The 71,633-nt window shown below is 38.8% G+C and overlaps 6 protein-coding genes across 9 annotated transcripts; 2 read left to right on the top strand and 4 right to left on the bottom strand.

The window, feature by feature from the left end:
* The first annotated feature begins 3,340 nt into the window (after positions 1-3,340).
* LOC144474896 (DGAT1/2-independent enzyme synthesizing storage lipids) lies at positions 3,341-5,981 on the top strand. Its single transcript, XM_078190276.1, has 6 exons — positions 3,341-3,833; positions 4,018-4,156; positions 4,232-4,326; positions 4,410-4,771; positions 4,846-5,049; positions 5,221-5,981. Exons 1-6 carry the CDS (start codon positions 3,785-3,787, stop codon positions 5,326-5,328), a joined length of 957 nt encoding a protein of 318 aa, XP_078046402.1. The 5' UTR covers positions 3,341-3,784; the 3' UTR covers positions 5,329-5,981.
* A 264-nt stretch (positions 5,982-6,245) lies between these two features.
* Fkbp12 (peptidyl-prolyl cis-trans isomerase Fkbp12) lies at positions 6,246-8,319 on the top strand. Its single transcript, XM_078193241.1, has 4 exons — positions 6,246-6,479; positions 6,817-6,864; positions 7,161-7,347; positions 7,724-8,319. The coding sequence occupies exons 1-4, from the start codon at positions 6,443-6,445 to the stop codon at positions 7,779-7,781; spliced, it is 330 nt and encodes a 109-aa protein (XP_078049367.1). The 5' UTR covers positions 6,246-6,442; the 3' UTR covers positions 7,782-8,319.
* A 5-nt stretch (positions 8,320-8,324) lies between these two features.
* Positions 8,325-15,521, bottom strand: Stma (Protein EFR3 homolog stmA). Of its 3 annotated transcripts, XM_078193227.1 has the most exons (17): positions 15,251-15,521; positions 14,085-14,190; positions 13,146-13,222; positions 12,619-12,734; positions 12,206-12,368; positions 11,899-12,051; positions 11,638-11,744; positions 11,408-11,551; positions 11,228-11,306; positions 11,018-11,153; positions 10,651-10,922; positions 10,399-10,571; positions 9,947-10,307; positions 9,671-9,870; positions 9,487-9,586; positions 9,258-9,413; positions 8,327-9,164 (listed from the first exon to the last, which is right to left on the bottom strand). In XM_078193227.1, the coding sequence occupies exons 4-17, from the start codon at positions 12,711-12,713 to the stop codon at positions 9,012-9,014; spliced, it is 2,292 nt and encodes a 763-aa protein (XP_078049353.1). In that variant the 5' UTR covers positions 12,714-12,734; positions 13,146-13,222; positions 14,085-14,190; positions 15,251-15,521; the 3' UTR covers positions 8,327-9,011. The 3 variants fall into 3 exon arrangements, with proteins under 3 accessions (XP_078049335.1, XP_078049343.1, XP_078049353.1); XM_078193209.1 differs by lacking the exon at positions 14,085-14,190 and having other exon boundaries at positions 8,325-9,164; XM_078193217.1 differs by lacking the exons at positions 14,085-14,190; positions 15,251-15,521 and adding an exon at positions 13,373-13,507 and having other exon boundaries at positions 8,326-9,164.
* A 1,871-nt stretch (positions 15,522-17,392) lies between these two features.
* On the bottom strand, positions 17,393-25,084 carry LOC144478245 (transmembrane protease serine 9-like). Its single transcript, XM_078195998.1, has 10 exons — positions 25,030-25,084; positions 24,275-24,576; positions 23,821-24,066; positions 23,593-23,732; positions 21,381-21,564; positions 20,550-20,783; positions 20,114-20,240; positions 18,417-18,721; positions 17,906-18,160; positions 17,393-17,551 (listed from the first exon to the last, which is right to left on the bottom strand). The coding sequence occupies exons 1-10, from the start codon at positions 25,073-25,075 to the stop codon at positions 17,408-17,410; spliced, it is 1,983 nt and encodes a 660-aa protein (XP_078052124.1). The 5' UTR covers positions 25,076-25,084; the 3' UTR covers positions 17,393-17,407.
* Positions 25,085-27,071: 1,987 nt separating this feature from the next.
* Positions 27,072-29,163, bottom strand: LOC144478275 (chymotrypsin-2-like). The gene is made up of 4 exons (XM_078196043.1): positions 29,091-29,163; positions 28,258-28,556; positions 27,467-27,712; positions 27,072-27,215 (listed from the first exon to the last, which is right to left on the bottom strand). The coding sequence occupies exons 1-4, from the start codon at positions 29,161-29,163 to the stop codon at positions 27,072-27,074; spliced, it is 762 nt and encodes a 253-aa protein (XP_078052169.1).
* A 23,550-nt stretch (positions 29,164-52,713) lies between these two features.
* On the bottom strand, positions 52,714-56,206 carry LOC144478373 (putative phospholipase A1 magnifin). 2 transcript variants are annotated; one of them, XM_078196193.1, is made up of 8 exons: positions 56,043-56,206; positions 55,903-55,960; positions 55,496-55,644; positions 55,179-55,421; positions 54,391-54,579; positions 53,661-53,802; positions 53,337-53,425; positions 52,714-53,152 (listed from the first exon to the last, which is right to left on the bottom strand). In XM_078196193.1, the coding sequence occupies exons 1-7, from the start codon at positions 56,104-56,106 to the stop codon at positions 53,368-53,370; spliced, it is 903 nt and encodes a 300-aa protein (XP_078052319.1). In that variant the 5' UTR covers positions 56,107-56,206; the 3' UTR covers positions 52,714-53,152; positions 53,337-53,367. The 2 variants fall into 2 exon arrangements, with proteins under 2 accessions (XP_078052319.1, XP_078052318.1); XM_078196192.1 differs by having other exon boundaries at positions 52,714-53,149.
* Between the last annotated feature and the right edge of the window lie 15,427 nt (positions 56,207-71,633).

Genomic DNA, 71,633 nt, shown 5'->3' with positions numbered 1-71,633 from the left:
TGAGTATCTCAAACTAGGGTATGAGAGATCGTAGAACACAATGCAAAGGATTCCCCGCTACATAGCACGGAATGACGGGTACCCTAAATTCGTAGGTGTTGATACGAAGGATACGACCGGGTGTGTAGAATCCGAAACAAAGAAGCGGGATATCGAGATCCTGCAGGACATAGGAACGTACTATCGATGTCTTCCTGAACACGTAGAAATCCATACCAACTATGTGATATGGTAGAATATAATTTAATTGATAACGCATCACAGTTTGGCATCATAAATGGTATCGTTACGATTTAAATGATTCTTCGGTCATGAAGAACCGGATAGCTGCGTGGTTCTAACTGAATTACGATGTAATTCAATTAAGTAATCTAACTCCTTAAGTTAATGCAATTATTGATTATTTCGATCACAATTAAGGTACAATGTAATAGAATTAGTTTGTAATTTAATACAATGACTATCTGAATTAAGACTTAATATGTAATTGAATTAGTTTGTAATTTAATCCAATGGAGACCCGAATTACGACTTAAAATGTAATTGAATAATTTTAGTAATTATAATTTCTTGAGTGATTCAATCGTAATTCTGCACAACTATTCTGCACTAATATAAATATCGGTTGCTTTAAAATTCGTTTCATCCATGACTCTAGTGATCGAAAATCTCGAAGGTACAAGGAGTCACTTTCATCGATGCTCAATTAATTATAGTTCTTTTGAAACGTCGGGACTAAGATATATCTACGGTTATTACAACTGTCCGCCCAGCTCTCAGTACTCTAGGTATGAAAACACTTTCCTTAACGAGTATCTTCCACGATGAATCTGATGCCTCTGCAATTCTTTTTATTTGCCGCTTCAAAATCTTCTCACATTTCGATGTTATACGTTGTTACAGACGGTATATTCCAACAAATTTTTTGTTCATAACTAGCAAAAATTTATCCTGAACAGTAATATTCTTTTGTCTGAAGATACGTAAATATAATCATTCATTCACCCTTTCGCAAGTAGTTCATATATTTTCTAGATAGATCACAATCGCTGTCTCTGCTTACAAGCGCGGTCAGTTTTAATTAATTGAAAATCCAGCTTGGTAATTCGAACCTTGTGACGTATTTCCATCATTGATCGACACAGCACCGACTCCACAGCATTGAAAATGTAATACGTAACCGGAAACGCAAAATATATTCTATCTTCTTTTCAAACCACAACTGTGATGGTCTACTTAACGGCTCAATAGTTCATAACTATCACGATAGCCTTCGATACTCGAGTTAGATTGTGAACACAGGCATACATTTGCTTCGCGCAACTAGTTAGCATGGCAAATGCATCGGCAGTCGCATTACTAACGCGCGGCGTGATTTTTGGTGGAATCTACATGCGCGTTAATTATACATAACTATCATCAAGCTTGTTTCGCGATAAATGCAGTGCAATGCATACGCGCGGATTGTAACGTTGCATCATGTTAGGTGCATGTGTGCGCCGCCTCACACTATTGAGATGTAACGAGATAAGTTTGTAACAATCGTGAAATACACTGGTACGTATCGTGTAACGTGAATAGAAAGAAGCCATGCGTTGTAACCGGAGAACCGGGAAAATGTACGAATATACATACCGCACGAATTTGTGACTTCCAAATCATGAAACCAGTTACAATGCGAATGAGGTGTACAAAACACTCGATTCTCGCTAACAAACTTACATTTGTTAAGTATCTGAAATATCACTTTTGTGTGACAATGCATTGATCAATGACTTAGGATCTGTCCAGGCATTGTATTCGCCTTTTGGAACGCTATCAGTGTAAAGCTTATAAAATTAACGTTGTATACACCTCATGCATGAGAAACTGTATAAAATTATTGATATACGTAAACTATGAATAACTTTGTAATTAGTAAAAATAACTTGACCTAAAACTGTCCTAAATCCGAACTACATCTACCCCAAACAGTTCTAAATCTACGCTAAAACTGACCCAAAACTCAAACTGTCGTAAATTTGCCCTAAAATTGACTTAAAACTGCCCTATGACTGCTCTAAAACTATCTTAAACCTACCCTAAAACTGCTCTAAATGAGGCTTAAATGTGCCCTAAGGCTGCCTTAAAACTTCACTAAATTACCGTAAAGGTGTCCTAACTATAAGCTAAATCTACTAAAAATCTGCTGTAAATTTCTTTTCAATCTGTTGTGATGTAACAATTAACTAGACATTATCCTGCTCAACGTGTTGTAATATTTCCTACAAAAACATGTTTTACAATGTGTCTCAATGTGCATTGAGCATCATTCGCAAATTCGTTAACAAATGTGGCCGAGAATTCTATGGGGCGAAAAGTAGAATACAAATATCGCGCCACGTGTTTGAAATAGAGCGGCAAAGTGGAACAACTGCGCAAAGGTGGATGCGCAGTAGAACAGTGGAGATAAAAAGACTTTTGAATTGAGAGAAGAAAAAACTCTTGAATTAAGAAATGATAGTACACTAATGTTTCACCGTAGTACATTGTAATGAGCATTCAGTTTGCAGTGGATCTTGTCTTAGCAGTAAATCGTCAACCAGTCAAAGAAAAGCAATTTTTGTACGGACCTCTACATTGAGGTCTTTCTACTGAGCGTTTATGGATCCGTATGGGGATATTACGGTGAGGCATTAAAATTCTACGGCTCCTTTTTAAAGTCCCTAGTTGATACGAAGAAGTTTCTTGTAAATTTCTAAAAAACTATGAATAAGCAATTAAAAACAATTACTGATCAACAATGGGCAATTAGAGAGCAATTGTTTAAGTCATCGCACATTGAGTTAGACCAATTTATTGATATTTTTAAATATAAAATATGGACTTAAGTGTTTATTTTGTCTTACCATTTTCTGATCATAATCATATTAATTTATAAGAATTTAATTATGTTCCTTAATAGGAATATAACAATATGTGTCGTTTATATTACACTGGTTGTAACATTAGCTTTTATATTGAGCATGTTAGAAAGATATAGCATTCATTTTAGTAATGGGTGGTTGTATACCGCTAGTGATAAGAACAAGTCGAATATCGTGCCGGGTATTTCATATGGAGTACCAGGCGTGCAGATGCGCGAAAGGGGTGAGATTGCAAGCATAATAAAGGGAGACAAGCTACATTAGTCATCGTTGTGATTCGTTTCGCTTGCGGTTGCTATGGTACGTCAACCAATCAGAGAATAGTAGTTTCTGTACCATACCTCAAATTTTTTAGCCCTTTGCCTCTGGCATGGCGCAATATGGCGAGGCACTACTGTAACATCAAATCTGACATGTGCGAAGTCGGCTATAAAACAACCTGTGATGACAATGACATATCATATAGTACCAGTTGGTATCAATCCATTCGATTTGTAATTATTTGTACTAAATTATTTATAAATGAATTGGCGCGTAAATAACATCTTATACTAAATAAATAAGATTAATCTGTAATTTGTACTTAAATATTTAAAAGCATTGACGAATTATGCAGTGTTCTGCAAAGTGTTAAGTCATACAACATGCATAGAATGACAAAGTATAAAGATCTTGAATCTTAACGAAGATAATTAACAATTTGATGAATTTATTCTGGAACATAAATGAGAGCTGCTGGTTTTTCAGCAGCAAATATTAGTGATTGATTTCTGCAGTGATGTTAATGAATTTGCAGATGGTACTTAATGTAATAACAAATATTTAGTCGTGCTAAAAGTGTTGAAAACGCAGTTTTCACTTTTTTTCATAATCCCAACATGTTTTCTACAATGTTCGATCTACGAAAAATTTTAAAAGATACTATAGGTAAAAATGATATTTTATTCATATTCTTAAGAAGATATTATTATCATTAATTCAATGATAATGAATTATACAAACAGTTCATTTGTATTTTTAGTAGCATTTATACATCTAGTTTAGTTATACCTAATTTATATTCTGTATTATATATCATATTAATAATTGGTTTATGAATTATTATTTTTAGTTGAATATATTGATGTGGACCTTACACTTTGGCTGTCATGGCTTTTAATGCCACTTCTAATAACATTTTTATTACCACTTGTGATTGTGGTACTATTGTATTTGACAGCATTAATCTTATATGTATATAAATTACATAGGTATGTATTTATTAATTCAAATATGTACAGTAAATAAAGTATTTGATATATGCATTTAATATTTTATTATAACAGAGCTAGATTAAGAAATGCGTATGAAAGTGATTGGAGAAATGCAGCTCGTAATGTAGTAGCTGCAGTTTGGGATGCTCATGGTTGGATATGGTATGGTATGTTAAAAATTTAAAGTTATAATTTTCTTGGTATATATTATACATATGGCTGTAGTTGATTTTACTTATATTTGTTGTAGGATACGAAGTAATTGGATTGGAAAATATTCCAAAAGACAAGCCAGTACTTTTTGTATATTATCATGGAGCAATACCAGTAGATCTTTATTATTTCATAGCAAAAGTGTTACTTTTAAATTCAAGATTGATTCATACGGTAGCAGATAGATTTCTTTTTAAATGCCCTGGATGGTCTATAATATCTGATGTGCTAAAGGTCATTCCTGGTACTATACAAACATGCTCTAATATTCTAAAAGAAGGTAATATGCTTGCTATCTCACCTGGTGGTGTATATGAAGCTCAATTTGGAGACTCTTATTATGAACTGATGTGGAAAAAACGAGTAGGTTTTGCTAAAGTGGCATTGGATGCTAAAGTGGTATGCTATTTTAATGTTACATTTCTTTTTTTTTATACCTGGACTGCTTTGAAATGTTAATATTTTTGTAACAGTGCGTAATACCTTTCTTTACAAGAAATGTTAGAGAAGCATTTAGAACTATAAGTTGGGGTAGAAGAATATGGTTGAGAATATATGCTGCAACAAGATTTCCTTTCGTACCTATTTATGGAGGATATCCAGTTAAATTGACAACATATATTGGTAAACCAATTCCATATGACAGCAGTCTTACACCAGAAGAATTACAGACAAAGGTACTAAAAATGGAAAAACATGTACTACAGCTTTTTAGAAAAAGATGCTTAAAATAAGTTGGTAGCCACAATAACTATTTTGCTATGAATACATTTCAGGTGTTTTTTTCTAAAAATAAATCACAACAAGAATGATTAACTTATAGTAATGTATTATTAAATAACTTCCAGGTCGCCGACGCACTTAATGATTTAATAAAAGAACATCAGAGAATACCAGGAAGTATATCACTAGCCTTGCTAGAAAGGATACGCGACGTAGATAAGAAAGAATTATAGATCTACTTGTCTCAGTATTATAACATTAAGTTATACAAGATAACTTGACAAAGCATTTAACAGTTGTTTTATTGTTGTTACTTTAGATTCTAAATCTTAGGTTTTCAAACTATGGTGCAAACTATTTTATAATATTTACTTATTCTTAATTTACATTGAAATAACTTATATGGCATCAACTTTATACCAGTGAAATTATACGATACATAATTTTAGAGCATAAGGATCAACCTATCTAATTATTGGATAGATATTTTATACGATTTACCTTAATGGATGGTATAAAATACTACGTTAACATATTTATTCCAATTTAGATCAATTTGTAATACACATATTTATCTATACACAGAGTGTTGGTCAGCGAGTAAGAGAAAATTTAAAAAATGAAAATTAGAGAATCAGAGTAATTTTTAATTATTAATAAATCATGCGAAAACCAACTTTTATATGGTTTCTTTTTTAATTTTCTTTTACCTTTTGTTCAACGCTCTGCATACATATCGAAATAAGTTGTATAAATATCTATAATTTATAAGTATACAATTGTTAGAACTTTTTTATTTATTTTAAAAATGTTTTATACTATGTACTTATATGGTACAGTTTGTGATCCATCAACAATTCCATACAATATTAAATATTGTAATTTAACTAAGTCGTTCTATTTATTAATTTTTTACATGAAAAAAATAATAAAATATGTAAACCCGGCTTTTAAAATGTCGTTCAATTCATTACAAGTACGTGTACGACATTCGACTGCAAAACCGATAAGTCGATCTTTTAAAAAATAGTTGATTAAACTAAGCAACGTTTAAATTTGCCACAATCGTAAGTGTTGACATTGATCGCTGCATGTTACCGGAAGTAATGAGATACTAGCGAACCTATCGGCGGCTTTTCCAGTTAAAATTTCTTTCCCGAGGGTATCTGCGGATACCTTGTTACATATATTCAACGAACAGCAGTGGACTGGCATCGTTTTTTTACAGCCATAAGGACCACGTTTATGTGAATTCTGCTTACCGGTACAAACCGCCCGGCTTTGCATAACGAAATTTACTCGTCTCTTCACAGAAGAACTGATTGCAGTGATAGAAAATACGTAATCATGGGCGTGGAGATAGAAGTTATTTCTCCTGGGGATGGTAATTATTCTGTGTTCGATATTCTGCGTTCCTTCGCTTTTCTTTTACGATTTTCATTTCCCTCTGTTCGATCTGTTCCCTCATTTATATTTACATCGCGTTTCATTTCGATTACATCTTTTTAATTGTATCCTGCTTAAAACATGCCGCAGTGGCATCAACGCGGATTTATTTACAACCTGAAATTCTATGAAAAGCATGTCCCGTCTACGGTCTCTTCCAAATAAGGTGATTGCGAGCATTTGTTAATATGTTCGACGAATCTGTAAAACTTTATTAAATTTGTATTTTTCATTTCCAATGCCAGATTTCTCTGAATAATGTCTCATATGTGCAGGTCAGACATATCCGAAAAAAGGACAGACTGTAGTTGTTCACTATACAGGTAGGTAAACGTGTTTATCAGAATCTGCATATCGAGTCGTATGTTGAAAATAAACTGCACAAATAATCAATATCTTTTTTTAATGTTCTCGAACGAATATCAAGAATAAAAATAAATTATTGAACGTCTTGTATAAATAGTTGTACCACTGTTTGTGATCAAGCATGCCATAAAATTATAGTTAAAAATGTTTTATAATTTTATAAATCCACAAATCTTTTGAAAGTAAAATTATTCGCATATTGAAAAAGTAATTTCTATAAAAATTTTAATTATGTTTGTTAACTATTTAATAGGTACCCTGGACAATGGAAAAAAATTTGATTCTAGCAGGGACCGTGGGGTGCCATTTAAATTCAAAATAGGTAAAGGAGAAGTTATTAAAGGGTGGGACCATGGAGTTGCTCTGATGTGCGTTGGAGAGCGTGCTAGGTTAACTTGCACACCAGACTTTGCCTATGGCAGCCGAGGACATCCTGGAGTATATCCTTTAATATAGAGTACAAATTTATAATATTATATTTATTTTTTTATTAATTTCTTTAAAAAAATGACTGTTCATAGTTATAATAGTTCTATTACTTCAGACTTATAATATACATATAATTGGAGCGGATACCATGAACATATTCCAAATGTGTTCTTTTAAAAAAAAAAATACAGATTATAAGTATAGTGAATATTTTAAAAATTTATTTATGCAATTCATAAAGTCATTACCATCTTTTTTAATACTTGATGAAAATATATCAACAGATCCATCATTATTTAATACTTTAAAATATTTATTTTGATATCAATTTTTTAATTTATTATATACAAAATATATTTTGTTATATTCTCCTTGACAAAGACACACTATTCCACCAAATGCTGTTCTTATCTTTGATGTGGAGTTGTTGAAGGTGGAGCCTTGAAGAGTTTCTCCAGGGTATACTGAATTGACTACACACATCAGAACCACTGATAATTAAACGCTTCAAATTGCATTACCTTAAGTAGTCATTGTACGAGTGGTATGTTCTACATACTAACCTTAATTCGATTGCTCATAAGAATGAAACAAAATTTTCAGACATTAATTTTGTGTTCCACTATTGCACGATTATATAAACTACAATTTTACACAAACGCCCAAGGAACGGTCGACACGGAATATCTGAATACTTCTTGTATTCTTTCATGCCTTGATAAGATTATCCCTTTACATTACTCAATTAAATGCTAATCTATAGCATTATTATTATGAGTAATTGAATTAAATAAATCTTAAAACGTTTGATATATAATCTGACATCTGTGTTCATTCCAATTACTTAGTACTTGGTAAACAATCACCTGGATATTTTGTATAAATCTTGCAATGCAAAGAAGAATGATTGTACTGATATTGTAATAGATGGACCTTTACATGCAAAAATTCAATAAATTGTCTTGTTTTGATTTCTGAAGGTATTTATTAGTCCACAATTAACATTTATTTTCCGAAAAATGCTTAACGATTTTGAACAAGCTTCATTTGTTTTAATTACAATTTATATGAATATTTAACATTTTTACAATATTCATACTCTTTCTTTTTCTCTGTGTACATAAACCTCGTCATCTACAATTTTGATACAATTTTGTACAATTCACATCAGTGATGTGCAGTAAAGCAAGTTTTCTTGATAAAGTATATCGGTGTGTTAGTGGTCAGTTTATCAGTAATCTCAGCAACGCAAAAATTAATCAGCAGTGTTATTTTATACAGGTCACGTAAATATAAACATAGCATGAATTGCGCGTCACTAACTATATGGTATAAATTATAACTATGTAATTGAATTACATTTCCCGATTTACTTAAAGTATTTATACAAATTATGTAAAAAAAATCGAGATAATACTTGTTACACATTAGCTAAACTGAACTATTGTAAGGATAGTTGTCTAGACCTCCAATGATAACTACAAATAAATATATACATTTATATTATAATTCTGTATAACTGTTGAAGTTATCAAAATGCACTATGTGTAAAAAGAACATATTTATGAACACTCCATATAAATATATAAATAATGTAAATAAATTATTCTTTGCATAATTGCTAATAATTGCTATAGCATATAACTTGTCTATAATTGCATAGGCATATACTGGTTTAATAAACAAACAATTCTGGGAAATGTATTTCATAAGCTGGCGCTTGACTCGGTTTGGTGTCTGTTGGTGGTCCACCTGGTTGGGACGTATTACGTGGATCGACGGCTAACGTGTTAAATATTTCTGATAACTTACTTTGGAGAACGTCATGCTGTAAAATTATTTAAAATATGAATAATAATTCATGTATCTTGTAAACAAGAGATTGTTCTATATTATATTAATCAAATATAAGTCTCCATACCTTTGGTTGAGTTTTCGACACCAAATCTTGGAATGGTGCATTTCTAAACAAATTCGACAATTGTAATCGCTTTTCTTCTTCCATTACATGGTTGTTATTATTCTCTGTTAGAATCCTCTTCATGCTTTCGAAAGTTAACTCTTCCCCTGGTAGTTTCTATAGCATATAAATATTGATGAAATGAGTAAAAGGTAGAAAGTGTGTTAAAATATGAGTAAAATTTGCGTACCTTTTGAACACCAGGGGATGAGCCACCACTGTCTAATTCTGTACCACCTGAGTTTATGTCAGCCAGCGAATTTCGTCCAGCACTATCAACCCATGAATGTCTAAGGACAGTTAATTAATACATCATTAAAACTTTGAACTGTTCACAAAAATAGCAGGGAAATTAAAAATAGTGCTAATACTACCGATGTTGTAAAGAAGTACTGCTGTAACCAGATCCTTGCTGCAGTTTCCCACTATCGAGGCCTGCTCCTTTTAGATATTCACTTAAAACAGTTTGATCAACTAGTAAAGCTGGCGGTAATCTAGTTGATAAACCTGGATCATATTGGGACTGCAAATCGGGTAAGAGATGTGGTGCTTCTTTTCGGCGTGCTTCCACGATCTTAAATGTTCAAACAACGTTAGAGACTGTGCATCTATTCTGAACGTATTGATGCATTAAACACATTGTAACTTACTTTGCTTGTATAATCCATGAGCGAAGTAATATTACAAACATAAGAAATCAATACCAGTAAGCTGATGACAATACTATGCAAGTTAAATTTGAGCGAAATACTGATTTGTCCACTTGTTAAAGCTAAATCTTGAAGGCTCAACACTAATCTTAATAGTTCCAACACAGTTTCTTCCGAAGCTAATTCTACAGCGAGTAAGGCTAATGTTGTATATATAGACTCCACATTTTCGACTGTGTTACTCGCCAGTTCTAATGATTCGTATAATGCTAAATAAATTTCAGGGCCGTGTTTTCGAATGAAAATTACGTCTGGTCTGGATGCTTTCTCAATAGTTAAATCCAGAAGCTTGATGTTCACTCTGTTTAACAGATACATAATAATTGATTGTTTATAATTATAAAGTTAATTGCAGAAATAAAATCTTCCTAGATAGATTAAAAATGACTTACGTAGGCTTTGCAAGTTTCACAATGTTTAAATGTCTGTCGATTAAAGTATGAAGAATCTTTTGTACCAATAGTCGCATTTCAGCGTCTGCTGCGAGCGACATTCTTAACAATGGTTCCAAAAAGCTTTGTGGAAATGTTGTATTCAAATGTATAGTTTGATACTTTGTGCCAACCTGGGAACAAGTAAAATAGTATTTGAAAGTGAAGATATACTATATATGAATTTTGTTATTATTCTGATATATTAATTACTTTTAAAAGAGACTTCAGAAGGATGCTTTGGAGCAATACGTCTCCTTTACCAACTGAAACTGCACGGTCTGGCTGGCTGTATGGAACTTTGCTCATAATAAACATCATAATTTCTATCTTTTGATAATCCGGAAGATGATTTGCGAATTCTCCCAAACCATTGATAAGGGCTTCCTGGTACAATTGTTCATCACTGCTAGACGACTGATTTCTTGTTACACTTATTCGAAGATGTGTTAGCAGGGAATTTATTATTTCCAAAACAGAAGGACCTTGAACAAATTTTTGTATAAAAGATATAGTTTAAATAAAATTATAGATACATCTTAAGTAACATTTTCGTTCTATTTGATAAAATGAACTTTACCAACGCTTTCACCGGCTGCAATTGAAATAATTTTAGATAAAGTATCTGCGATACTGGTTCGAATTTTCGGGGATGATTTCGAATGATCATCAAGGTGATTCATTAGTGCCTCTACAACTGTATAAGAATATTGAGACTAAAACAAATATATTAATGATTTCACACATTCTTTTTACATGTATTTAAATGGCTAAATATATTTCTACTAACCTGAATGGAAAACATAATTATTCTGAATGTATGAATTGCAAAATAATTGGGAACCCATAATTGATGATTATCTAAGTGTCTGCAAATAAATATTATCATTTTAATATTTACGTAAATAAGTTATTGCTATAATAGAAAATACAAAAACAAATGACAATTAAAATAAAAGCATTCATGTACCTTAACACTGGCCTAATAACGCATCGAATGTGACCGAACGATGCTCGTCCAACTAGTTCTCTCATACATGTTTCTGCAAATTGTGGTGGATCAGTTCTTTCTTCTGTTGGATTGTCTGGTGTTGCATCTTCTTTAGTAGAATACCTATCAGAATAAACTTATAAATATAGCATCATAATTTGAGAACAAAATGAAGTTAAACACATCCCACACTTAATTGAATATGTTACCTCGAATTTTGCATATTATACAATAATGAAGGAACTATTTTATCCATGTGAACAGGTTCCCATATGTTTTCAACCAAGTCATCTGAAAGTGTCTTCCTTACGACACCCTATATACAAAATTTTTAAACTATTAATTTATATCCAAATACAATTTCGATTTTTTTTGCACACTTATTAATGAAATTATTAAAGATAGAGCTAGATTCAAAGTATGTAAGACATATATTCGTTACATGATAACAGTAATATAGAAAATCATGCCTGTAATCCTTGAATTCCTGCGAGTTGTATTTGCTTACGGATCCCAGGGTCATCGTTATTGGAGTGGCACATTGCAGAGTACTTTGATACAAAGAAATCGTAACGTGTGTGATAAGACGGCGTATCTTGCTCGATGTTGGCAAATCGGACAAACTAGAAGAAGCCAGGAGTTTGTTCAACTGAATCCAAAGATGTCAAAAATATAATTATTTTATGCATCAGAAAAAGATAATAATAATATAAATCATAGTAACACAATTAATCTATACAAACACATTAGCATATAATAACGGTCATTAAAACTTACAGATTGTGTTGCTAATATTTGTAACTGTGGATCCGTTGATTCCAATAACTTCTGTATCATTTTCAAAAAACTTTCAACAAATAAATTTAATGTTTGGGCGTGACACGCTAGTAAAAGAATATCCATTGCTTCCATAGCAATAACAACAAATCCATTTCTCCTCCTGTTAATGCATAGATAATTGTATTAATGTTATTGCTTAAATGTGAAAAGAAAATATATACATCCCAATATACAAACGACATTTTTTTGAAGACTAAAAGACATAATACATCTAGAGACATACAATTATTTTTATGACTAGTTTGTAGCATAGCAAACAAGGACTCGCATCAATCATATGAGTATGCACTTTTAGTCATAACAAGATCAATTTACATAATTCTATACTATTTATATCACTGATATTGTACCTGTAAATATCTCTGGAAGCTCTTTGAAATAAATACTCTCCAATTCTATCTAGTTTTTCAGGACTACTTAATGAATAAAAGGTCAATTTTTCCATGTTGTTCTTGACTAAGCCATCCTAGTTATAAAAAATATATATACAAATTATTAAGATATAACGTTTAAAAATAAATTGTTGTAATAATAAAAAATGGTATTATGTAAAACATGTTTAAAACAAGATCATTGGTTCAATAAATGCATATAATTTATATAAACCTAACAAAAAACAAATTTCTGAAAATAAAATGAAATAATAAAAAACTTATTTCAGTAAAACTACTGAAATATACTGTAATATACTTGTCTGCGTTTGAGTTTACATAGAACTGTCAATACTGTTGATATTAGTTATATATATGCATATGTACATATTCGAGGCGAATTATATAACAAGAAAATTGAAGAAAACTTTTAATTTCTTTATTAAAATAGATGAGTGAAAGTTGTGAAACTATCTATAGAATAGATAAATAATAATGAAGTTTACCTGTGGATTCACTGGAAAAATATTGTCAACGAGTCTTTTATATCGTGGCCGTAATGCAGAACAACACCAGCAACAACCTAATGACAATAGGAAGAAAATATAATAAATACAATGTAGAACGCTGTAAATTGTATAGAACACTCGACAGTCATCAATGTCATAGAATCAAGAAGATTGTTTGTTTTACAAATAAGTTGCGAGTGTCAAAGTTGGATTATAATATTTACCAAACATTTCGACAGATTCCGGCCAGTACAATACACACTAGAAGGCAAGCAGACTTCGATCGACTGATTTTATCAATGGAGTGCAATATTGAACTATTAAAACCGCACCTTGATACTAACATGCTATATTCGTAATTTGTTTACCGGATAGTCAAAATTTATGTATAAACATTTATTATCGTGAAAGTATTAATAGCGGGCTTTGCACAATAATTAAATATTTCATAAAATAAGAAAATATGTATAAAAAATGAATAATGGCACCATCTACTACCAAAGTTAATCAAATAGTTCAGAGCATTTTACATAGATGGCACTATGGATTTATTCTTTAGCAATTTTATCTGTAAATCAATGGCCACGGCACGTGCAATGAAAAAATTACAAATTTCAATTCTATAGTTTAGTTATTCTGTCTATTTATTTTAGCTATTCAATTTTAGTTATTCTATCTATTTTTTTATATATTTTTACATGGTTATTGCCAAATCATAAACAAGATATAGTAATATAGCTAACTGTTTGATAGCTGTTTACAGAGTATATAATAACAATTACTCCCATGTAAAAGTAAATTAAAAAAAGAATGAGTTATTTCATTTATATGAAAGATTCATATGTTACTATTAGATGGCGCCACTATTCACTATTCTCAATCATCTAGTTTTAATTTTGATTATCCTGAAAATAATAATTTCAAGAATTTACTCACCATTTACGGATAGTATTTCTAATTGTCAATTATTAGAAGTTTTACACTTTTATTGCTACAAGATATTAATACGCAGCGTCACGACAAGTATTCTTAAGATGATTAACTGAAAGACAAATTAAAAGTTAAAGTAAAAAGCTCACGCGATGATATTCAAAGAAAGTGTACAAATATCAGCATTATTTGTTTATATTTTATAAAACATGTTACAAATATTAAACATATTCAAGCGTAATTACTTTCTTTTACATGTTTATCAATATCTATTTGGAACACGAACGACAGGGAATTTATTTTCTTTTGTTTAATGTAACCCTCGTGGCATTTAAGGAGAATATCTGCCAACCGAAGTAGAATAAGACAAGATATTTCGGATGTTAAACCACACGGCTTCAGAAATCAATAATATCCGTCTGTTCGCACAATACCACGTGGCAGCTATATAGAACTTGTTTAAACAGTATTCTTAACTCGGCAATTTCTTATTAATAATTATGGCAGCTTAGTTATACGGAAAGCAACATATAACAATATATCTACGATAGCCATATATGACATTAATAATTGCTACGTCAAATCTGAATTTAAACTACAAATTAGACGAAAAGAAATTTGTATTGAACTCCATCATTATGCGAGTGCAAAACTATTGAGCACACGTGCACCTGTTACAAATCGTGCGTACGATTTACTATAAAACGCAACAGTAGCTCCACTTTAAAATTGAAGAAATAATTTATTTAGTTTGCACTAAAGACATCGCGTATTTTTCAACTGTTGGCATACGACCAATTGTTATTTTTTAAATAAAAATGTCCACAATTATCCCATGTACTAAATAAATTCCGTGGACGTAAAGATCTAATCAAGGGAATCTACAGGAGCGTGTCTACCTAATAGTGAAACCTAATAACTATACTGCGCACTTCCATGAATTTACGGCAACCGCAAATAAAATAAAATCAAACTCAATGAAAAAGGTTTCGTGCATGCTAATATATCGACATGAAAATTCTACACTTATAACGCTATTAACATCTGTTTGAACGCGATACTTGAATACAAAGCTCCAAACCATGATTAACGATCTCAATGTAGCGTGGGTCTTGAAAATCAACGGCATCCCTTCAAATATGAACAACAATTAGAACACGATTTGTACTCACAGCCAGGGTCAGTGCACTTCTGTATGACGGACTCGAAGACGTCCGGCATTTCCGTCTCGAAGCAACATCTGATCATAGCCATTTTTGCGGTCCTCCACGTGTCCCATGGGTGGTTTTATAAACGAAAAATCACACTGATCCCGGATGTTTCACTGGCCCGTTTAAGCGACACCGAGGAAGCATTGTCTATAAAAGTTTCCGGGCAGAAGACGTGTCCGGGAGGATCGAGCTGGTAATAGGAGAGCGACGACGACGACGCTCGGCGTCGCGACGTCCGTGCCCCACTAACCTGCATTCGACGCACGAGGGCACCCTTGACAGTACTTTCCCTGACTACGTCACGGGGCGAGCACGCGCCTGTGCGAAGGGTTGTCGAGGCGAGGAAGGGCGGCAGACAGAGGGTGGGCGAGCTCGTGGCGCCGCTCCGAATAGAAGCTGTCCTCCTCATGGTCGTGGTCCACGTAAATCAATGCCAAAATGGGGTTGTCTGTGGAGCTCTATGCAAACTGAGGACGCAGAAACGTACAACGTAGGAAACGTAGACAGTCAAGGCTGGGTTTCAATATGTGCTCTCTAATACACGAAAGCATTTGAACATCTTTTCGAACGAAACACTATTGTTAGAACTAAAAAATTTTCTCAGGATTCGAATAAATTATAATATTCGTAAAAATTTTATTGAATATTGTTTAGTAAACCACTCTGGCGAATATATGTAAAAATTCAAGTAATTTGGTGCAATTTTAGGAATGCTATTCCTTTCGAAGAGGTGCTCTGATACGTTCACGAGGCATTGTACTTATTTATTGCATACGTCTAGTCGTTAATGTTTAATGCACGGTTTTACGAGGAAATAATTTGTCTGGTCTGCATTTTCCGTCATATAAAATTGCTATCCTGTTTTACTGTAGTCGTGGGCTGTGTAAATTAATGCCAAAACCAGGTTGTCGGTTCTGAGTAAACTGAGAATATAGAAACTAGTACGAAGAATTTGAAATCACTATAGAAGTAGTAGTAATGGAAGCAATTCCAATATGTATTATTTATCCAATATTTATATTTAATGTAATTTATTTCCTTTTTTCGTCACTTTATCAGATGGGAAGTAATGAACTGTTACTTTTCAATACTCTTAATCTATTTACTGTTCCAATTGCTTAGTTATTTCGTAAATACGTAAAATCTGTAGATAACACATTTCTTATAATTGATACCTAATTTATAATTATTTTAATTTTATAATTATTCTAATATTAATTAACCATAAGTTAATTCGTATAAAAAGTATACAACTGTACATAAATAACATTAGCTAATGTTTTCTTTGTGTAACATCGTATGGACAGGCTAAGAGAATCTCCATTTTGAATAATTTTTGTGCAAAGCAATATTTTAAGTTCAAAAGTTGCGTGAGTCAATGATATACAGTAGAACTACCATAATGGGTACCACTGGCGAGTGGGCCCATATGGCTGACCCACACGTTCAACCATACCAAAGACGGCGAGGACATTGGAGCAGTGTCGATGACGTCACCATTCATCGGCGACAGTAATTAATCCTATTATATTGCTTTGCCGTCATCTAGACCGTACACTTAATTCAATTAATGTGTATACGAGAAACTTTATGGTAAATTCTGAACATACAATAAATTATGAGAATTTGTACGACGATGTAGATCTCTTTTATGGCATTACTAATCTACCAAGTGCTATAAGCTTGCGTAGAAAGTATAGCATAGCATTGATACTTTTATCTGTGGAAAGCAGCAGTCTTGTATCGATGTATCGGTAATGTATAGATTATTTGATTAATTTAACAAGACAGCGTTCGTTAATTACCTATCGTTATTTATTTGTCATTGTTTCAACATTTACATTTCATTTATTGATACCAGAAATTTTCTGCGGCGTTTAACACAGAAAAATCTTTTAATAATATCCCATAAATAAAGGATTGTTCATGATATTCATATATACAAAGGCGTAAAACAAAGCACGGTACTTTCCATTCTTTTCTTTACTCATGCGTATTAATTTACATAAAAGTCGTAGACAACTGTATTTAACTTACACGTTATTCACGGTGAATATACAATGATCGAACATATGTGTTTATGAAGTGTTATGCAATGTTTAAATCAGGGTTTTTAAATTAATATGTCATTGCTCCGCGAATGAAATCGAGTGTATCGTAAACGCTAGTGAAAACGTCGGGTTCGCCACGCGCGCAAGGGATTCCACGTGATACAACGCCGACTATTTGACCATTGTAGACGAGGGGGCTGCCGCTGTCACCCTGCGAAGAGTAAACAGAAAGAATATCATCTATTTTGCGAAAAATATGTTTGCAAGCTTCACGTTCAAAATTTGCTTTTCTTTTTATAGTCGAACAAGTATTCTATTAGCTATGCCAAGTCTATTATGTATTTTATTCTTTTCTATTATTTATTCTATTATTTTCTATTACCTATTCTATTCTTTTCTATTACCTATTTTATTTTTTTTCTATCACCTATTATGTATTATCTATTATCTACTATCAATTTCTTTTAGTTTCTACTTCACTAAACAAACATCTACGGAGATTCTAACGCCTCTGGAATTTTTACAAAATTTCTTTGTAGACAATCAACAAGTTTCTGCTACTTACGGGACACAGGCCGCTGCCGATGCCATTATACGTGCAGATCACGCTCTTAGAGACGTCCAGATTATGGAATTGAGCGCACTCGCTGAAGCTGATCATGTTAAGGTACAGGTACTGCAATGTATTAGACAGGCCGCCATAAGGTGGCGATGATGTCTCGCCCCATGCAGACACGATGGCGTAATTGTTAGCAGGTGGATCGCCAGTGGGAAGAGAGATACTTGCTTGCAACATGTTGAAATTTATCGGATTGGTAAGCTGCAAAAATAAATTGCAATTTTATGTAACTCTTCTTAATTCTTCTGCATATTCGTGTTATACTAATTTAGACAGATTTTGCAACTAAAGGTTCATTCCGTGGCAGACAATATTCATCTTTTCATATTTAATTTTTAGAAATCAAATGTAACTAATAAACGTTAAAAAGCCGAGATCGTTCATGTCTGGTCAACTGCATTGATAAAATCTTTTTCCGGCTCTCTTATTTCATGGTTCCTGGAATCAAGGAGATTACCTTGACTACTCCCACGTCATTGTTCGGTTGACTGTTGGGGTCATAATTCGGATGAGCAATCATGCTGGCCACACCGTGGAACTCGCCGCCTTGGTCAAGGTAGATAGTGCCACTGACGACCGATATGTCATCGGTCGCTTGAAGAAGTGCATTGACACAGTGCGCGGCGGTGAGGACGTGGTCCACGCTAATAATAGCACCACCGCAAACATGACTGCCCCCTATTCTAAGGGACACCATGTAGGGAAATTCACCGGGTTGCGCATCGGTAGCGCCTACCAATTTTTCGGGCGCATCCGCATTCACTTGTGAACAAAGAACATTTCAATTTTCAGAATTTCTTTTGGTTCAGTCGCAATAGGTAGACAATGATTTATACATAGAATAATTCTGTAGACTCTATCGGATATAATGGAATATTTTTTCATATTATTATATTATAATATTCTACATATACAGAATGTAATACTTTGTCGTAAGAAGATTTTTAACTCATAATATAACGTTGCCATTATAGCGTTCCCGATAGTGTTAAATACTCAAGTGGTAGAAGTATAATCCAACATTTCGTATTACAATTTATTGTTACCATTGTTAGTGTGTCGTGCCGATAGTTGTTTAAAGCACTTACCAAAGGCAATCGCCGCGAGGAACAGAAGAGTCACAAAACTCGGAGACATGGTTTAGTTTATTAATGAACGTTTACTACTGCTTTGATAACATGATTGCGATGTTGTCACGCTTATATAGTACTAGCAGGCTCGTTTTTAACCTTGAGTAACAGATGCGATTGATGACATTGTATGTTTACATTTAATTGACGATATCAAATTGTTGACAGAACCCATATTTTAATTATTCATATATTACTACGCGCCAATAAGAAAGAATTCCATGGTGCATTAGATTAAACTGTTTGGCGTGATTCGACATCATTTTTAGAATCGTCACGAGTGAGCTATTGTTTTGTTACTTCAATGTTGTCGTTGTGTTACATTTATATGTGAGTGTCTTTACGAACAGAAAAATTAAGAGGACAATGTTTTCATCGATTGAAAATAACCGAGGTTTGCAGAGGTTAAATAATGTGTCACGGTTCCTCTGTTAGATCATTAGATCTCAAATCTCATTAGATCTCGAACAGTGTTCATAAATACAAGTTATTTATGACATAACTCCGATATCGGTAATGAAACAACGTGTGCGAACTTTGTACTACCGTGGTATCTTATCTTGTACTTTCGAGAATTTCCTCCTAATCTAGGCACAAGCGTGATCCACCTATTAAAAATGATATTTGGGTGTATACTTAATAATACTATTAATAATAGTGTTTAATGATATTTATTTCGTATCGAAATAGAATGTTTGAGTGGAAATAATCGGATACTAATAACGACAGGATGTGGTAATAGTTAAGGAACTTCTATTATCTGCATTTTTATTATTTCTATTTTTTTTGTGCGTATATATTGCATATATATATATATATATATATATACATATATGTAAATATAAATATATATGTGCAATATTAAATAAATAGTTAAATAAATAATGTTTACATTCGTAGCTGAAATTAATCTAATTCGGATAACAGATACTTGCTGCTTGTCATGCGACGTAATGTTACGGCGTGAGTCAGTTTGAAACTGATTTGGTAGCACATAGTCTCAATTAAGATGACATTATTATGCTCTGAATGTAGTCCATGTTTTCGGGTACGCTGCTGTAAACGTCCGGCAATCCTTTTCCGCAGAGTACCGCACGGGACACCACGCCAACAACCTGGTTCCTGTAGATCAACGGGCTACCGCTGTCACCCTGAACAATAGAAAAAAAAACGATTATTTCGCCTGAATTGTGATCCAAATCCGTAGATCGAAATAATTGACACGGTAATGCCTACAGTGACTCTCGTTAACAAGTTCATTACCAATCTTCTTACGAAATGACGAAAAGAACATTTATATAATAACTATCAATTAAATAAAATACAAGATTGTGAAACACTATAGTCGTCATGTGCGAGCTTCGTAAACATCGGAAGAACCGTTCTTGTTTGAGAAGATAGGCTTATTAGGTACCGTATAAACAATTTTCTTAAAAACTGATATGAACATTGGTACTTACGTAACATACGCCGTTGTTTGGTCCATCGTTCGTGCAGATCGTTTTGCCTGTGTTGAAGGGACTACAACTCTGGGTTATGAAGGCCTGCTGATATTGTAGCCTATTGGTAGGTGTGGTTACTTTGGAGTCTTTGCTACCCCATCCGACTACGGTGGCATAATCGTTCACGGGTGGTGGATCGTAAGTAGTCAGAATAGACTTCGTCTTGGAGTTCCAGACGAGCTGTCTGTTCAGCTATAAAAACAACAATAATTGGTTAATTCATTACCGATAGGAAGTTATGATAACGCTTTTGTCATCTTGATCAGGCTGTTTGATGAATTGGTAACGAGTCATCGCAGGAAATGACGAATGCTTAATTGATTAGGCGCAATCGTTGAATGATAAATGATATTGATATGGTGAAATCGACGTTTAGGCGCGAAAAACGTGCACGAATATGTAACGATTGATGCGGATACGTTTTCATTAACACTTTGACTGCCGGATCTGCGATTTCAATAATTTTATAAAATTAAAGTAATACATTGTTCTATTTTTTTCAGGGAAAAGTGAAAGACGTTCTTTTAGTGTCCAGAGTAAAAGAACACTTTCATATTTTTCTAATAGCCGTGAAATCTTATGGTCGTAGGAGTCTTGTTTCTTTTTTAATTGACAACATACCGAATCGAGTGATCTTTTAACACAAAAACGTGACATTTATTTATAAAAACACGGCAACTTTCCGAACGACCTGATATTTAATCTAATATTTATTTGCGGCGGTAAAAGCGTTGAAGCGTCATTGAATTGTTCTTTTGATTGCATGAACGTTTTCATCCGATTCCTTACCCTGATCAATCCGACATCGGTGCTTGGTATTTCACCGTCGCCATCGGCGGCGTACATGTTTTGCACCGAGGAGATGGTACCCATCCAATCGTTGAGGTAAATTGTCCCCGTCAGCACGGTCACGTCTCTCAATTGAACGCGTCCCGCTGCTTTCACACAATGTCCAGCGGTAAGGATGAATTTGCTGTGAATAATCGCGCCACCGCACAAATGTTTACCCTTTACTCGAATGGACGCCATGAAAGGGAACTGGCCAGGTTGCGCATCGTTGCCGTTTATCGTCAGCAAAGATTCGTCGGCTGTGACTGAAAAAGAAGGAAACGCGACGGATCACTACCGACTGTCTGCCGCCATCGAAATGGTATTCATCATAACCGAACAATAGTTCGCGTCGCGGTGTATCGGGAACATTGGTAAAATATTCGAATGGACATCGATCGCAGAACTAACTCGATTGCGGCAGATGAAAGTTATTTGTGAACGCTTACCGATCGATACGAGCGCGAGTAAAAAAAGCTGCACGAGACTGGAGAACATGATGAATATTGGTGTATCGCACATCTGCACGGCGCCGTTGTCGTCGCCGGTTTATATACTAGCTTGATACTTGTATTATATCTACATATCGATAACGATTAGATCATTCCGATTAAAAAGTTTCGGCGTTCTGGAAAATTTGACGTCCGTAGTTTCGCCGATATAGTTTTATTTACCGCGAGGGTAGCGTTTTGCTTTTCAGTCTCGTCGAGGACTTTCGTCGCTTTAACCTATCAGGTGCGGCCGGATTTTGTGCGAATAAAATTTGTCATAACTAAATTTGCCATTTCTCTTGATATATATTTTGTTTAGTATGGTTAAATAGAGTATTAGCTATATATATATATTTGTATTATATTTATATTATATATATAAATTTGTCATAACTGAATTTGCCATTTTATTTAACCATACTAAACAAAATATATATCAAGAGATATGGCAAATTTAGTTATGACAAATTTATATATATATATATTCATTTCTTAGTGTAACGTACACATACACTACCACTATAATAATTTGCTTTAATAACTAACAATACAATTGAGCAAAGCACGAAACATCCGCGAAAGCCGCTATAATGGCGTGTCGTGCCTAAGAGGTTAATGGAAAATTGTACGGAGATCTGTCATGTCATGCATCTTGGTATTTCTCACGCATTCCAGAAATTCACGTGCGTAATGTATTCTTCAATGTTATCTACACAACAGAAGAATGAGATTCTGGCAGGCGGAGAGTGTCGACGATAAATTCCGTCGTAATTCATCGAATTTCAAGATTACGCTAATCTTACTTCCCTATATCAATTTGCTGCATCTTTTGCCTACCTGGAATTCAAATGCTTGCGCAACACGTGTAATTCATTTCTATCGAAATTTTAGCAACCGTGAAAACGTTGAGCATTATTAACAGCAATGTTCACGGGAACGCGTAAACAAACGAGGACGAGGACTTTGCCCTAACACTTGCTTACTCTAAAGGGAGGATTGATTGATTTATTGACTCGGAGATTTCGTAGTAATAAGTAATGATTATTCTACATGTAGATAACCTGTAAAACATGACTACTCTATCGCGGTAGCGACGTGCTATCAGTTGCGAACACTAGTAAGACTTATCGAAAGCAACAACTAAAGTCTGGCACACAAAGTTGAAATTCATGATTCACGTTACCGCTTTTAGTATGATCGATTACCGGAAACGATGTCGATTTAAATCGGCGTATTAACACCGCGTCACTCGAGATAGCATTTATGGCGTAGACACGGATAACGTATTTAAGGTATGCCGCTAGTTTTTTTCCTCAGTCGAACGCACTGAGGCCATCGTGTTGCACGGACGTCATCAATGGAGGAGCTGGAAATGATCGAACACACAAATCTTATACCAATTATAATATATAGTATTATATAGTACAATATATATATACAATTAATATATATTAATAATTATAGTATTATATAGTATTATACAATATTATAATATATAGTAATCGAGGAGAGTTTCTTAGGTCATGGTGACGTTCAAATCGAATAATACAATTGAAGATAAGTTTACGGAGTGTCTTTGTTCAGACGTTCGTTGCTACGCAAGATACGAAGTTATGGAATTTCGACAACGGATTTAATACAATGATTGGACAGAACATCGGAAACTTGTCGATCGCAATTACGAAGCGGTCGCTTGGCGGAGGAACTGCATGTTGTCGGCAGTGCTGCTGTAAAGATCTGGATATCCTCTCGCGCAGAGAACCGCGCGGGACGTTACAGCGACAATTTGATTGTTCCAGACCAACGGGCTGCCGCTGTCACCCTAAGCGAAGAAAAAGGAAAGAAATATTGGTAAAAGTTGTGTTTTGAAACGAAACGAGGATTCCAGTTATGAAATCATTGACACGTACGGAGCATACGCCGACGTTCACCCCATTGTTCGTGCAAATTGCCGTGGTGATATCGGAGAAGACTTCTTGGCAATCGCTGAACTTGATCATACGGACCGTCTGATACTGTAACACCTCGGGTGGTTGGACTGGAGGTGGAGTTATGCCACCCCATCCGCTGATAACGGCGAGCTGTTCTTCTGGTGGCCTGGAAGTGGCCATCGAAATTGGACTTTGGAGCTTGTTGAAAGTAATCGGCTTGGCCAGCTGTAAAAATAAAATTAAAGTGGCATACCGTCGAAATTAATATCGTTACGGTTATCTTAGGTTATGAAGGAGAATTGTTAATTAATTTCCGTTCCTTAATTCCCCTTAAATGTAAGTCGCTGTCAACGCGAACGACTTTCGCGAGCAGCGACAGACAACGTTAGAACGGAAACGAATCGACGCGAATAGATTTCACCGATATCCTTACCTTGACAATAGCGACGTCTTTGTCAGGGTCGCTCTCGTATCCAGGGTCAGAAATCATGGCAGCGACGGGGAACGTGTCACCGCCTTGGGTGCGCGAGGTGGTTCCGGTCACAATGGTGACGTTCTTGATGTCATTCTGATTGGCTGCTTTGACACAGTGCGCGGCCGTCAGGATGTTATGAGCATCGAGGATCGCGCCACCGCAAATGTGCCTGTTTCCTACTCTAAGGGATGCCATGTAGGGGAACTGGCCAGGCTTGGCTTCCATTCCGCCGACAATCCGATTTGGATTATCGGCGCTTGCTAAGAAAATAAAAATAAACGAATCAAATAGGATAAAATGACCGAATAATGGAAATTACAAAAATATTTCAGTATTTCAGATCGACGATTCTTCGTTATCAACAAATCACATTGGTAGATCAAAGGAGTTATTTATTTGTAAGATCCTATTCTGAATTTCGATCTCTGCAAAAATGGTACAGTAATGGCAAAAAAGTGTGAAAAATAATTTTATCGAGCATTGAACGAGAACAAATGGCAACAAAGGAGTTATTTATTTGTAAGGTACTACTTTGAATTTCGATCTCTGAAAAAATGGTGCAGTAATGGCAAAGAATTGTGAGAAATAATTTTATCGAGCATTAAACGAGAGCAAATGGCAGCGCAATGAAATATGAGCATATTTACAACAGTTTAAAGGATTATCATTCGGTGACAGCTTCGATGACATTTATTTGACAGTTTGGTACTTACCAAGCGCTATGAGAGCGAACAAAAAGAGCTGCACAAACTTGTACATTGCGTTTACTGATCCATTCAATCACGCCCAGCGATGGTTTATATAGGCATGTTATACAAAGATATTGTGCACGTAAATGTACCCATCGATAACGATTAGATTATTTCGATTAATTTTGCGAGACAATGCTACTGATTGAAAAGGGATGAAACTTTATTTTTAATTTATTATTATCAATTTACTCTGTGTTCATCTTATACTTATCTATTTTTGTATATAATACGCATATGTTTATGGCAAGAATGCGTTTATCAAGCTTACACGAAAATTGTAAAAATATTTTTTAAGTGATATGATATTAAAGATATTTTACTGTAGATACTGATTTAAATTAGCAATACGTATTTATAAAGTGTCACGTAATGTTCACAGGAGAGGACTGAAATTAGCAGTCGATCACGTAGGAACATTGGTTCAGATAACGATAAGAGAACGAGATCAATGTGCAACATCTTGCAGCAAACTATTTACTGTTATCAGCCAGCACTTTGATATCAATTCTTTTTCTCCTCGCGGATGCTGTATATGATATGCAATTCTTTTCAAAACAGCGGCTTTCTTTCTATTTAGAAAAGCAAAGATAATCTAGATAAATATTATTTGAGTAGAGCAATAAATCAAATTATTTTCTTACGATATAAAAGTTTAATGTATTAAGTGTTAACCCTTTGTACTCCAGGCCATTTTAAGCCTAGATATAAAATAGCTATTTCAACCAGCTACATTTCCATTTTATATAACTTAGTACAATTTATGAATATGAAATTTGGTCTAGTGAATCATAAAACTGTTACGCTTTCAACAATTTTTTAAAATAGAAGGGTCTTTAATAATGTCATAATTATTTTGGAAATGATATAACGATTTTCATTGGCGACTCAGACGCGTCACTCGAGTGCTAAGGGTTAAGTTTATGTTAACGTGTTAAGTTTAATGTACACGTTATTTATTTACTCACTATCAGTTCTCAGCTCAATATCTCAGTGAAAGTATTATTTATTCACACTTGAACATTATTCTTTACGTTGACGATACATCGAGTGCTTCTTTGCTTAAAAAAGGGTATGAAGGACTTAATCAATACAGAAACCACAAAGCCTCGGATATCGTTTTATGAAATTATTTTTAGTGAATATAGTAGGTGTCGTGCTAAAGGGTCCTCGGGTGTCTGTACATGGTATCCCTTAGGGTCAATAATAATCAACACATTTGCACCGGCTCTATCATTAGTACTGTTCACATCCTTACCTGCGCACACTGTCTGCAGAATTATGTGAATAATCCTAGCGTAATGGTTGTTGAAACTTCCCCCATTACCCTTGACAACGGAGATATAGCTAGACATATTGCTGCCGTGTGTATTTCTCCTGAGTATTCAACCAAGGCTGCGGCAGATACGGGTGTAATCAAGATAGAAGTCCTGTAAATGAATTTCAGATTGGTCTTTCAGTTCGAAAGTTTGTCCATTCTTAATAATTATAACGCGAAGCTTTACGATAGCATACTATATTTATTGTATTTTGTTCATTTGTCTAGGACGAAAGCGACAGTCCAGTGATTCGCATAAGCAAGACATTGGTATCGCGTCACGCGTTGATGCGAAGAATCATCCCCCTATATCACATATTCGTTTATGGTAATATATATTTCATTATCGAAGCGATGAAATTTTAAGCTATAATTATTTAAAACTTTAACTTTATATTTATTAAAACTGTGTTCATATATCTAGCAGTCGACATGGATTTTTCTTTTATGGATTTTTAGTCATGTTAGATCTAATAATCGACGAGTCTTGTGTAAAATGTGATATATGATTGTTTAGGATCTGGAGGTAGTAGAATAATTGACAGTAGAACATAGTAGTATAAATTAGCAGTCACAGCCTGATTATTAGCACTAATATACGTAATAATATTAATAATATAAATAGTGATACGAAATAAATAATTAAGTAATGAGTAGTAAAAATTGCATGAACGAATTATTGTTGAAATTAATGCTGCATTGTTTCCTTAATGAAGTCCAGACTGTCGTAGATACTTGTGAATATATCGGGCACGCCACGTGCGCAGGGAACGCCTCGCGAAGCAACGCCAGCGATTTCATTATTGTACACCAGCGGATCGCCGCTGTCCCCCTGGAACAAACACAGTTTATCGTTCACTTTATCGTTCAATGGTACTACCTTGTTATTGTCAAAGAAATAATAAAATTCTTTCGATACTCGTTGAGTTACTTCAAAATTTCAATTAATATTAGCCAGAGTCTTTTCGACAATAATGTCTGATTATTCTATAGAAGTGGGTAGCAGACTCGCTTCTGTATACAGACTATACAGCTTTTATACATAAGAGTATAGTATAATGAAGAGAATTGACTTGTACTTACAGTGCATGTGCCTACATTGGCACTGTTCAGAGTGCAGATCTCGCTGATGATGAATCCGGAAGTAGCTCTGCAGGTTTGGGTATCGATTACTTTGAGAGACAAATATTGTTGCGAATTCGACATGGCTGTTGGAGGAGCAGATGTACCACCCCATCCGACCACTGTGGCATGAACGAATGCTGGTGTCCTATCGCGGGGCAATGCGATCGGCCGTTGGTACGCATTGAAATTGATACGATCCGCAAGCTGGAACAATTGATATTCAAAATGAAGTAATTTTACAAAAAGTTCGTTTCCTTTTCTGTAACTAGAAATTACTTTCTGGAGTAATTTATGTATGAACACTTATTCGGAACTCGAGTAACGTATGAACGGTTTTTAAAAAATATTTTAATGCGTTAGAATATAGTGTGACAGCAAGACGAAAAGATTTATTAATAATAACTAGATTGCAGATCTTCGAGTAAAATAAAAGTCTGAATCATTTGCGAAAAGCAGGAGATAAATAGAAAATTATTTTGATTAAATTTCGTTCTATCATTTTTGTCACAAGCTGTGGATGTGTATATTAATAACAGAATAAGTAGATAGAATACAAACAAATTGATTGGATTTTAACAGGAAACCTAATGAGCTTTGAAAGCAACTGATGCTTGATACTTTATCAGAATGACAAGACTGAGCTTATTCAGATATCTCTTATGGAAGATTTTATATGATTTCAACAATTTAAAAATCGAATATATAGAATTGGTTATTTCGACATCTATGATAAGTGTTAAAAAGCATACCTTGATCACACCGACGTCTTTATCGAGGTAGTCACTGTAATAGGGATGAGGATACAAGGCAGCCACGCGATGCGTCTCACCACCCTGATTGAGGAAAACGGTTCCAGTTACAACCACCATGTCTTCCGTTTTGTTATATGGGCTTCGTATACAATGCGCGGCAGTGAGAACATGGTAGTTGCTAATGATAGCGCCACCACAAATCGGCTTATTATTCACTTTAATAAATACAGCATAAGGGAACTGGCCGAGCTTCGTGTCCGCACCACTGACCAACTGTGCAAGATCGTCGGCGGTCACTAAAAAAAAAAACAATTTTAATTAAAGCAGAAGTAAAATAAAGTCGAAGTGAAGTAAAACACGAAATTAAAATCGAAATTAAAGCGAAGTTAAAACCAAAATTAAAGTGAAATTAAAATTGAAATCCAAGTGAAATTAAAATCGAAATTAAAGCGAAATGAGAGTCGAAATAAAAGCGAAGTTAAAATAGAAATTAAAGTGAAATTAAAATTGAAATCCAAGTGAAATTAAAATCGAAATTAAAGCGAAATTAGAGTCGAAATAAAAGCGAAGTTAAAATAGAAATTAAAGTGAAATTAAAATCGAAATTAAAGTGAAATTAAAATCGAAATTAAAACGAAGTTAGAATCGAAATAAAAGTAAAATGACGATAAATTCTTTAGTTTATTAGTATACTATAACTTAATGAAAGAAAGTGGTACGACAATCTACCTGGGCCCACAAAGAATTATGCGATCGCGTGATGTTGCAGCGTATTCGACTAAATGAAGAATGACACATCGATTGTTTATACAGTTCTTTTTATAACTTACCGAACGCCACGACCGATAATATAAAAAATGTCAAAGCACGGCAGTACATGATTGAGAGTCTTTCTGTTTTCATTGAAGCGTTTCTTTCATTTGTACATATCTCGTCCGTGAATGGAGCGTTTATATACTGTCTGAATGATTAGACTACCATGTGTAATACGCGTGGTTAATCCAGATATCTTCGGAAGTGTATGGATTAATTTCCAGGAATATCTCCAGAAATGTCCCGCCAAATAATCTGAAGTGTATAACGTGATATTTCATTGTGTCATGGAACATAACATTTTCAAATTCACACCCTTATACCACGAAAGCTTCGAAAAATGTTATATACACCATAGAATAAAAATTATTTAAATTAATTAAAAAAAATAATTAGAAATGTGACAAAATAGCTTCAATCTCGCGTCACTATACCTCAGTATTTCGAAGATGTTACTTCGCTGATTTTATTTTGCTAAATACGATTCATAGATCTTATATTTTATAAACATTACCGCGCGTTTATGAACAGGGAAATAGACATGAATTACGCAAATGATAATGATTAGTACAATACGCCGTGCGCGAAAGTTCGCGTGCAGTTGGCAATACTCTCGATATTATTGCATAATCGTGGGAAAGAATGATTTACACCTATTTATTTCGCATGATTCGCGCCGATCTCTGTTGCGGACGCGGCGGTTGTTAAATTAATGATCTATTTGGCGCGCATTGTTGATGGACGCATTAACGGCAAATTGGCGGCATGAACGTACGTGGGAAAGCGTGCGATAGGTATTCGTAGGATGCTGTTAATTTACATGTCAATTGCGAAAGCTGTTTGACTGTAAGATGGCGGGACGCTCGGGTAAATGCGTGTTAACGATGCCGGTGTAATAACAGCTGCGCGCGATAAAATTGACACAAGAGGCGGTGTTTATTTAAAAGGAATACGATTAGTTCGTTCTATCCGTGATTTATGAAAAGCGAGGGACGAGCATGAATAGGAAAGATTGAATGGTGTACGATACAATTTGTTTGAGTATAGCTTCTGTCTAGAAAATTAAGATAGCTCGCAATCTTCAACTTTCATATGCTATTAAGATTTATTATTATTTGGAATGTATGAAATAGATCAATAATTAATAGCCACGTATTGCGCATAGACCAAAATATGTTGGTCAAGACTTGTAAGAAATATTAGAAATGCATAGACAAGTAATATAAGAATATTTACTAAAATTTATATACAGCTTTTTAGGGCGTTGGACTCTTTTAATAAATTAAAACATATAAATAATAGGGAGTAAATAATACCTTTTATCTAATATGCCTTCTAGAGACGATAATATTATTACACGGCTATAATATAATTTATTGATCAATGTTATAAATATTATAGTTCGAATTGTCACTTGATGTGAGGCAGATAAATTCCTTTCGCACCCCTAATATTTCCCTGAACGCATCTAGCAAGTGCATCACAGATACGCTAGATGGCATATGATGTTTCTAATCTAAAGAATAGTAACTTCATCTTGCAATATATATTTAAATCAATGTTTTTAATAAACATCCGTATCCGTCCTCAATCAGCTCCACGACATAATTGCTTTCCGATGACAATTGTCATCTAACGAGTAGTCCATAACAAAGTCTAACGGGTTAATCTATTTATATACTTCCTCTGATTTCTAGATAACTTTTTTTCTTGTTAAGTCAATATGCGTCTTGATTCATAATTAAAACTCTTATCTTCACGCGACGATGAATGGATAAGAATGTCGCTGCCTCATTCTAAGTATCTGGAATATTTCGCTCCCGATTGATATTCCACCCGACTGAATTGGCAGGTGGACGGTTTATGTAATTTCGACTCTCTCGAATTGTTCATACGGACACGGACCTCGCAACCGGCCGGGTTCGTCTAACTGCTTCTTCGGCCTGATCATTACAACTCTCGGTTCTACAATCTTCTCCTAAATATGTGAGGATCGAGCCGCATCTCAACGGTCGCATCTAACACCCACACCATCACGGGGGGAATCCATTACGCGAAAGCAATTAGTAATATATCGCTGTCGAGAAATAGTGTTACGTTTCAATATATCGTGCACGCTGGGTTCATTAAATATCAATGCCTCTGCGGCAATTAATCACGCATCGATTCTCACAGATAATCGATTGGCAATATTGTTAGATGCACAGATCGGTGGAGAAAGGTGTCAGCTACGAACGCGATCCGAAGATGTTCACGTGAAGATTCCTGATGTGCCGTAGCGTGGCTCAGAATCCAATTGATGGAGAGAACAATGTGGATGGAGAACATTTCTGGATGTACAATGTGAGAATAAATAAATTTGAGTTGCTGCAATACATGACAAGGTTAGTGATGTAGCATTAGTTTTGTATTAGATGTAGTTTCGTTAGAAGACAATTAAATAATACTTCCAGGACAGAAAATTGCTGATGGGTATATCGAATGATTTAGTGAAACTCTGACAGTTCGTTCGATTGCAAATCATTATTATTACTGCTGTTACATCTATTATTATTATTATTATAAATAGTTATATATAATTATATAAAAAGTCAATATAAATAGACAGGAATGTATAGATTCTTGCATAGTTGACTGGTTCTCCTAAGACTTAACTAACCGCCCATTCTTTTGAACTCTCGATGACACACATAGTTCACCGATCGGATATCACCATTATCTATCTTTACATTACGTTTTACGACAGTTCTTTTATATTCTCCCGCCAATGCCAATAAGGGTAAGGCGTAAAGTTTATAGCCGCTCTCGGAAGATGTGGTAATTTCCTCTTAAAAGACAGAAAATCCGCGAAGTACTATAACAGAAATAAATATTAACGAATAGGCGGAGCCAGGCATAAAAAGAGAGTACAGTTTCGCAGCACCTAACAAAATGAAGAAGATACAATAGACGGACGTACTTATTAACAGTTTTCTAAATCCGAGCGCGCGATTCCGTTACCCGCATATGGGTGACGCGGCAGTCAAAGTGTTAACAGTGGCAATGATCGAGATTTTCACCGGTTCCCCTAATGAGTGAACATCTATTATGCGCAGCAGCGAGTTACGTCGCCGAGGCGTCAAATCGAATGTTTGAGCATGGTTTCCTAATAAAGGCTCAATAGAGCCTGTCCGTCCCACTGTCATCTCTGGCCACGCTGCCATGAATGGCAGCGCTCCTTCGCGCGAGGACACGAACTGTCGTCGTCGCACGGCCGCGTGCGTCACTGTTTGCGCTCGCGTTAATTTGTTGAGAGCTTCGCGCGAGGCATTGAATGGCGGTCGCTTTTACAGACTCGAGAGCATCCCGCACATTATCTGGCCGGGCAGTTTGCGGAATATCTCGTCTACGCGATGACGGATGACGAGAATTGTGGCTGACTAAAGGATAGCCTTAACCCCTTGCCATGCAATTTCTTTCGCAGCCGATCGGAGTTTGCTCGTCATTTCCCGGGAGAGGAAAGGAAAGTATATTTATTTTCTATCTACGCTTTGTCCGATGGGTATTATTAGTAACGTGAACATGTAATTCCATTTTGATCTGAAAGGAGTTTGTAATATCTAGATCATCTTGCAGAAATTAAAATTAGAGAAACGTTCCCTCCACAAATATTACACATTGTAAAAATAATATGAAAACGATGTTATACGTTTTCTTGCACCCAATAGAGTCCCAATAGTAGTGAGCACCCAATAGTAGTTTATGAAATAGCTCCGGCATTTTTCATCTCGTGCATCGGATTGGATAGATCTTTTCGCCAGATATCCAGCGCGCTCGTAGATCACGAAGGAGAGGAGACGGTGGTGCGAAGAATGCAAATATGGCAAGAGAAAACAGCTGTTGAGAGCTGGCTCGGATTGTCGTTTTGTTTCCGTGATTCAAACGTGTCCGCGGGCGGTCCCCGGTCAGCGTGCAATAATTAAATATTACGGTTGGTTAATTGTAATTGCCGATCGCGGCCACGCTGCGAGTCGCTCGACTGGTGCTTACCCATTTTTGTCAAAATGGCGCCTACCGGTTCGTGGCTAAATATGCATGCCAGTTCCATTAGGAGATACAACAATTTAAGCGAACGATCGGTCGAAGAAAAAGCGGTCGCGTGCAACGCGGCCGTTCGGCATAAATTATTGTAAATGAAAATATTTACCATCGGCTGTTTCTACGGCTCATTACGGTTACGTTTGTTTCATACATCGTAAACGCTTGCCTCCCTGAAGCGACACGCAGTAATATTTGTCAGCAATTTTCTCGAAAATTTAAACGTTAATTTTAATAGTTATTAACACCTTTAATAGTGTCGGACACAGTGATCTCGCGTAATATGAACGGAGGTTGTAAGTTAATATTGATAATCAATTCTTTCTTCTTATGGCGTAGTACTATATTAAAATGTGAAGGATGTTTTGACGAATAATTAAGTTTATCATTTTTTTGGTTATTGCTCATTCTGCTTTTCCATGCAGACAATAGCTTTGCTAAAGTGATCTGTATATCGCACTACCAGTAGTTCCACCTGTTCACTTTAAAATGGAAGAAATTATGTAGAGATAGTTACCAGAGTTTCTAATTCTTAATGTCATCGATGCACAGATAATTTGCGAATTTTTAGCCAAAAATCTAACAAACTTAATCAATTGAGTATAGTGTGGCTTTTTCCTGTTTCATAAACTTGAACTACCTCTTCGTGGAAGGTTATATTCCCATCAGTGTTTCAAAGGGATTTTAAAGACTGATGAAAAGATTCTTTTAGTCTTCTCGTTGATGTTTTATTCACAAATTCCTGTCATCGGTTTTACATAACGCTTAACAATTCTCGTTGCTGTAAATTGTCGGACTGTTAAAGTCAATTGTTTCAGATTCGCGATCGTCTCGGGCACAGCGCTGCGCAGGGGTGAGATAGGGCACCGTGGCCGCGAGTATAGCGTTACTTCGACCGCAACCGAGGTGTTCTTATCTCTACCACCGGAATGGGGATTACTATGTTTCTATGGAGTACAACTTGTTAGCCGATAACTCCGTTCCGATAACCGGGGGGTTACGGACGGATACTCTCGGACCGATTCGTGATAATCATTCATTAGAAAATACTCAAACCTTTCGCACCTCTCTGTACGCAGCGGCGCGCGCGCACACGCGTGTGCGTGTGCAGCCTGCATACGACGACTCGGTGGAACAGGAGGCGAGGAGAGAACGCGCCGCGCTTTCAGCAGAGTTATGGACCGTGTCGTTAATGATGCTCACCTTTAAGTTGACTGCGCCGTAACGAGTTTTCTTGTTGAATTTAATATCGACGGCCGCGCGAACGCTGCTATATACGCGCGATAAAATTTTACACCTGTTTATCTGTACCAAGGTAAATCGGAAATCGACCGGGAACGGCCGCGCGGCTCGATGTTGCTGTTGCTGTTGTTGTTGTTGTTGTTGTTGCTGCGCGGCGACCGATTTACGATTATGCAACCTTCGAGTGGAATCAGACGTGTTAGAGACTTCCGGAGTGGGGAATCGATTCTGCCGGCCTGTGGGAAATGGTAGTTCGTTCAATTAAGATACTAAGCACGGCGCCGCTCTCTTGCGCGTCTTGCTTAAAGTCAGCTGCCAGAATGCCAATGGTTTTAGGTGTTTATGGGAAACGTAAACGGAGACACGGTGTTCGCCGCACCTTTCGATTTAATTCTTGCGTTCTGACCATGTTCATTGTAGCTCTTCCAAATGCACCACGGTTTATAAATTCCAAGCTATATTATCAGAATAACAATTTAAATATGTGATACATTTAAATGGAATTTAAATGGAGTCTTTGGAATTGCCTGAAAGATATAGAATGTGCGTATTTGTGCGTTTACCAGATAAGAATCGTCATGGTTCTCGAAAGAAGAAAAGAAGAAGAGCTAGCCGATTATTTGCAATTTCTTATCGCGATCTGCAACTAATCTTCAGAATTGGTACGCTTTATCTAATATAACAACGCGTACTTCGGTGATTGTTAACACTGTCGAGATCAATTAGAAACCAGAGTCCATTTAATACATAGAGTATTGACCAAAGAAGTAAAATGCGCACACTCGCACCTCTAACCTAAAGGGGACACGTTCTAAAACAGGAGAAGATGGAGACCCAGCAGGTTCTTATCTCGCGATTCCTATCACGATCACCGACGAATCTTTAGATGTAGGACACTTTATTGAATGTCCTAATACGTACTTGGCCAGCATTGATTAACGCTATCGTGACCGATCTAAAAATAGGATAAAAGTGTTCCCGGGAGCCTTGGGTAGACCGGCATTGTGTCCAGTGAGGTGTGAACCGTGGGTGAATGAACTTGCACCAGTTCAGCGAAGATAGCGCGCAACCTGCCGACCGTGGACCACCTATAGCGCCTCGGGCCTAAACACCGAGAGCCGAGGTGGACTCATTCAGCCGGTCGCCGCGGCTGAAATTCCCGGTCGACGGTAATCTTCGACAGGGACTCGGGTGCTAAGGACTGCGGTTCGCTCCCTGGAATCCACGGGATTCCAGCAGAAGTTCGCGGTAAACGGCCATAAAAATCGAATTCTTCCCTCGGTCGCAGGCTGCGGCTCCTTCCTGACTGATCGCGAGATCAATCAGCGATGACCTCTGACGCGTTGCGTTCCTTCGGACGAGATTGACGGTGCCGGCTACCCTGTACAAACTGCATGCGAAATCATTATTGCGTAGTCGTGGCTAAAAAAGATCAGCTAGTTTTAGACGGACCGTCCTTTGTTCTATCACCAATCGACAATAATTACGAGCCAAAACTCGCGTTTCTTTGTTATCAGCAGACTACGGGTCTTTGTATAAAATAGAATTATTGAATTGTACGAAAAAGGTTTATTAAAACTGTGTTCTACTTTTTACAGTTTTAAGCAATCGAAAATAAGTTTTATTTAATCCTGGTCAGTATTTTGTTTAATTTTACGTATTATATCTTTGGTAAACTTTTTCCAATGCATAAAATCTACAGTCAAAGAATTTTCAAAATAACTTGAATTTACTAGAAAATTTTTAATTATTACAACGTGTTAGTTACAGTACACGTGTTAGTAAACGTTGACAATCCTTGTCTCTCGCAACGAGGAGAACGCGATTCACGCCACCGTGATTTCTAACCCCTTTAATTAGATATACTTCACAGAAACGCATGCCAAGATGCCGATCGCCGCGACGCGAAATGATAAATAAAACTTCGATGGTTATCCGTCCCGCCGGATTTTTCCGTGAACAAGTATGCGGTTGGCAATTTGTTGAAAAGAACATCTTCCTAGGCGCAATTGTGGCTAACTGACGTCTTATTCAGGATGTCTATTTTCGTAATGGGGCGGCCATACACTCCGCCGTAAAGATTCGCCCCTTTCCCGATTCCCGATCGTGCCGTTCACAATTTAATTGCTATTCAATCTGATACCGGCCGTACAGCCGGATAAAATCCTGTTACATGGAACAGGAACGAAACACCGTGGAAAATATTGATAATTCACGGGGGAACACCGCGGATACTTTTAGACGCAGCTGTACGCTGATGATTCCTCACGACTTTCTTATCTTCGCGTTATAAAACGAGGAAGACGTATCGGTATATCTCCCGGCAAGAACACGTCTTCACTACTTAAAACGCGTAGCACTTTAATACATGTATTTTCCGGAAAACAGCAACCTACCATCAACTCCCCAGCGCCGCGGAACCACCTACCGACATCCTCTGTCGCTGCGTCGGCATCTTTTTGAAGATTATCGCCTCCGCGACAGTCCATAAATGCCGGCAATAAACGCACAGGATTACCCCCCCCCCCCCCCCCCCGCCCCACCCCCGCTTCTCTCGCCGCCCCACTCTTTGGTTCTCGTTCAGTTTTCCGTGTTTCCATTCAACGAAATTCTACGCGTTCTGATACGCGCTCCATCAATTTCAAATCATATCCGCGGACACGTAATATATTGCGCTGTTATCCAGAGAAATGGTACAATGTGTTCCACATTCTCCTGTATACGCGGTGTTCCGATTGAAACTGCTAATTGTTATCTGTAAAGCAGAAACATAAAATAATTTAATGTGGCGAATTGACGTATTAAGATTTGCGTTTAATCTTCGATTAATTCAGTCGTCGATTTCTTAACGATTAATGCTTTTAATTGCACAACAAAATTGTAATCGATTGATGCTCGACGGTATGTAATTTCTTATGATATAGTCAAACTGTGATCGATATGATTTATGATATCTGCAGGTTGAAAAATAAAAATATGGGAGAATATTTTAATGTAAGGATTATTTTAAATGATTTAATGAACTGTAGCTATAATTGTTACGCATTTATCTGCGTGCACTAGTAGAATGATATTGTACTCCAAATTCTTCAGGTCGCTTCAGGCTTGATTTTATAGAAAGTTTCAACATTGTCTCCGAGTTTGTCCGAGCTCTCGCTTCTCATTGTCAGCTAAATATGGATACGCGAGTCAAATTTCGCGGAATTCGCCGAGACCACTCATTGTGTACCCACGATCCGAAAATGTATATGCAAAGAGTAATTAGCATGTACTGCCAAATTGAGCTCGACTGCACCAAAGCAAACGAACCGATGGACAACGACTGTTTGCATGGAAACTCATTGTCATTCCTGCTCGAAGTGAAACGCGTCGGAGCACAAGCACATAGCGCGTCATCGTGGAAAATTACGTTCGAAACTAGAAAAAATGTGGCTGCGTTTAAAATAATTCGGTACAATAAATGATTCCCATGGTTCTGACTAACCCGTGAGTCTTCATTACATTGACGCGTGTAAAACAGTATTCGATCATGAATTGCGATTAGAAGTAATTTAATCACGAAGTCTGTTCAGATGATTGAAAATTAAAAATGAAATTAATTTATTGTTTTACTCTAAATATTATATTATATATTTATAATGTTTTCGATTTTTTTCTTCTTGGGTGTAGGATTAAGGAAACGCCAATGGATTCGTCTAAAATTAGAGTTTATTAATTTTTTTTATATGATTTTCCCCTTTTTTTCTAACCCTATTTACAACTTATATACTAACCTAAAATTAGAGAATCGCCAATTAAACGTTCCTGCTTTCCTCAGTTTTCATATCGCACAGTGGAGGTTAGAAATTACTTTTCTAAGTTCTTCCGCGTCAGTGGCGCCGTTCCTCACGCGTCCGACCCTTAGCGGCGCGTACGCGAAGCTTTCGTATTTATGGTAAAAACGGACGTTTCCAGACGTGTTTCAGCGACGAAGCGAAACGAGCGTCCGGATTTCAGTGGGGCGCTAGAAAATCTACAAGAACCGCCTACCGGTCATCGAAATCCGTTGTTGGACGGTGTTATCAATAAGCTCGGTGGCGGCTGTAATTAATAGTTTACGGGACCGGCGAATTATCATTCATGCACGGCCCACGACGAGACGTGAGCGGAATAGCTGTTCCGGCGTTCCGTGCGCGATGCGTTCGACAAGCGCGGCAATGGGATACGGCTCGCGGTGTGAAAGCGAGTCGAGGAACGCCGCGCGATCAACGTAATTACACCCGCGATCATCTGGCTCGGTTGCGAAACAACGAGTTGCCGCTGAGTGATCGATCGCCCGACCGGGACAAATCGGGGAGCTTCTTAAAGTCCAAGGTAACGATTAAATGTTGCACGAGCGCCGTTTGGGTAAGCCGGTGCAACCTGGATTAGCGCGCGCCGCTCATGCCCGCCCGAGTACAGGTTTTGTTCGAGCAACTTTTACGCCGCCCGCAAAATTATGTTCCTGCCCCGGCTCCCCCTCCATTCCACGTAATAAACAAGAGGATAATTGCTAATAACTACTGATAAAGAAGCCAGATTTCTATAGACACCGCGGACGCACATTTTTTTCAGCCGGGCATTCGTTCGAAAATGCCAGGCTGGTATTTTCGCCGTGTATCTGACGTCGATCTTCGATTAAGAAATATATTTTTATGAGTTACGAGCGTGGCGCGTATCGCGATCCGGGTGCTGTGAAATGTAACGTTGCGTATGTTGTTTTAAGCACTCAGCTTCGATTTTCTATGGACGACTATGTAGAATTAAGGTAAAACGGGCGGAGGTGAAACAAGTTGGTTTGCTGCGATGTGAAGACGAACGGGTTTCGCTATCATTCCTTGACGAACGATAAATCCGACATTATTTTTTTAAATTATAGAATACTACGGTAATATAATAATAATAATAATATAAAAATACGGCGTCGAAGCAGCATTTTTTTAAATTTAAATTCATTAAAGCTATAAGTACAGTTTTAAATTCTATAACTTTGTATTCTCATGCCATTTACGTCCTTTAATTATTTCTCACTATACTCGAAAATTAAAGTGTACCCTTCTCACCCTATAGTCACCAATAGTCACCCCATTATCTTCTAATACAAATCGTACGCGAAGTGCGAGCGCGTTTCGTTCGCGGGAAAGTGGAAGAAGATAAACAATTCCGCAATGATTCTAGTCATGTGGCTGTTAACGACCGGGAGTAAGCATTTGCTCGGTCCGCAGCGCTCGCATTACGATTGTCATTGCTCACGGGTGTTGCTGAACAAGGCGCCAACCCAAATCGTGTCGTCCTAACAGATTTAATACCAACATACCAGTCCGAGCACAATGTCATCATTATCATTGTTACTATTCAACCTCATACAAGGCCGAGCCATCGCCGGCTAGACTGTCCACGTCATTCCATGGTGTAATTGTACGTACGGTCGTATCATGCTCGAGCCACTTTGAAATTGAAAGGGGGAAAAATACGAAGGAACATAAAGCAAGGTTGTTAAAAGCAATGAAGAATGGACGGTATTATTTATTTTTCATCGTTCCGACCGTCTTCTTGCTAATAGTTTCTGCGGAATTGCCATTGAACTCGGAGAATGTCGTAATACCGCCGCCGATGCTCATACGATTTCACACAAGCATAAACCACGCGCCGGGCAAACTGTGATTATTGGACGTATAGTACATAAAACTGCGGATATCTGAGATACGGCCGCAGTATTTATTTTAAACGTACGTAGACATTTTTCGCCGACCAGAACTGTCGTTCGCTGTTTTTATTTTAGATGCTTATCCTACGTATGCTCACCCACTTTCTCTTTTGTTTGCGTTGCAAGACGTATTTCTCTAGCCCTTTGACTATAATGGAGAACTGTAACAGAAGAAATATCTATAATATTTTTATATCTAATATTTATAATATTTTAAATATCCACAATAAATATCTATAATATTTTTATATATTATTTTATGTCTATAATATTTTTTATATTAGTTTTATAATATTACCTTACATTTCTATCATATGAATTCTAGTTAGATGATAAATGTACGGATTATACCTTGAAACAGTTAAATTATGACATTGTAAATGAGACAGAATCGATGAAGATATGACATCCCGACGATTCTACGAGAACCAAAGATGCTATTAGGCAGTTGTCATCGGATGAATCGCGACAAATCCCGTCGTTCGATAAGTAAGAAATTTACTCATCAGAGTTTGTTAATAGAGTTGTGCGGCAAACCGACAGCCAGCTCGAAAGTTGCTGCGTGTATCCTATTAAGCCAGAAGTATTGAAAATGTTGCATGACTGTTTATCAGGCGTGCTCGTGATGTGGAAGAAAAGCGTACAATGGCGCGGGTACGGTTCGCGGGCCTATCCGCAGGCTGCATTGTCATTACAGTCTGCCAATTTGCGCGAACCATTGATTGGCTGGCACTCGGCGCGAGGGTCGCGCGTCCTCCACCTTCGATGTATCCAGTTTACTCGTAAAAAACTGAGTAACACTGATTGGCCAGTGAATTGGTTGATCATCGCTGCGCGTTATTCCCCTGCGTTATTGTTTATTATTTTTTGTGCGCAGCTTATTGCAGTACTTGCGGGGATTATCGACGATGGACTCTGTCAGCGGCGGCAAGGCGATGCAGCTGTTGCCGCCGCCGCCGCCGCTGCCGAAGCTACCGTCGAGTAATTAGCGTCGTATTAATATCTTAGATATAAACGAGCATCGCGCTGGCTTTTATTTCAACCGGACCACCCAACAAGACCGGGCCCTCGCACGCGTTAATTAACGATTTTCCTAGTAGATGAATGAGCCCGGGCTACCCTCGCGGTTCTATTATTCCCAGGATGCGCCGGTATTGATTGATGTTGGAGCTTAATGTTGTGTCACCTAGCGAACAGAAGAACGGTAATTAATTCGCCCGTTATTTATTACCCTTTCAGGGAACGTTTCTTTGTTTTTCTTGAAATCCTCGTTAAATCGTTGGACAGTCAGCCCCTTTTGACTTATAACGACGCTTACGACGCCAGGGACCGGGGCGCTGCGCGCGGTGGATGCAAGGCCAACTTCTTAATATTTTACTGACTACTGGATAATGGAGTTTATCATACAGTCGTTCGAATTGAAAAAATCTTCTTACTATTTTTGCAATTAATTCGTGTTTGCTGCGAATACGATCAACGAACACTAACGTACGCTTTTCTCTGCACTGCTCTTGTTTTCAATTATTTTCTCTGGGGTTGCTATTTCCATTCTCTATTTGTTTGATTAAGAACACGGTTTTACAGGGATTTATGGTGAAATTTATATTCCGCATAAAGATCATGAAGCTACATGATTTGGGTGTCGAATCTTTACAGAATTTTTACATAGGAAAATATATTTTTTAAATATGCGATTCCTTTAAATTGTATACCGTTATTCGTTAACATATTTGGATATCTTTTACGTAGGAATGACTTTTTAAAAATGATACCGACTGGCTTAAGTCTTTTTTTGAAATATTTCTTTGGAATTATATGAAAGGTTAATATTTTTATCCGAGCCTATGACGAAAATTTGAACAGTGAATTTTGTAAATTTCATCAACTTGCGGACAAGCAAAAAGCCGTAAGAAATTTGGAAATTTTTACAGCCCTTTTCTGATACCCTAAGTTCCTATCAATGTTAAACGATTTCGATAAAATTTTTCAATTATAATATACACAACGAATAAACTTTTAATAATATATAATTACACTGATAACCTAACAACGAATTAACGATTACGATTTCTCTTTGACACTACAATCAGTTGCAAAATTTACAAAACCTTTCCACAATAAATTCAAATCACTCGATACGATTTTTAAAAATTTATTCCTCCTGAAAAGATGCATCTACGAATGTTCAAGTTGAAGAATCGATAGAAGTCGCTTGCCAGACCATAGCGGGATGGTTCGATGCACGCCGCGCTCGTGCACCGGGAACTGTATCTATCACGAAGTTCGAGAAATGATCCACGAGCGGCCCAGTCATGAAAATGCTTTCGAATACCGTGGCCAACGTCGTTTGTTACACCGCGGATGGGTATCAATTACGCGAATACCGGCGATTGATTGTATATTGGCACCGTTCGAACGTAACGGAAGAGCCGGAGATAGTGCCGGAGGAGAGTTTCGCCGTGCTACGGGGGTGTCGATCAACGATGATTCAGAAACGTTCCCATGCTGTCTAAACAGAATCTCGGATCGTCGACGCCGAGGCGTCGGCTTGCCAGGCGGTTTAGAAAGACGCGCGATGATGAAATTCAGCTCTATGGTACATCAATCTCACCTCCGGGTTCTACATCGCGGATCTGCTGCTACTTTTGATATCTCCTTTATGCCGATAAACCCGATACCATTCTTTCGTTCGAGGTATTCGAGGCGAAGTCAGAGAAACTCTGTACGGTTTCCCATCGGTGTTTCCATTTGCCGGCGCCATAGGGGCGTCCCTCGCGTTCGCATAACTTCCTCGGTGGTCACCGAACTGATGCGGAGTAATAAAAGGGGTTGCCGACTTCTCTAATTTTAAATTGTTATGAGATCACATCAACGATGACATGACACGGGCGTTGAAGAAATTATTTTCTGCGTTGAGGACAGCGAAAAAACATCGACGCATTCGGTTGTCATTTTTTTTGACAATGTTGAAGGTTAGCAAAAAATCTGAGAAAAATTGAGTACACGAGCCGTGATAGTACCTTATCGGGGAATTAATATAAAAGTGTTGAATATAATATAAAAGTGAGAAATCTTCAATTTTTCGATTTTTTGGGGGTTTTTCATTTTTGATAATCGCAGCTTGCAACTGTAAAATCTGAAAAAGTTCTATAACATGCGGCTTAATGTCCAAAATAAGCCATATTTTTTTCAAAATTTTAGAAAGCCGCTAAAAGTGGAAAAATGCCGGAAAACCGCGAATTCTAATTTACCCTGAAACTACCCTCACGGACAAGTAGCAGGGTTAAAATTTTGCACAGATGAGTTTTTATTGGTCAGCTATCGAACGGTGTATGACTCGTTGAAAAACCTCTAAGGGCAGTTTTTACCATCTTAATCGGCTATGCCCTTTGAAACATGGTTGAACAAATTGATAGTTTTTCGCCATATTGGGTCCGCCATTTTGTTTTTTGAATTTTGAAACTAAGATTCGTAATCAGAACTCCCGAAAATATACGTACATCAATTTTTTTGAAAATCAAAACATTTTTCGACAACCCATCCGCCATATTGGGTCCGCCATTTTGTTTTTTTAACTTTCAGTTTCAGATTCGTAATCAGCGACCATGAAAACCCTTACATACAAATTTTCAATTAAATCCGTCACAGTTTTATATTTTGACCATGATTTCGGGCTTTTCGGCCACTGTGCGACGTGATCTAGTCATGTAACGATGTGTAACTCAGCTTTTTTGCTGCACGGTGCATTCCCACCACTACGATGTTCTCCTTTCACCAAGAGTGGGAGGTTCGTCGACGACTTCGGGGAGCGCGCAGACACAAGGGGTGCCCCTATGACGCTGGTAAATTGTTCCCCATTTGTTCTCTCCCTGTATTGAATTGTTTGCTGCTGTTATTGCTGTTTACTGACACGGCTCGCGAGGTCAAGCGACTTCACGAAGCTTTTATTAATGGATTCGTCGGCTTCCGTTGACGTCAATTCATCCGATTCATCTGGAAACTGCTACGCGATTCATAGTGTTTCTAAACGAGGCGATCGGTTCCTTCGTCTCCAAACATTCTGCAATTTCATAAAAATTGCAGTATTTCGGAGTTCCTCCTGCTGTTGATTGCAATCACGAATTTGAACTTAACAATTTTGGAAAATAAAATCGCAAACTAAATCTCGCTGTTTGAAAACACTGTGTAATGTTTTGCAGTCAAAGGGTGGAACCATTGCGACGGGGCGAGTAAAAAATCGATAAACAATAGATAGATCCTTCTCGCAATGCACGAGCTAAATATATATTCCAATGAAACAATTTTAATTAGAATTGTCTCGAGGTAAGATACTGCCTCGCGAGATAAAGCAAGCTTCGCACTGTCTGCCTGATTATTTCTAATCGCTACGTCCAATTTTATAAAACTCTATAGATCGTATCAGCAAAGCGGAATTATCCATTATATTCAATTTGTAGATAAAAGTCTGCATCTCTAATATAGATTATCGCGTGGAGTACGCGATCAAATACAAATCGTATCCCGATAGCATCCGCGACGAACGCGAAATCGTCGTTAACCGTCCATTGTTGCCGGACCGGAACAATAATCAGCAGACGCGACACTGCCAAATCGATCTTTCAACCATCCGTGATTTGAGCTGATGGTAGACGCGCCGGATCGATCGTGGGATGTGACGACTTGATTGAAAGCTGCATAATAAATTGGGCGCGCGATAACAATCGGTTGACGCGACGGACGACACCGAGACAATGAGGCGCGCGTATATGGCGCGCGGCATGCCTGTGTAATTGAAGGTTGATGATCTTTACGACTTCAATTTTCAGCTGTTGCTTCTTCTTATGAGGGGGGCTTTGTGAGCCGATGTTTTTCGTCCCTCGTTAGGCCCCGATCAATCTACGCGCTGACAGCGTTAACACGTTAAGGGAGCGTTAAGTAATCGTGTCCATCGGCGCTAATTATTTCGTCACGCGCTATCATGATTGTTCAACGCCGGAGAAAGTGGTAGCACTTCGCGCCCGGTATTATGATGCGAACGCTGTTACGGACGATTAAGACGTGTGCGCCTAATGAATTAAATCTATATTTATTTATTTACTTGAAGATCTAGCGATTCGTAATACTAAATGATAATACACTGACACTAAACTACTTTACATAATTTAGCTATATTTACCGATACCGACATATTAGGTGTATATATTATATTTTATATATTATATCATGTTACGTGTATCTAATACAGCTAAATTATACAATACAGTCTACAAGTTAATGTATATTGAAGTATAAATTAGCATGGTGTGACAGCATTTTTATTTCCTTTCTATTATGACTATTTCTTGGTTGACGAAGAAAATTTCCCATTAATTCTAAAATTTGTAAAATAACATATGAAAATGACAATTTAACAGTGGCACTGGCATTACCCAATCTGCACCACGGGGAGGTTGTCGATTGAATCGATTTCTTAATTCAAGCATACGTTATAACAGAACTGGCGAAATGTCTAAACAAATTCTCAGTTTAGCACTAACCAACGCATTGGATTAAGCAAATCCTTATACCATTAACAAACTCAGAAATTAACGGTTCCAGATTGTCAGCCCTCGGTCCTGACGTAGGCTAACCGTTAGGGCGAAGGAATGTCTCGCGGAAACGTTGCCGTCTCGAATCGTCAGTCTATTCGTCGCGTTCGTAACTGTATCTGTCCAGGCATTGTAATCCGCAGTGTATAATTCCCGGGGATCGGATTTCCTTTCCGGCCACAAGAACGCGTTCGCCGCGGAAGAAGGAGGCGGCCACCATTTTTTCCCCTGTAACCAGAAACGAATCACGTCCTCCGAAGGACGCGGGAAAGGCGACGGGTGGACACAACGTATGTACCTTACATGCAAGCCGAACGACGACACACGATACCCCGTACCGGCGGGCATGTGCCGGAGAATTATTGCGCAATCGGTGCACCGATAGAGACCCGTGCCTCCATCCGGGGCAGATACGCGGACGAACCTTCCGATAACGCATTCAAGTTCATTAACTATCGGCGAAACGGGCGAGGGGGATGAGAATGGGGGCCGTTTCACGGTACGCGGCCAAGAGACAGATCCCCTCGCAATCGGGACAAACGCGATATCCTTCAGCTAGGACTAGTGTTTACGAGGATTCGGTTGCCAATGACGCCGGGCCATCGTTCTTCGCCCCGATCGAGGCGGATCATAAAGATCCGAACGGGCTGGTCGTTAATGAAAATCTATTGCTGATCGGGAAACGCTCGCGGTATCCTGGAAAAGTCTCTGCGAACCTTCTTATTGCTGAGCCGGCGGCTATAAAAGTTGCACGGAATCGGGACAATTTGTTTATCGGTTATAGATAGACGAGGCAATTTATTGCTGCAATTATTATCCTCGTTGGACCTCGTAAACCATGGCGGAGCTTGATTTATGTAATGCTAATAGTGTTCGTGGCACGTATTTTTGGAAACGACGGTATAATATAATATCGTCGAGCTTATTGAAATGATATAATAGTTAATAAATAGAAAGGAAAGTAGGAATTTATTTGCATAATTCAATCGATTGAACTGCAGTAACGTGGTAGTTAAAAAAGTTACGTAAGCTTAATTATGTATGAAGACACCATAGTGGGGTGTACGTACAGGGTGTGACACATTCAAATAACTTCAAGCGGCTATTACGTTTAAGTTATTCTTATTTTAGGTAGCAATAGCGCCATTTAATATTCTCTAGATATTATAAAATATGGATCAACAGTCCTTTTGCAAAATGAATCTGCAAGCTAGAAATATATTTTCTTATTTAATAACCTCATATATCAGAAATAATACAGAAATTTGCATTCCTCGATACTTTTAAAGTCTTTCTGGTATCATAATTCATCTACTCATTTCTGCTGCAAATGAAGAAAATTCTTACATTCTAAAAACGTAGTTAGCATTCTAACAATCAAGTTTAAACTCCGTGTAAACAATTCCGTCGCCCGCATACGGTTCACACGACAGCGAAAGTGTTAAAGACAGATATATTCAGCCACGCGAGGAAGAGCGCGAGAGGCTCTTGGAAAATAAAAGCTCTGGTTGATGATAACTGGACGGTACTCGGTAACGCTAGCTATAAACGCACAAAGATCATCGGTCCGTCGACGAGGCCTCCGACGATTCGAGTCCATAAATGTAGGCAATAGAACCGCCCTCCGATAATGAAACCGAAGAGTGCATTCCAATCAATTCGCCGTGCTCTATTTTCACCGATTTAAATGAGCGCGCGATCCGCGCGGCCGAGCTTTACGCTTGTCGACGGTATCCGGCGGATTCCCGGCCGTGTATCGATTTTTCCCGTAATCAATTGCGTCCGCGCATCCACGTGAAATATCAATTCATAGGTGGATCCGTGCAGGTGCCGATAGAGATCCCTCTCATTGGACCGGTTCGCTGCGCCGTGGTAGGACAGCGACGGGCAAGCGGCAGCGGGACGAAGACGGACAAGGAATCGAGAGCCGAGGTAGAGACCGTACACGTGTTTGATGAAGAGGGCTGATTTAATCGGGGAGGCACCTTTATTTTAATCACCGTCACTTTACCCGCCCGTTGATTTTATGACTACTTATGCAGATTACGTTGTCGTACGTGAACGGCGATTCACGGCGTTCGGGTATCTCCGGCGTGTTCGCCTGGCCTGTAAAACAGCCGGGGTATCGGCCGATCCGCGAGCGTAATGCTGAAATCAGTGCTCTATGCAGAGAGACGTTTCGGCACCCGAAGGCAACCGGACAAACTGCCGTGCTGCCACTTATGCCGGCGCACGCGAAACTCGATCTACGAATAGGTGGAAATAATAAAGGCTGAATAGAAGTTTCGCGCAGCACTGTGCGCCGCACTAACGGCAGCCCCGGGCGGCTCTCTTGTCGCCGGCTCGAATCAAACGCTGACATTTTTATGATAGCCCCGACCCGTGTATCGTGGGTGGTGGCCACTGCCAGCCCCTGGACATGCCAGCCACCCGAGAGACCGTTCCCGTTCGACAAAAACGTGCGCGATGCTCGTCCGTGATCGTGGACACGGTGGTCAAAATCAGCTTTTTAATCGGTCGAAATCGAGAAGTGGACAGACAAAAAGATCGCAGTCGTTGGAAGCTAGTAGACAAAGGAGGTCGGGATAAGCGACGCTTCTGAATTCATAATCTGTTCGTCAAGTCTTACTTTCCGAAGATACACCGCGAATCTTCGTGCAAATGCATTTCTTTGACTTTTAATAGGAAATCTCTTCTTTGAAGAGTATTTAAATATTTTCTAAGTCATCATCTAATAACAGTAAATAGTTTTCTCAGAACTTTTTGCAAAAAAAGAAGTAAGAAGAAAGAATGAAGAGGGAGATGCTACCAATGCGTAATAGAAATCAAAGAAGAAGTGTATATAATTTTTATGATATTGGTAAATAATAAATGGTAGAAAATTTTCCAAAAACTTTAATTGCACAAACATCCATAACCTGACGACAATATAATAGACAAATGCATCATCAGAGCGGTAGAATTGCAACGGAAGAAAAAGTGTAATAATTTGCGGCATTACCCGACAATGAACTATAAATAAATTCCGCATCATGGGACGGCCTGGAGAGAACGTTTTTCAATTTCATAGCGGCGCGGGTTGTAAATCCGACGGCCGCTGTCGGCTACAAACGGAAAATCGCGACCGAAGTGTTTTTACATAAATTAAGACGGCGAAGTGAAATTAGTTTGTCTTGTTTTGGTCGTTTAGTCACCGGGTACAACTCGCCTCGCTATTTATTAGTAATTAGATGTTTCCTGAGAGAGGCGGCGGGGGGGTCACTCGAGCCGTATAAAGCTTACGGTAACAAGACAAATTTGAGGTAATGCGTCAATTATTAAAATGAAGCTAATAGTCCAATTTCCTGGGAACTCGGACGAACCCTTGATACAGCACTGTTCGGATAATGTCGTTTCATGCGTATAAAACGGGGTACGCACGTGGGCGGGACAGGTTGTGCATGTGTTCATTACAGGCGATGCGTTGCCATCATTAATATTGAGAACGATACCTTATACAGCGACTTTATACGCGATAGACACGCTCGGTACTCGCGTATTAAACGCAAATTTGAATCCGAATCAATTGAATTAATGCTGCGAATGAGGGCCAGGTCGACGTTGCCGTGAACGATCCGTCCATACTGAAAACTTCCTACTTGTGCGTATGATTCAGCGCGACCATCTCTTTAAAAAAATCCTAGACTATTATCGAAGTATAAATTTGCACATATTTTACGTTAAGGACAGTTGAAGTATTGTTATTATTACTTGGCGATGCAGAAATGTTACCATTGTACAATGAAGGAATTCTTTAGTAGCTTCATCAATTATTTTATTAATTTATCCTCGTCATTCTTGATCATTCTTTATTCCATAACTATAATTTTCTTTTGATATCCATATTATTCAAGGACCAAAAACTAGACGTATTTTTCTCTCAACATTCTGACGCTATATACATAAAATGTATCGACAACATCGATGAATCATTTTCCTGGACAATATTGTCAGTTTAAGAATTATATTTAACTTTATAGAAGCTATTGTGTCATTAACATTGTTAAATATTCATTAGGGGATAAAGAATGGAAATACGCATCACTTACTTTAAAATGCTTGTTGAACGTAGAAAAATATCTCTATTTCCATTAAACTTAGGCGACAAGAAGAAGAATGTATAAATAAGCTTGACAAATTCAATACAGGCCACTGTAAAATACAAAAGCTTCGTTTTCGTTCTAAATGTTAACGAAACGGAGATTATATTCTCTTCCACAAACTCCGACATGAAAATGTTAATTTCTCCAAAGAAAGTTATATTTCGAATATTTCTCAGATGTTCACGCATTTACAGCACCGCGAATATGCAAATAGCAAACAGAACGTTCCCCTTCGAAAGACGAGTAAAAGGAACTGTCGCCGATCAAGTCAGCAATCACTGAATTCCTCAGCGCCGTCCTCGAAACCCGTCAACGATTTCACCGTGATCCACATCGATCCGTCGATCGCCGAAAATGGTACCGATCGCGGGAGAGCCGTGGGGCGCGGATGACCCAGAACCCGGTGCCAGAACCAATTTTTCTCGGTGCCGATGGAACCGTACAGGTCGCGCGATCATGCCTATGCGCGAAGAAGAGTACGGTGCAGCGGTAAGACAGGTCCGGCGAGTGCTCCGGGGGGAAAGTATCGTTGCATTTTGATCGCGGAAGATCGTTACTCCCGATCGAGGCTCGCTCGCCGACTACAAACATACATAGCCGTCCCGGGCGGACACGTGTGCGGCCGTTTCGCGTCCGTACACGCGCGCGGCACCAACGTATGCACGTCGGCTCAAAGTTAATCTGGATTAACCGGTCTTGAATTTTCTGTGCGGGGAGAGGGCGGCGCACGATGTGCAACGGCTGACCAACTGCATAGAGAGGGGCGAGGGGCAGCAGGGTAGCGGCGGCAGCGGAGGAGGAGGAGGAGGAGGAGGAGGAGGAGGAGGAGGAGGGCAGGGTGGGAGTGGACAAAAATCGAGATCAAAGAATTATGCCCTCTGGAGAGGCGCACCGGTTGCAGCGTCTCGCGCGCAACACTCCGGCTCCGAGTGCAACGCCGCGCGTCGCGCCGCGCCGCGCCGCGCCGGGTGGAAATGGACGTGTATTGTGTGCACCGTTCTCGCTGCACCGATTCTATATGAGTTTCTTGTTTAGCTGGCGGAAGTAGGGCTCCCCGGATACGTAACGATTGCGTTTGTTTCGTCTGATTCAGCGCAGCATGAATGGCTCGGCGCCCCCGCGCTCACAGTGCTTCAAAACGAGAGTCTTACCGTGAAAACGTCTTAATTTCAATAATATTCTATTACATAACTTTTGACGTTTTCAAGTTCCTGAACCCGCAAGAATCGTAAATTTCGCTATAAATTGTTTATGAAAATTATTTCAATAGAATAACGTATAATATATACCGAAGTGAACAATATTAAAGTATAAACTTCTGAATACATCCGAAAATGCTACCTATTATAATTTGGGTTTTGCAATATAAATATCAGAATTGTTACAAATTGATCAAGTTGTTAGAATCATTGAGAATTAAGTTCTTCATTTGTCATCCAGATGATTTTATTCCCTGATGAACATCGTTAATTTTTGCTATAAACTAAGCGAACGACACGTACGTGAAAATGATCACAGTATTGAAGAAGTTAATATCACCTCGCAAATGTGTTCAGCTGCCATCGCTTTTGTTAATTCTTCCAACATGCTTGCGCCACCTGCCCCCATCATTCGCCGTGATCCAAGAAACTCAGCTTGCGTAGATAAATCACGAATTCTGTTCATTGATCAAGCTGTTATAGCGGTTCTCACGTCGTTCGAGGTGCTGTCTCGGTTAATGAGCTCAGCCATTCAGGCTAATTTAACCGGCCTAATTAGGATTCGTTCCAGTTCGCGTTACACCCGTCGTCGGGCTCCACGGGCCTGTAACGAGCAGTCGGGGGACCAACGTTTGCGCTATTGACAGTTCTTTCCGTACGCCGCGCAGATATCGAAACAAGAATTGATTATGTAAAGTTTCACTATTGTTAAGGTCGACTTTCTCCAATGTACGGTTCCTGATATTTAACAGATTTTTCTCTCAGTTTCTGCTAACTGACTCACCGTTGCCTTATCGATTTCTCTTCTAGCATTCGACATTAACAAATAGTTCGTTTCAAAGTATTAACCCCTTGCTGTACTTTAACGAGTCGGACTCGTGATGGAGATTTATAACAATAAGCTCTACGAATGTTCATTCGTTCCTTTAAGTTGGAATCGAATTTTATTTTTTTGTCAACGATATTTAAACGTTCAACTAGATGCAAGCACATAATAAATATAAAATTCCTTTTTCTTCTAAGAAACTAGTGCGATCGAAGAAATTCTAACTATTGTAATTTTGCAATTGTAAAAAAAATGGTACGGCAACAATTTGAGCGAACAATTGAGCGGATCAACGGAAATTAGGTGGAGTTGACGGGGACGTTTGAGCAGAGCCGACCACAGAACCAATCGAACACAGAGACGTTCGACGAATTTAATTGGTTCGATTAGAATTCGTTTGCGTGTGCAAGGCCCGCGCAGCTTTTAATTCCGTCCGGTCGCTTTGAGTGCTGCCGTTTAATTTGCCGCCAATGATACTAAATCCGAGACGAACGTCCGGTTGAATGCGAAGTGGACGCCTTGCATTCCTTACCGAAACTATCCCTCTTGCCTGTAACATTTCCTTGGGAATGGTATGCCAAGCTCGGTGGAAGCTGACATGTTTGTAGAATCGATTAAATCGAGCGGAGTGAACGAGCATTTTTCGGACTTAGGTTTTCCAATTTTCTATTCTAGTGGATTATGGATTATATCTGGTGGATTATGGGTGAGATTATAGTTTTATTGAACGCAATGTTCCTTGCGATGCATATTAAATAAAAATATTATTTCCTACTTGGAATTTTGAAAATTTGCGTATGGTATTAAAGTGGGAAAAATCAAATGCCAATAATTAATAATATACGATAACTTTAGACGTAGCAAGGATTTCCTCTTCGGTACGTCAAAGAGGAAAATTATTTATTAAAATTCTCGTCTCCCAATTTTTAAAAATGGTATACATCATGATAAAGTCGCAGGCGCAAAAGTGTATAAATAGGAAAATAAAAGTAATGGGGGTGGAAGTATTCTTAGCCCGGAAGCCTGTAACTATGTTTTCGCGACAGATTGAGCCGCGAACGTCCCGATCCCACATTAATTATTCATAACGACGCCCGTTGGAAATGAAATTATAATCGTTCAATAGTGCGTCACTTTACCAAGTTAGCTGCTCTCAGACGTTTGCACAATTTCTCGACGGAAGCGCCATTTCTGACTTTGGGAGGCAGGAAACGATTTGGTTGACAATGGCGAGGACGTACGTGGTTGAATGCCTGTTGACAATGCTTGACACACGCCTGCTTCGTTTATAAATTTCGAATCTTAAGTATTATTATAAGTAATATTCGATTGCGATATTTTGATAGTAATGAACGTAAAATAATTCTTTCCTAGAGATTTCGTAAAATTTTATTGAAATTGATTTTGGAATTGTTGTAATCTATAGTTAGGAGACTTTTGTACTATTATGTTTGCTGCACTCACTTATGAGACTTGTCACATCTCAGTGTAGAAATTAAGAACTCTGACCGAATGGCGATTTCTTGTTTGTTTTGAAACAGTAAACACCGTGTCTGAAAGAATAGAACATGTTCATTCATGTTAATAGAGCATATTCATTCATATTAATGGAATATATTCATTCATATTAATAGATCCTATCCATTCATACAATATTAATAGATCACATTCAAGAATGGACAGCTAAATAGTTTCATTCATTTCTGTAACTTTAAAATAGTATATGGAACTATGTAAACAGAAGCTCGTATATGCTTCGCGCTTTAGTAACTATTACTTGAAACTTACACGTTCTCTGGCGTGGAATCATTAAAGTATACTATCTCGTCGTCTTTTTTGAACTTGTCAATACATTTATGTGCTGGAAACGCCTTGGGATTTCTCACTGCCTCTGCGAAGAACATGGTGGACCTCTGATGGCTGCAGATTTCTTTAAATAAAAACATATCATCTCATTAATCTCAGAAGCGAAGCTCGTACTAAGTTCTACTATGTTATACCGCGAATAAAATATTTCTCTATAAACAAAGAAATATTTGTATGTATCGTAATGCCAACTTTCGTTTGCTTATACATTAAACATTTCGACGCGTCCTCGTTCCCCATGAAAACCGTGCACGCGTACCCAGTAACAGAAATAATTGTTCCCGTTGAACGCATGTGCTTCGAACAGCGTTGCAAAAAGATGACGAATATTTATTACGCGAAATACTTCACATCCGAGGCGATAATTTCGATTCAAGATTTAATAATGATTCTGGGGTACCTAATATTGTAATTGAGCATTACATAGCTGACGAGAAAAATGCACAATATATTGTGATACTTTGAAAACCGCCGTCAAGTGGCGACCAATAATAATCTGCGATTCCGTTCAAATATCTTAAGCTAATGCTTTATGAATTACATAGATGACTGGTTGTCAAGTAGTAAGTGGCGTGCTCGGCGTTCATTAAAATTCGCTACATTTTATCCCCGAGGAAACATGAATGTGTTAACGACGCGTATTATGATTTACCTCCGCCAATGATTATAGGGCACCCTGGTTGAGGACTGACTCCCTTGTTCGCATAAAAATCGAGGGTTCCCGTGTCGATAGGCGTACCGTAAACGCCAGCATCCGTGTGAAGGATAACGACAATTTCTGCGTCGGTTTTCTTAATGCTGCACGGGGAAGGATAGAACAGGGGGAACGCTGGATCTAATCCTGCAACCGACAATTTCTCTGTCAATTGTACATATTGTTACTACAGTTCGTCATGATCTTGATTCGATGGTCGACGTCAAAATCTTAGGTTCTAGCAGGAAAAATAATTGTTAGACTTGTCCTTACAATTCTCAAGAAATCGTTTTTAGACTCGTCTTTTTAATCTTCAAGAAATCACTTTTATACCCGTCCTTTTAATTTTCAAGCAATCATTTTATGAAATTATGATTTTATTTAGTTATTCTATCATTTAACCTTCGCACCACTGTTATGACTTTGTATTCAATTTTAAGTATCATTCTATATACATTAAATAAATCATCTACTAATAATTATTGTTCTATAATTAATTGTTAACTTATGATAGTCCCAATCGAAAAGAAATTATCCTATATTTTTTTCAGGCTTTGTTTACGAAAAATCACGTGGTACTGACATGTATATTTCTTTCAGTGATAATCTGTATAATTTGCATACCTAATATGCATAAAAAGAGAACAGTAATGATTAAATAATTTTAACATGTACCGAAAGCAATTGTAAAATAAAGAAAATCTGTTCGGAGATACAATTTTTGTGAGAATAATTTTGTCACGTACCTGTTATCCGATTTAGAGTAACGTTCATAAATTGACTAACGTAGCCGACAACGTGGGCACCCAGAGAATGCCCGATCAGGTGCAAGTTCTTCAAATCGATCACGTCGCCGAGTTTTACCATAGATTCACCGACTAATTCTCCCACGTGAGGTACTTGGCCGCTAACATAAAAATAATTGATGTTGAGCGCTACTTCTCCCCAATCGACTACGATCACGTTGACGTCTCCCCTATCCAAATACGCTATTAACAAACAATGAGGAACTTGAAATCTACGTTTCTACACCGATCAGAATTATCTTTACGATTGCGAGTACCTTTGGGCACGACCATAACATTTTCGTAATTTGAATCTTCTAGGAATCCGTGTACGTAAAGAATAGACTGAATGCCGGGGACTATGTCCTTCGCGATGATCTCTGGGTTCGACACATGTGTCTTAGTGAACGTGTAGGAAGAACTGTTACTGTAATAAGAACAGTGTTAATGATTAATAAAATTTGTCCATTCAAAATACTTGATATGTTAATATTTAATTTTCTAAACCGGAATGTGTTGTACATTGTTAATTTAAAAGTAGATATTAGTTTCAATTCGAAATAAAAGTAATGATCCGAATGGCGCGTAAGGGTTAAATAATTTTTAGCAAGAAATATGTCATATGTTTGTGACAATCGAAATGAAGGGACAAGGAACCGTCAGATGCTTCTAGTCGCTCACGAACCCTTTGTAAACTTGTAGATAAATTTTGTTAACGATGGAAGGATCGATTTTAGCATCACCTAGAAAATAAACGACATTGTTGAACGAGAATGTTATCAGGATGTTTGCATTAAAGAAAGTGTTGGGGAGGTTCGAACATACATATCGCTGCGTCGACGGTCGCCTTTGTGATCAAGTAGATTATTATGGTGAATAACTTCGACATCGTTGTTACAGTTCCTTCATCCGCGGGACCATGCACTACAATTTCGTTGAATACAAAAGCAACTTCTTCATCACGGTGGTTTACTAGCGTTATGAGATAGATCGCAAGTTGTTGCCAATATATACAAAACTGCCCACTCCATCGTGCTGTCACGCAACGAGGAAGAAATGAAAAACAATATTGTAGTGACCCGAGGCAATTGTGCAAATCCATTACGGCGCCGGTGACACACAGGTGGTCGTCAGAGTCAACTGATAAGAGTAATAGATTTTACCGGGAGTTTTACATACCGCCGTGCTAATTAGTTTTATACAGCTCTTCTGCGATGTCCTCGCGTTATATCGAAACTCTAATTTGATAAAGAAATTTCTTACCGACTCTGCATCGTGTCTACGGAGAATCGAAGTTCTACCTTGAGAAGGGAGATTTTCATTTTAATTCAATATTACGTCTAACATAAAATAGGATGATTCAAATTTTATTGAAGCAGAGTTTGAGAGTAAAAGAGCATTCGTGAACAATTATACCACTTTATTGCTTTGAATGTGCAAACGTCACACAAAAGGTTCTTTAATATATTATTAAAATGTTGTATTGTAATACACATCTTATGTATTATAATATCTCTACATATCGAAGAAATCTACATAAATGCATATGACTTTACGTAAATACGTGACTTCAAAAAAAAAAAAAAGAAAATATGAATATTAATGAAAGCTAATTGCGCTTTTGCTGTTTATTGAACCTAAGGTGGGTTTTAGGCGATTTTTCTTAAAATAATTGGAAATTAACGTGATCATCTGCGACCATAGCAAAAGTATGAAATACGATAAATCTACTTTCTCTTGATTTAATACGGGACAAGACAAAAATTACGCATAATGTTCGTGCTGATGCGAGGGTACGAACAGTGCGTGTTTACTCGTTTTGTGCGTGATTCTGCTACAGGATGGCAAACGCGTGTTATTAATGGATACCTGCGTATCCATGATTGGTAAGTAGCAGGTATTTAGTTGCGACATTCTGAAAAACATGAACGCTCCGCAAATCTGGGTGAAAATAAGACGAAACAACACGCGTTCGCTGCGTTGCAGCAGAATCACGATTTAAAAGAGCAAATGGCGATAGCAGCTCGTATGCACCAACATGTATCGCGAATATTATTTACTTTGACGCAGCACATATTGAGTTAACGATTAAAGGATACCTTATTAGCGTACATATCTGTCACATTTTATAGTTTCGTTGCATCCTTTTAACAGACCTTGTAGACCATTCTTATTTTTAACTTTTCGCTAATTTATATTCCAACCCTGTCTTGATTTCTTCTATTTTGCATTACATATGCGGCGTCATCGAATTACCCTCAATAGGTGTCTTAATGAAATTATAAATTTAAATCAAATTTTAATGGGAATTATAATTTTTCCTTGGAAAACCCAGACTAAGAAATGTTAATTTCAAGGGCAACAACATTTTTTTACGTTCTTTTTTGTATTTTGTTTTGCTGCAAATATCATAAATACTAAAGCTTATGCAAGCGAAGCTTAATAATGATCGATTAATCACTTAGATTCATTTATGTTCCACATGAAAAAGAATGCCAAACAGCTTTTTGCTTCGGTTTCATTATACAACATGGTTTTTGGGAAAGCTTTTTATAAAATGCAAGAAATAGAACTGATAATTATTGTCAGCGTCGTAGTTTTGTTAAATGTCAATTAGTGTAGTCCATATGAATAAAATACTTGTAAATCAATCATTTTATTTCATTATGATAGTCACTGATGAGATAACAATTGAATGATTGAACATTTCGATGTAAGGAACATTGCCGAGTCATTTCGATGAGCTTGCTAGATTTTGGCTTCTTGTTTCTACGAATGTTAACTCGATTGTTGACAGGATTATTAACAGACTTGTCAAACGGGGTCAATGCTAATTTGTTTTTATTCCTCTTAGTGGCATTACACAGAAATAATAGTCCTTAGAGGCGAACTGTGAGAGGTCAAGTCTACATACGAATACTCATCATTTTTGTTTGGGAAAAAGAAAAATTTAACGTAGTTAAATATTAATGAAAATGTATGTAAATGAAAATGAATTTTACTTTATGGTATCGAAAATGGAACGAGACAATAAAGGTACGTTTAAATCAAGCAGCTACATTTACTATTACACAATAAAAGAACGTTTCAGTGTAAACGCAGAATTGGGCCAGAGAAAATATACTCGAAAGATATAATCAGGTATTTTACAATAGCGTTATCCTTAAAATGAGACAAAATTGGATTACGTGTATCACGTACATGTTCTGCATAGTAGAGTTTCGCGTAACACGGAAGAGAATTTGTTATGTTCACGTAATCGTCCTTGAAAGCAGTCAGCATGTTTGAAATTACAGTGAACGAGGTAAATAAGATGAAAAGATCGAGGACAGATCTACGATGTTCCGTGAAATCATGCGAATTATATTAACATTTGTACGGACACGGGTGGGTCTCTTCAGACCCAGATATTTCTGCAATATCCACGTACAAAGAATTATACATTTCTACAATTTCTGAACAATTGGGTGAGTTAAATTTTGAGCTATTATGCAACGCAATAATAATTGTAAAAGTATGATTGAAAATTTGTTTTATAAAGAGGTAATAATTTACAACTTTATTTTACCACGAATTGCTTATATAGGTTACGTTTACCGCAAATTTTGAAAACATGCCATACAAATGCAGCGTTATCAGTAAAATGATTGAGAAATGTTTAAGCTACATACTTGGAAAATTCGTAGCGAGGTTCTTGAAAAATATTGTTCATAGTAAGTTTTATGCAACGCGAACACAATACAAGTCTTTTGGAAGAAGTAAATAAGTACCTGTGCTATAAAAATCTGTTGTTAATTGGTACAAAGATGTTCGCTTCGAAAAATAACGTGGCACTGATTGTCGGGACGCGAAGAAGACTGACTTACCTTGTTTCGAAAGAACTCATGACAATCTACTGTTTATTAAACAAATTGATCAGATATAATATCGCGAAGATTTGTGCTCCTCGGATTCAAGTACAAGCTCACGTAGTGACCTGATTTCAACGTATCTCGTAACAAAAATAAACATCGCAATATAGCAACTTCAGCGAATTTTGAAAGATTGTATATACAAAAATGTTCACTTAACAAGAGCAGACAACGAAATCTTCACGAATTTCAACAATAAAAATATCAGGAAGGTATATTGTACATACTGCACACTGTGCATGCTAGCTATACAGTGGCATAAAATAAAATATTGCATTCCATATTGCGAATTATTTACTATTGAATAAAACGTTATCTGTTTTTGCGAATCAAAATAATTTCTTTTTATTATAATGTTATTTCCCAGAAAATTGGATATCCTTTCGAGCACTATTTTAGATTTTAATCAAATTTTAATATGTTGCAGATTTTTTGCAGACCTGAAAAATTAAGAGTCAATTAAGTGTCTTTTTTCAGCTGCACAAATAGTCATTTTTCATTGGCGAATAGCGAATAAAAATTTGATTCTTACTCGAACGAACTCTTTTCGAATAAATGTAATTATAAAACAAATAAATATTTTATTTGTCATTCATGAACAACGAATACAAATTTAATTCTTCGTTCACGATTAACAAATATTACTCGTAATCCGTCAATCGAACGAAGTTTGCCCGACTCTGCCGCCCGTTAGGGGTTATTTGCATCCGCCCACAAATGATCGATTGCATCATTGAAAGCCGAATTGGAAAAATTGATCGAGACGTTTTGGAAAAATGCAATTTCACTTCCGGTAGACAGCGTGGGTGATCGACGATGGACAGGGCGCGTCCGGGGGTGAGAATTACGGCTTCTCGGCCCCGTTAATTGACTCTTCTAGGTCGTCCGATATTCGTCGGTTGAATAAAACGTTTCTCTCGTGGGCGTTCGCAGATTAGAGCGACACGTGAATACCGGTGAATACGTGCAAGTCTAGCGTGAAACATCGACCATTAATAACGGCGTGTAACGAGTATAGTTTAAGCGCGGGTACCGGCATGTCTTCCTCCTACCAACTTATGCTCTCGTAGGTTTAAACATCTGCATCCCGATGTCGTGATATCACGCCAGCTTCGATTCTACATACAGGGTGGCGCGCCACGAACAAATTGCGTTTACATTTCAACGATCTCTCGTCACTCGAAACATCGATCGAAAGTGTCGAGAGGTTAGCTCCGAAGATTAGCTCCGTCGATTAGCCTAAAAAATCTTTTAATAGTCTATTATCGTCTAGCACCCTGAAAGTGTCATCGAGTATCTCATTTTCTAGCTGTAAATTCCGAATGATAATTTATGTATCTCACAAATAGACAGTGAAAGATATATTCAGAAAATTGATGAAGAAAGACATTAAAAGTAAAGTGTTTGTCAAAAATAATTACCATCGGTCTTAGTTTCCTAGGAACAACACAAAAAAAAAAACAAGCGTGCGCGGAATTATTTCTGATATACGTAAACCTCGATAAGTATAAATATATATCATTTCAGTTGCAGATCTATTTGCATACATTAATAATTCATTGTAGAGAAATATCTAGCATGGACACAGAAGGTTATCTTGAAATAGATTGCATAAATTATCATTAAATATTTGTCAAAATTCAGCTTTTAGATTCCTGAAAACGAAACGCGAAGATATTTCATTTTTGTATCTGTTAAGTAGGCGCGACAAGTGATGAAGTGGGCTTGCGCCGCGTTGCAGGAAGTAAGCGCGCACATTAAAAATTTCGATCATCGACTCGAACCAATCAATCCCTGTCATAACACATTTTTCGTATCAGACAAAATAGAAGGAATTAAGGTGGCTCGCTTCTGGTAGTTTGCGCCGTACAGGTATCTGCCTACGTAGATAGGTGGGCCGACGAGTAGGCTGTTTGTGTATTAAGTATAATACGTTCTTGACTCGTTGAACGCGCCACGCGTGCTCGAGCCGCGAGGAGGCGAACAATTTCCCTTTTCCTTCGAGAATTTCATCGCCCTCGAACTTCTTTCCCTTTCTCTTTGAATAGTTCGCGATTACCTGAATACGTCGGAAGGCAACAATGGGAATGCGCCGGACGAGGTCGGACAGGTGTAACAAACTCGACTCGAAGAACGCAGAACGTGTTTTATTCGCGAAGCAACAGCCATCTTATAATAGAAAATATAAAACGACATAATGGTGGAAATAATTGCTGTACCAAGCCAGTGGACAAAGCGTCAAAAGGCTGTCGTTGTCGAAGATTTTTCTCGTTGCTGCTAGATACCACCCGTGAACGGGGGCACGGTTGGCGATCTTTGATCGTACGAAAGGGATTACGCGGATGAATATAAGTCAGATACCTACCCCATCCCCCTCCTCCTTCCACAGGAAATATGACTAATGCGTCGCGCGTAGTCGAGAATTGCCAGAGATAATTCGCAGGAGGATGAGAAATCACGGCGGGCATCGGGACACATTATACGTGGTAGCCTAATTTTATTGCGGCGGGCATTTACCACCGCGGTTGGCACACCCCGAGTAGAACGTCATTTCGAGATTTGTCGCCGTGGGGATTAGTCGGACGACCGGCCCCCGCCGACCGGATGTTGCAAAAATTATGCGGCAGCCATCCCTCGAATTTGATTCGTGCCGGGATTAGAATTATACGCCGATTCGAAGAAGTTAAGGCGCGTTACCCGCCGCAGCCGCGCGAAGATAAATTCGAGCAGTGCTTCACTTTTCTCGCGGACTTTCGCTGCTCCTACAATTTATGTCTGGCAAATGATTACTATGCCGCGGACGTGGTCGGGCAACGAATCAATCGACGGCTAACAATTGAATTATTACTGGTAATCGTTACTCGTAATTAACGATTATGTTCGCGTTAACTATTAATCGCAATTAACGATTGCAATATTGCTGTCAATAGGTAGTTATAATTAACGATCATAATATCATTAATATTATAATAATATAATATTAATCAATAGTTGAAATATTTCTGTTAATCGTTAATTGTACTTAACGATTAAATTTCTGTTCATCATTCGTTATAATTAATGATTAAAGTAGGAATTCTGTTCCTACCTTTAAAACAAAAATACAGAACTCCATCAAATTATTCTTTCAATTCTATTAAAAAATTATTTAATGCCTTTAACGAACGACCGACGATTACATTTATCAATGGATCAAGTGACTTATCGATATCTAATCGTTCCCATCAATCATTTAATCGAATTACAAATTTAAATCGATTAATGCCGAAAGCTCCTGTATTCGTAATATACTAAACAAATTTGAGAAAATGTCAGTCTCGTTAGCACTTTACGCAGCGGAAAATCTCTCTTGTAATGTTGAAAGCGGACATTATAGAATTCCAGCAATCCCCGTTGTCTTCGTTAGCAGGCGGTAAACAAAATTTCGTGCGGCCTCCGTTCGAACGAGAACGGGCCGGGTAGCTATTTCCCCGTTGCCATCTGTTGATGGTGCGCGTCTCCAGCGGTAATGACCGCGGGAGAGCCGGCGACTCCGTTCCTGGCGTTTCTTCTGCGTTCAAGTAACACAGAAACGATCCGTGCACTTCCGGCCGGCGCGGTGCGGCGATTCACAACCTGGGAGGCGAGTCAGTCGGTTGAATTAACTTAAGCTAACGCCTCGTTTGCCCCTTGTGTACGTGCGCGCGAGGGAGCGTAGCCGGCCGCGATGGTAGCCGAGAAGAAGAAGAAGAAGAAGAAGAAGAAGAAGAAGATGAAGAAGATGAAGAAGAAGAAGCAGAAGAAGACGAAGAAGCAGAAGAAGCAGAAGAAGACGAAGAAGAAGAAGACGACGACGACGAAGAAGAAGAAGAGGAGAAGGTGGAGGAGGAGGAGGAGGAGGAAGAAGCAAAAGGCGGCAGCCGCAGCAGCAGCAGCGGACCCAGCTGGAAAAGGTGAGGATGGGGCAGGAGCGGGGCCCGATCGGGCACGCGGAGGGGTCCGACAGAGCCACCACCGGCAATAAAGCAACAAGACAATGACGGTGATTTACGCGGTCCTACGGCAAATGGGCTTACCTAGATTTTTGCGCGAACAGCACGCGTCGGCGAGAGAACAGAACAGAGAAGGGAGCGATTTATTAATCTCCCCTGCGACATGTACGCAGATACGATGAGACCAGGTGTTGGGCGTTATTTATTTAGTTTATAACGCCCGAGACCCACCGCTACGAATGGCTTCGAGGCAACCAAGTTTTCTTGCGTTCTTATGTAATCGACGGAGTCGTTTGGAGCACCCGTTTTTTACGCGGCGCCGCGCGGGTAAATATTAACGCTTTCGGGGCGAGTGCTTCTCTATCGGCGTGGCATGTCCCCTTGTGTCTCTGTCACATAGCTGAAGCTGCGAACGAGTAACCTTATTCCTTGCTTCGCGTGTGTAGGATTTCTGGTGAAAGTGAATTGGCAGTTTTGAAACGCGGTAATGTTGAACTTTTGTGGGACGGAACTCCTTTGTCTTGACACTGTCGTAGCCTTGCTGCCTAAGGGACTCTTCTAGAAGGTGTCTTTTACAAATCAGAACAATTAGAAGTCACGTGGTTGCTTTGAAGTAATTTATAGGCACTGCTTTTACAGTACTATAAATATAGAAAGTGCTGAATCTGAGAAATCTGAAAAATTACACTTTCAGTCATTTCTTATCCTAATTCTACTCACAAAAACAATTTCAAGGTCTAATAGAGCCTAACCTCTTTTTACAATAAGTAATTTTTCGATCAAAATATAATTATTGTGAAATATCATTTATCCACACTCTATCGATCACGTCGTTCATCGACGCACCACGATATCGCAGTCGCTGTTTAAAAACACGACGCGCGGCACCATCGAAAGCCAACTTGGAAAAGCCGAGCGGCCTGAACTTCTGGTAACTCGTCTTTGTCCGACGACATGTCGCGCAGGCAGCACTTGGGAGTCACCACAGTCTCAATCCAGTTGGTTTTAGGTGCGGCTTATCGCCTGACAACTGTTAATTCCGTTGCCGTGTGCGCCGACTGGCCGAGCGGATTATAATAACGTCTGGTATTAAACTGATGAGTATATCTTAAGCGGGCGCAATGTAGGCAAATTATTTATCGGGGCGACATTCTTGCAGTAAATTATAACAACTGGAAGTCGATTGCCGCGAATTAACGGGAGGCTGATTTGCTTCGGATCGTTTCTACATTATGTTTCATTAATACTCGCTGAACCACCGCCAGCCTGTGCTTATTCAATAAGCGGAGCCTCGCGAGATTTACAGGGTGATTTAGAATGTGTGCAGCAGCATTTGAGTTGCACGTAAGACATTGTAACTTTATCAGCTATAGCTAATAAATTATTTTATAGCTATTTTTGACTAAAGATAATATTATTACATGCTAGAATGATGTATTGAGACAGTTAGAGGAAAATAGCTTGTAGAAGTGTGTAAGATTTCTTTGTGCTATCTGGAATGTATCTGTGACTGTGAGGAAAAATTTCCAAAAAATTCTATATAAGGACACTAAATTAAAGAACAGAAAAGTCAAAGCATACTGGTAATATTAATTAGAGCATTAAGCGGCGTTACATCGGAAATGAGGACACGCGACAAATGCTTTACGGATATACCAGGCTTCTCCTTTTGTCAACGGCTTTGAAGCGTCCTCGCTCCAGCGACCATGTCGGCAATAAACCACGTCATCTTTAGATTTCAATTCTCACCCCGGCACACGGTACAATCGATAGACTTCTAACGGGTCGCGTGCAACACGGAAGTGCTAACGGGGCACCTGTGCCCCAGAGAACAGGGTCCCGAAAATACACGAATAGTTCGGCCTATTCTTCTGTCCGGTGGTAAAAGGCCGTGACATCCTTGCTAGTGGACAAACGAAGAAATAGCACCGACATGGTCCCCGATATACACCGTTAACCGAACCCAACCCAACCCAACACTCGGCTCTCTCTCTCTCTCGCTCTGGCCGGTGCCGGAAAGAGAGAAGGAGAGGAAGGTCGCGAACGATATCTACGACATGCCGATTCCGCATGAACGGGCAGAAAATACGATGCTGTATCGTTCCCCTCGGCCAACCCTTCTACGACCCCTCTAGAGAGTTCGAGCATATTTATTACCCAGGAAACAAAATGGCAAGTGCACGGTAGAGGCTCATTTGCAAGATCTACCTAAATCTACCTCGTGGCCGCGCGCGCGGCCGGCTTACACACCAAGGTTGCCGGTCTTAATGGACGCCCGATCAGGAAATATTTATCTTTGTTAGCCTGGTTTCTTTACGCAGAACTGGACTCCGGGTTCTCTGTCGTTTCGCGTGCGCGCCATCCGATCGCCACGCGGTGGTTGGTCTCTTCTATTCCGCTCCCTTGACGAACGAGTTTCGTGTCACGACGACGACGATCCTGGGTGATACTGCTATCTTCCAGCCGCGGGGAATCGATTTGCATTGATCGACGAACCCCGGTTTTTCCTGCCGATCTACGCGCTGTCGGGACTCGCGCAGTCGATCGCCCTATTGTTTCGCTCTTAACTCCTTGTACTGTAACGAGTCAGGATTGCGCGACGGATACATCATTTACCGGATATGAATGCTACGCACTTCTTCTATATTATCACAAAAGTTTCGTCTTTGAATAAAAGTAAACGAAAATACGTAAGAAACAATAATTGTATAGTTTCGTTATGGAAATTATTGAAGATGAGCAAGTGTTGATAGACGTAGACTGTAAGAGAAATATTACTGCGAAGGGTTAACAATGTAATTTATAGGAAAATTTTAATAGGCTTAGAAAGGTGGTCAGTGCAATGTTTTAGTCTGTGATGAAGAAGAATATATTTCTTGTTTATAATATAAAATATCTCTCTCCTTATATCTTCATTGATGTGTATTTAATACTAAATCTACCAAGTCGGTCAAAATGACCGATTCCGAACTTTATCTTTTAAAATCTTTTAGCTTATAAGTTCTTTTACATACGAAATTCTCAAATGAATATCATGACTGAAGCATAAATTATAGCACAAATGGCAGAAAATCTAAATAAATCCAGTCTTGTCATTCTTCTAAAGTAAAACGCGTAACCACTGTTCGAGCTCGGTAGGTTTAGTGTTAATTTAGCTGTGTTTGCCACAGATGCATAAAGTCATTGTCTAATCGTTGTGATAAACTTATTAATGACTGCAACGATGACTGGCAAACAGCAAAAGTAATAATAAAAGTAACAGAAGCAGTACATTGCCTGTAACTTATAAAACTATTAATCAAAGAATTCCAGCAATTCGCGTTTCGCTGAAGAGTCGAACGTCGAGCGGATTTACAGCGTTTCCAGAATAGGTCGGCGTCGCGTTCTAGAATCGACGTCGATTTTACACCGAACCGGAGCTTAGAACAAAAGATACTACAAACGGCAACGGCACGCCTAGAAGTCGAAAGAATATGAGGGTGTGACAGTCGAGCGGTAATCGCGCAGTATCTTGAGTGGCCATTATTCCGTAGCTTTTCCAAGGCAACCGGTTAAGACGTTCAACGGAGCATTGCACTTCGTTCGTCGTCCTCACCGCGAGCCGCGCGTCAAAGGAAAGCAAAAGCTTATACTACCAACCTGTCCGAGAATGAAGCCGAGGTGTCGTTTCCCGAGTCTAATCGCTGTGTTCCAACTAAATTGCAGTTCGCGGCTGGTTTTCTGCACGGGCATCCCACGAAACACTTGCGATCGCGCTTATTACTATAAAATAGCAATCGTCAGCAATCAACCTCGCTGCAATTGCGTCCACTCGTCGGGATGCCGTTCTCACAGAGCCGTGTCCCCTAAGCGACCTGAAATAATCCGATTTTCAAGATTCTTTGCTGAAGAATTAATGGACGTTCTTTCAATACTAAACCTACCGAGTTCTAAAAGTAATCTTCCTTGAAACCTTTTGATATTTTTACTGCATCGTGTGCTTGAATTGATAAGTTCATTCAATCTTTCCCTATTAAGGGGTCTATACAATTTCAATAATTTTCAAAAAATTAGAAGCCATGCCTAATTTAACGAGCATCTTACTTAGAACTATCGATCAAGATTGATGTCGGTGCCGTCCAGTACCGATGAAGTCTGTCATCGGCGAAATTAATTGTCGAAGAATGATCGTCGGTGGACCCGCGTCGACAGTTCCCATGGCAGCCGACGCAAACAATGAAGGCATGCGGTGTATAACCGTACCGTCGGATGAACGCGATGATCGCGGTCATCCCTTCGCCGCGGTCCGGGCCTGTATCGCGGCGGAAAACGGGTGTACGCGCGTGTTAGCGGCCGCGTCGTGGCTCGGCGCGGCGTCCACGCAGCCGGGGACCCGCAGCGGAATCATAAACACGAGCAACGAGGCCAGGGAGTCCATGTGGGTGCGCCTTTCACATATGGTAAGGACGTTCAGTCAGTCGGGTGCCCGGTGCAACGAGAGCCGCCGGAGAAAATGAAGGTGGATTGGCAGGGGTTCGGGCTAGCATGAGAAGAGAAAAGATGAACGAGGAAAGAGGGCCGCGGCGTCAGATCGGCAACCGGCGCGCCGTGTGCGAGCGAGAGGAACGGGGAACGGACGGAGCGGGATCAACGGAGACAGGACGAAAAGAGGGAGAGAGTGATCCCGGGCAATAGTAGTAGTAGTATTAGTAGTCGGGTTAGTAGTGGTAGCAGGAGCACTAGCAGTTGTAGTTGTGAGGTAGTAGGGTGTACCTTACTCCGGTGAGCGGAGGCCACTGTCAGTTCTCCCGAGACCATAGGCTCGAGCCATCGCGAGATCTCCCTCTGACGATTATCACTCCACGACGATCCGCAGCAACGACTCGTCAAGCTGTTGCCTTGGACGTCGCCCGGACGCTCCTAGGTAATCCGCGGATTCCGCGCGCAGGAGCAATCGGAGGAGCCGACCACCGGCCCAAGGACGGTCGCAGGTGGCCACCCCCGCGATCGGCGCCGCCCGAATCCGCGCCGCAGTTTCGACCTCGATTCGGTCTCGAGTCCTGTCCTCCCCCATCCGCCCCCCCTCCCCCTCCCCCTCTCTCTTCAGCCCGGGGCCAATAGCTCCGAACTACGCGCGGGAATCGGCCGTTCGTTAGATCGATGGGTTGCGCGAACGCGCTCGTCGTGACATCACGGTAGCGAACGCGTAGTTGTCCTTGCCCAGGATTCGTGGACGCGAACCTGCGCACACCGTCGCCCGGATCCGACGAGAGACACGTTTCGAGGCTACCGAAACGAGCACGTGGACGAGCATAGAGTGTGTTTTCCGTGGGATTTCGCGCACACGTGAACGGAAGTAGGTGACTAGCATAGTTGGTTCTGTGGACTAGTGGTGAAGTAGTGGGAAGAACGCCTTCGGCTGGCTACTGGTCGGCGAGCGGCTCTACTTGGGGATACAGGTAGGGATTAGCCTTATAAATACTCTATTTCCACCGATCTTAAGCGATACTTATTTAACACTTGTGCGGCAACGGCGTGGAATTTCAATCGCAGCTCGTTTTAGATTTTACTTTGGAATTAATCGATAATCCATGCCTCTGGAGTATTTCGTGGTCACCGAATTTTTGCAAAATAGTTACAAGCACACCTGAGGTGACACTTATTTTTCTCTAGAATAATTATTAATCCTGCGAATTTTGGTGCAATATAATATATGTCTGCATTAGTCATTTTAACGGGAAAATAATACAACAATGTTTGAAAATTCTTCGAGACGTTTTACTGTTTTACAGTTGACTTATACATTTTTATCGTAAGCGAACAACAAAATTCGCGTCGAGAACCTGTTAGCAACACGTTCGGTTTCACTTTCATTCGCGTAAACATCAAATGAGAAAATTCACACGTTTCTGTCACACTGACACGGAAGCACAGAAACTAATTAATCCGTGCGTGTCGATTGGTCCGAATATGGAAACCTGTCGAGTAGTTAAGTAACGGGATAATGACATACCTGAAGCTATTACTTTGTATCGTTATTTTCGTGTTTCATCCAGGAAACTCTTCCATTAGGTATTTATCATAGTTAACGATATGACTGTCGGAAAGCGAAAGCCTTGCATCAGTATGCATTCATCAGATAGCTATCTGTGTAACTTATGGTGGAAAGTCTCGGCAAACAGAAGCCGAGGGAGACTTTTCCCAAGCGAACTTGTCCACCTTCGTTTAACTCGGAAGTCCTTTCGCTTTGAATTCCAAATCAAGAAAGGCGATCATTCCAGTTCCGCTTTGCTCGTAGAACCAGTTCGCTCGCGCCGTGGATACCTCTAAGCTGAAAATATATCGACCACAAAACTGTATTATTCTAACTGTTCCCCGGCTTTCTTTATGCAAAACCTAACCGTAATAGTTGCAGAGATTGCGAACACTTGTAAAGTCGCAGTCCCCGTTCACGAAGTTAAACGGTCGACTTAAGATTCCGTCGTGCGGTCTAATTTCCAACGAAAATTGCGTCGAACGCGAAAAGGGAACACAGGTATGCGATGAAAATTCCTTTTCCAAGGATCTCCGGGCAATAAACGAGGAAGATTTCCGAGTCCGGCGTGTTCGATCTACGTCTCTGAAAAATCCGTTCTCTCCTCGCGCCGCTCGGCAACGAAAGCGAGAGTTGGCAAGATCTTCCTCGTCGAGGCACCGCGAAAGGATTCGACGTGTCGATTAAAGAAAACGCGTACGGCGAACGAGAGGGAGACAGGCGCGCGCCACGAATACAGATGTAAATCGGGAATACGTGAGCAGTTCTGTTTGCTAATTGTAAAAAGATAGGCTAATACCCGCGGCAAGCGTGCCGAGTATCTCTGGAATGACGAAGCACCGCCTGACATTAAAGTCTACTCTCCCTCTCTTTCCTCCCCACCACTCTCTCTCTCTCTCTCTCTCTCTCTCTCTTACCCTCTCTCAGTCTCTCTCGCTTTCTCTCTCGCTCTTTTCTTGCCTCTCGTTCACTCGTACCATCACGCGGACGTTAACCAATAATTACACGCGGCCTTACGTCCGTGTGGGTGAGGTTCCATGGTAGAGAGAGAATGGCGATTTGTCAGTCAATTTCTTATCGGATTAGAGGCATTTAACGTATGATTATGCGTACACCCTTTCTAGGCACAGGTGCAGCGTTCCTAATCTCCCTTCATTTAACATGCTGCCCTTTGCCACATGCCATTCTACTAATAGTAAAGACGATTCTTCCTCCCGGTTCTCCCGGGGAACGATGTGTTAGCATAGCTATCCCCCGGGAGACCGTGACAGCGGCACCGATAACGCCTCGCCGCGGCTGCCTTTTTTCCGCGCGATCCGAATCTGATTAGCCATCCCGGATAATGAATTCGGCGCGCCTGACGCCTTCGCGACGCGATGCGAAGCCAGCTGATTGCGAATTCCGCGGAAACCGACGGTGAGCTTGAACTACGCCTCGCCGCGAGGACGCGTGAAATCGAAGGTGCTTCGATGCGCGAAACACTTTCGACGTGCTGGACTAGCGTAACTTCGAAATTCCAATCCGCAATGGTTTTCTTCTTTTGGATCAGAAATGATTATTCTTACCGATACGTTTCTCTTATACAAGTTACTTTTAGAAAAAAACCTTTACATTATGCGATCAACGCAACCTGGTCGTTTTGAGTGGATTCGTTTCTTGCTAATGACAGAAAATATATTCATTTTTTTTACGGTTATCGAGAAATGTTTTGCATGGTTATTGCTTCGATCGCTAGCCAAGATTCCGCGAAGGTCACCGTTTTATCGATTTCCGTTTCTGTCGGTATCGATTGATCATTCATATCGCTTCGATAAAAGCACGCGTTCCATTTCTTGCTTCTTTGTATCTCTGAATAACGTAACATTTTTGTTCAACATTTTTCTCATCGTGAGACGTGCGTGACATATTTAAAGTTATCACGTTGCGTTGCTCAACGCGAGGAATTTTTATTGCAAGAATATTATGTATGTTATATTCCTGTATACCATGCTATCCTGTACACTATTACCGTTACATTATATTCGTTCAAAAATATCTATTCAGGAGAACGTCTGCAATCGTTGTCATTTATAAATAATTCGTAGATTCTCATTTGCGCGAATGTTTCGTTTCAATGACTTTATAAAATATTATAAAATCGCTAAATACAGTGTCGCAATATTCTTAAATTCTTCGAATCTCTTCGCAGTCTTCTTTCTCACGCGACCATTGCGCCACAAATGCATGAAATTTGCAGTACCATTACGAACATCTCCGCGTTTTCCTACGCAGATGAAAGATGCAACCGCGTAAAACACACGGTCCGGGCGATGAATCATCGTTTATCTGGCGTCGATTTTATCGCGTCGCGCTTTTAAATACCGTGGGAATTTTAAAGCGGCGTTCGAAGCGACAGTAAACGCGGTCCCCGGGCATTAACCACTGATAATCGGAACGTTCATTTGCACAGGGGTTTCACGCCGCGGCGGGTTCACGGTGTTCGCGTTTCAAACTTGCCCAACTGTTTTTACGGTCCATTTGA

Source organism: Augochlora pura, chromosome 2, assembly GCF_028453695.1.
Source record: "Augochlora pura isolate Apur16 chromosome 2, APUR_v2.2.1, whole genome shotgun sequence".
Taxonomy (NCBI): Eukaryota; Metazoa; Arthropoda; class Insecta; order Hymenoptera; family Halictidae; genus Augochlora; species Augochlora pura.
The sequence above is the reverse complement of the archived record's forward strand: the minus strand, read 5'-3'. Positions and strand labels throughout refer to the sequence as shown.

Coding starts and splice junctions, on each gene's coding strand:
- LOC144478275 (XM_078196043.1), bottom strand. CDS start 29,163: ATGAAAACAGAAAGACTCTCAATCATGTACTGCCGTGCTTTGACATTT. Junction 28,557..29,090: donor ATTATCGGTCGTGGCGTTCG/GTAAGTTATAAA, acceptor TTTTTTTTTTAG/TGACCGCCGACGATCTTGCA. Junction 27,216..27,466: donor CCAATGTAGGCACATGCACT/GTAAGTACAAGT, acceptor TGTTTGTTCCAG/GGGGACAGCGGCGATCCGCT.
- Fkbp12 (XM_078193241.1), top strand. CDS start 6,443: ATGGGCGTGGAGATAGAAGTTATTTCTCCTGGGGATG. Junction 6,865..7,160: donor TGTAGTTGTTCACTATACAG/GTAGGTAAACGT, acceptor ACTATTTAATAG/GTACCCTGGACAATGGAAAA. Junction 7,348..7,723: donor AGCCGAGGACATCCTGGAGT/ATATCCTTTAAT, acceptor ACAAAGACACAC/TATTCCACCAAATGCTGTTC.
- LOC144474896 (XM_078190276.1), top strand. CDS start 3,785: ATGTTTTCTACAATGTTCGATCTACGAAAAATTTTAAAAGATACTATA. Junction 4,327..4,409: donor TCATGGTTGGATATGGTATG/GTATGTTAAAAA, acceptor TATTTGTTGTAG/GATACGAAGTAATTGGATTG. Junction 5,050..5,220: donor CAGAAGAATTACAGACAAAG/GTACTAAAAATG, acceptor AATAACTTCCAG/GTCGCCGACGCACTTAATGA.
- Stma (XM_078193209.1), bottom strand. CDS start 15,332: ATGGCTATGATCAGATGTTGCTTCGAGACGGAAATGCCGGACGTCTTC. Junction 12,735..13,145: donor TTTTTCCAGTGAATCCACAG/GTAAACTTCATT, acceptor TTTTATAACTAG/GATGGCTTAGTCAAGAACAA. Junction 9,165..9,257: donor TGTCGAAAACTCAACCAAAG/GTATGGAGACTT, acceptor ATAATTTTACAG/CATGACGTTCTCCAAAGTAA.
- LOC144478373 (XM_078196193.1), bottom strand. CDS start 56,106: ATGTCGAAGTTATTCACCATAATAATCTACTTGATCACAAAGGCGACC. Junction 55,961..56,042: donor GACCGTCGACGCAGCGATAT/GTATGTTCGAAC, acceptor TTTATTTTCTAG/GTGATGCTAAAATCGATCCT. Junction 53,803..54,390: donor CCCTATAATCATTGGCGGAG/GTAAATCATAAT, acceptor TTTTATTTAAAG/AAATCTGCAGCCATCAGAGG.
- LOC144478245 (XM_078195998.1), bottom strand. CDS start 25,075: ATGTACAAGTTTGTGCAGCTCTTTTTGTTCGCTCTCATAGCGCTTG. Junction 21,565..23,592: donor CTCCGCCAAGCGACCGCTTC/GTAATTGCGATC, acceptor GATTATTCACAG/CAAATTCATCCTTACCGCTG. Junction 17,552..17,905: donor TCGGCAGCGGCCTGTGTCCC/GTAAGTAGCAGA, acceptor TACTCTTCGCAG/GGTGACAGCGGCAGCCCCCT.